Source organism: Nicotiana tomentosiformis, chromosome 11 (genome assembly GCF_000390325.3).
Source record: "Nicotiana tomentosiformis chromosome 11, ASM39032v3, whole genome shotgun sequence".
NCBI classification, from domain to species: Eukaryota; Viridiplantae; Streptophyta; class Magnoliopsida; order Solanales; family Solanaceae; genus Nicotiana; species Nicotiana tomentosiformis.
The window spans coordinates 1,194,014-1,266,102 of NC_090822.1; the positions used below are offsets into that span (position 1 = coordinate 1,194,014).

Below are 72,089 nucleotides of genomic sequence, written 5' to 3' on the forward strand. Positions count from 1 at the left end.
GGAGTTGGAGATGGATATTTCTTATCAGCAGATTATGAGTATTGCCAGGAGATTTGAGGGCATGTTTGTCTGGGATAGAGAGGAGAGGGAGGCCAAGAGGTCTCGAGAGACTGGTTATTATTCTGGAGCTCGTGTCCCAACAGCTCGCCATGGTAGGGGTTATGTGAGTAGCCCCGTTCATTCAGCTCTTCCAGCCTCCAGTGGTGTTCCAGCTCCTTCTAGACCCCAAGAGCCTTATTATGCATCGCCAGTATCTAGTGTGCCTCCTGCATGGGGTGTTCCTAGCAGCTAGTCCAGCAGACTTGGCCCGAGCCAGTCACATCAGTCACACCCTCCCAAAGCTTGTTTTGAGTGTGGCGACACTCGCCATATGGTGAGGGATTGCCCCAGATTTAGGAGGGGTGTACCTCCACAGACTTCTCAGCCATAACGTGATCCACCGGGTCCTCAGGCTATGATTACAGCACCAACTGCCACCCCACCTGCTCAGCCAGCCCGAGGTGGAGGTCGGGGAAGTAGAGGTCGCCCTAGAGGGGGAGGTCAGGCCAGATATTATGCCCTTCCTGCTCGTACAGAGGTAGTTGCTTCTCATTCTATCATTAGAGGTATTGTTTCAGTCTGTCATAGAGATGCGTCGGTATTATTTGACCCAGGCTCTACATATTCCTATGTGTCCTCTTATTTTGCCCTGTATTTGGGCGTATCTCGGGATTCTTTGAGTTCCCCTATTTATGTGTCTACTCCTGTGGGAGATTCTCTTATTGTGGACCGCGTGTATCGGTCATGTTTGATTGCTCTTAGTGGTTTTGAGACAAGAACTGATTTATTATTGCTCAGCATGGTGGACTTTGGTATTATTTTGGGCATGGATTGATTGTCGCCCCATTATGTTGTCACGCTAAGACCGTGACGCTGGCTATGCCAGGTTTACCGCGATTAGAGTGGAGAGGTACCTTAGAGTATACTCCCAGCAGAGTTATTTCTTTTCTTAAAGCTCAACGAATGGTTGAGAAGGGGTGTGACGCGTATCTAGCTTATGTGAGAGATGTCTGTATTGATACCCCTACAGTTGAGTTAGTTCCAGTAGTGAGGGACTTTCCAGATGTGTTTCCAGCTGATCTTCCGGGTATGCCACCCGACAGAGATATTGATTTTGGCATTGACTTGTTACCAGGCACTCATCCCATCTCTATTCCTCCATATCATATGGCTCCTCCTGAGTTGAAGGAGTTGAAGGAGCAATTACAGGAATTGCTTGATAAGGGTTTCATTCAGCCCAGTGTGTCACCTTGGGGTGCTCCTGTCTTATTTGTGAAGAAGAAGGATGGTTCTATGCGGATGTGTATTGATTACCGCCAGTTGAACATAGTCACAGTGAAGAACAGGTATCCATTGCCTCGTATTGATGACTTATTTGATCAGTTACAGGGTGCCAGAGTGTTTTCCAAGATTGACTTACGTTCAGGATATCATCAGTTGAAGATTCGGGAACCGGATATCCCGAAGACTACTTTCAGGACCAGATATGATCACTATGAGATTTTTGTGATGTCTTTTGGGCTGACCAATGCCCCAGCAGCTTTTATGCACTTGATGCACAGTGTGTTCCGGCCCTATCTTGACTCATTCGTCATTGTGTTTATTAACGACATTCTGGTATACTCCCGGAGTCGGGAGGATTATGAGCAGCACCTGAGGACTGCACTTCAGACCTTGAGAGAAAAGAAGTTATATGCAAAATTTTCAAAGTGTGAGTTTTGGCTAGACTCAGTGGAATTCTTGGGTCATATAGTATCGAGTGAGGGGATCCAGGTGGATCCAAAGAAGATTGAAGCAGTGCAGAGTTGGCCCAGACTGTCCTCAGCTACAGAGATCTGGATTTTTCTTGGTTTGGTGAGGTATTACCGTCGATTTGTAGAGGGTTTCTTGTCTATTGCAGCACTATGATGAGGTTGACCCAGAAGGGTGCTCTGTTCAGGTGGACAGAGGAATGTGAGGAGAGCTTTCAGAAGCTCAAGACAGATTTGACTACAGCCCCAGTATTGGTATTACCTACAGGTTCGGGGTCTTATACTGTATATTGTGATGCATCATGGATTGGTCTCGACGCGGTGTTGATGCAGGACGGTAGGGTGATTGCCTACGCGTCCAGACAACTGAAGGTGCACGAAAAGAACTATCCTGTCAATGACCTTGAGTTAGCAGCTATTGTTCATGCCTTGAAGATATGGCGACATTATTTGTACGATGTTCCTTATGAGCTCTACACTGATCATCAGAGTTTGCAACATCTGTTCAAGCAGAAAGATCTTAACTTACGTCAGCGGAGGTGGTTGGAGCTACTTAAGGATTATGATATCACTATTTTGTACCACCCTGGGAAGGCCAATGTGGTGGCCGATGCTTTGAGTCGCCGGGCGGAGAGTTTGGGGATTTTAGCATATCTACCAACAGCAGAGAAGCCATTGACATTGGATGTTCAGGCCTTAGCCAGCCAGTTTGTGAGATTGGATTTTTCTGAGCCGAGTCGAGTATTGGCTTGTGTGGTCTCTCGATCTTCTCTTTATGATCGTATCAGGGAGCGTCAGTATGATGACCCCCATCTACTTGTCCTTAAGGACACGGTCCAACACGGTGATGCTAAGGAGGTCACTATTGGAGATGGTGGTGCATTGAGGATGCAGGACAGGTTATGTATGCCCAATGTAGATGGTTTGCTTGAGTTTATTCTCCAGGAGGCTCACAGTTCGCGGTACTCTATTCATCTGGGTGCCGCAAAGATGTATCAGGACTTGAAACAATATTACTAATGAAGGAGAATGAGGAAGAACATAGTAGGGTATGTGGCTCAATGTCTGAATTGCCAGCAGGTAAAAAATGAGCATCAGCGACCAGGTGGATTGCTTCAGAAATTAGAGATTCTAGAGTGGAAATGAGAGCGGATCACTATAGATTTCGTTGTTGGACTCCCATGGACTCAGCGGAGGTTTGATGCAGTTTGGGTGATTGTGGATAGGCTAACCAAGTCGGCTTATTTCATTCCTGTGATGACTACCTATTCTTCCGAGCAGCTAGCTTGAATCTACATCCGTGAGATTGTTAGGCTTCATGGTGTACCGATATCTATTATCTCTAACCGGGGTACGCAATTTACATCACGGTTCTGGAGAGTTGTACAGCATGAGCTGGGTACTCGGGTTGAGTTGAGCACAGTTTTTCACTCTCAGACGGACGGGGCAGTCCGAGCGCACTATTAAGATATTAGAGGATATGCTTCGTGCGTGTGTGATAGATTTTGAGGGTGCTTGAGACCAATTCTTGCCACTTGCGGAGTTTGGTTACAATAACGGTTATCAGTCCAACATTCAGATGGAACCGTATGAGGCCTTGTATGGTAGGCGGTGTCGGTCCCCAGTGGGTTGGTTCGAGCCCAGCAAGGCCAGATTATTGGGTACGTACTTGGTTTAGGATGCCTTGGAAAAAGTGAAGGTGATTCAGGATAGACTTCGCACAGCCCAGTCCAGACAGAAGAGTTATGCAGACCGGAAGGTTCGCGATGTGGCATTCATGGTTGGAGAGCGAGTCTTGCTCCGGGTTTCGCCTATGAAGGGCGTTATGAGGTTTGGAAAGAAGGGCAAGCTGAGCCCAAGGGTCATTGGTCCATTTGAGGTGTTGCGTCGAGTTGGGGAGGTTGCTTATGAGCTTGCCTTGCCTCCCAGTATAGTAGGAGTTCATCTGGTATTCCATGTTTCTATGCTCCGAAAGTATCACGGCGATCCGTCCCATGTGTTGGATTTCAGCTCAGTTCAATTGGACAAGGATCTATCTTATGTTGAGGAGCCAGTGGTTATTTTAGACAGGCAAGTCAGAAAGCTAAGATCAAAGAACATTGCTTCCGTGAAGGTTCATTGGAGGGGACAACCGGTCGAGGAGGCGACTTGGGAGACCGAGCAGGATATGCGCAACCGTTATCCTCATCTTTTCACCACTTTAGGTATGACTCTATGCTCGTTCGAGGACAAATGTTTGTTTTAAGAGGGGGAGGATGTAATGACCCGACCGGTCATTTTGAGAGTAATAGCCCCGATCCCCTGTTTAAGTTTCCCCCGTACCTTTTTCTGCTTAGGTGACTTGTTGGGAGGTTTTGTTTTTGGTTTCGGAGTATTTTGGGACACTTAGTCCCTAAATGGAGATTTAAGCCTTAGGATTTGGACCGTAGTCAGAACTATATGAAGATGATTCCAGAATGGAATTTCTCAGTTTTGTTAGCTCCGTTAGGTGATTTTGGGTTTAGGGGCGTGTTCGGATTGTGTTTTGGAGGTCTGTAGCTCATTTAGACTTGAAAAGGCGAAAGCCGAATTTTTGGAGTTTTGGGCCGGTAGTGGAATTTTTGATATCAGGGTCGTTTTCCAATTCCGAGAGTTGAAGTAGGTCCGTAATGTTGAATATGACTTGTGTGCAAAATTTGGGGTCAATCGGACGTGGTTTGGTTGGTTTCAACGTCAGTTGTCGAATTTGGAAGTTTTAAGTTCTTTAATTTTGAATCGGAGGATGGTTTGTGATTTTAGCGTTAGTTGATATGATTTGAGGGCTCGACTTAGTTCGTATGGTATTTTATGATTGGTTGGTATGTTTGGTCGAGGTCCCGGGGGCCTCGGGCGTGTTTCGGATGCTCAACCGGTCATTTTTGGACTTAAGGAGTTGGCAGTTTTTGCTGGTGTTCTGCAGCTGGTTTCCTTCATCGCGATCGCGTGATAATGCTCACGATCGCGTAGAGTAATTGGGAGACCAGCTGGGTTATCTCTTCGCATTCGCCAAGAATGGGACGCGATCGCGTAGGTTCGCCAGGTTATGCATCGCGAACGCGTGGGCTAGGCCGCATTCGCGAAGAAGAAATAAGGCAGTAGTGGAATTGGGTATTGTTCTTCGCGATCGCATGAGGTCAGTCGCGATCGCGTAAGTATGAAGAGCTATTTCATCGCGTTCACATGGAGAGTTATGCGTTCGCGTAGAGTAAAATAATGGGGCAGCAAAGTTGTTCTTCGCGATCGCGAGGGTGTTTCCGCGATCGCGATTAAGGAATCACTAGGCAATGTTAAAGTCTCCAAAACAATGGGGGTTTTGCCATTTTATCAAAAACATGAGTTGAGAGCTCGGATTTTGGACGAGGTATTGAGAGATTTTCAGAGATATCGATTAGGTAACGATTCTTAACTCCTTTATGGTTATATTTCATTAATCTATGGTTGATTTCATCATTTGATTTCGGATTTTTGGGGTTGAAATTGGAAAAAATTTGGAAGAACTTCTTCAACAAAGATTTGGAGTTTTGAACGGGATTTGTGGTCGGATTTGAGTAAATTTTATATGGTTAGACTCGTGAGCGAATGGATGTTCGTATTTTGTGACTTTTACCCAATTCCGAGACGTGGGCCCCACATGCGATTTTTGAGCTAATTTCGGATTTTTTGTTTAAAATGTTGATTTCGTTAATTAGATGAGTCTATTATTGTTGTATTTATGATACGTAATTGCTTTTGGCTAGATTTGGGCCATTCGGAGCCGGATATTCGTGGGAAAGGCATAGTGACCGATTAATTGAGCTTGACTCAAGGTAAGTGGCTTGCCTAACTTTGAGTAGAGGAAATCCCCTTAAGATTTGAAACTATTGTGATATGTGAGCACTGTGTACGTGGGGTGACGAGTACGTACACGGGGTAGTTGTGGTAAAACCCGATTTTCTTACTGAGCAGCAACATATTTTCCTGTTATTTTGAGTTATACCATTTTTATGAGTGCTAATCTATTTTCATTCTTAATCGAGTTATTCCAATATGTGTAGCTATCATGTTTAGTCTAATACAACATGTCTACGTGTCTTAATTATATATGTGAATTCTGTGCAACATGCTTAGTGAATTTCCTACTTCTTCCCTGACTGGTACTTAGTCTAAATCGTAAAAATTTTGTGATGTAGTTGTATTTCTATCGTTCGCGCTGCATATTTACTTTGGGACTACGAAATGGTATTCCGGGAGATCCCCCTGTACTGCATATTTACTTTGGGACTACGAAACGGTATTCTCGGAGATCCCCATGTACTGCATATTTATTTTAGGACTACGGAACGATATTCCGGGAGATCCCCCTGTCTTGCATATTTACTTTGGGACTACGAAACGGTATTCCGGGAGATTCCCCTGCACATTTACGTTTGGGACTACGAGACGATATCTCGAGAGATCCCAGGTTGTGTTTCTGTATACTGAGCTGTTATCTTCTATGATTTCATTGCTGTTAAATTCAACCTTTATTTTATTGTGGTATTACACTCTATATTATTTTTATTATATATTTACCAGTAGCCCTGACCTGACCTCGTCACTACTCGACCGAGGTTAGGCTTGGCACTTACTGGGTACCGATTGTGGTGTACTCATGCTACTCTCTGCACATGATTTTCGTGTGCAGATCCATGTGCACCTTATCAGCCGCACTATCAGAGAGCCGGGACAGCTTTGGAGACTTCAAGGTATATCTGCCGCGTCCGAAGACCTGGGAGTCCCCTTCTACTCTTTCTCATATCCATTATCTTCTGTATTTTTTCTTGTTAGACTCTGATGTATAGAGACACTAGATTTTTCCTTCTGTAGTTTGTGATTCACGATGTTCCGGGTTTTGGGATTTGTTGTGTAATTTTGAATAGTCGGTTAAATTTTTATTTTTATTTTATTATTCCGCAAAATGTTAGGCTTACCTAGTTGTAGAGACTAGGTGCCGTCACGATGTCACGCGGAGAAGAAATTGGGTCGTGACAATATGGTACAAAATCTGATCCCCATTGTGCTTACTGTACATTTTTATTGCGGTCCGCACATTTCCAAGTTCCGCGGTCCAAATTGTGCAGCCGCACTTTAATGTGACTGCGCTGCCAAGATTTAGTAAATTGAACATATCTTTCTGTATAAATATCCAAATGATTAATGGTATACCTTTCTGGTAACTAGACTCAAAGGGCTATAACTTTCGTTTTTGAATCATCTCCAAATTCATTCTATATTAAAAGATATAAGTTTCCAAAGTCGGACCATCGAACTTGAAAATCTCCTTTCTGCGGCCGCGAGAGAAATTCTACGGACCGCACAATTTCAACTACGGACATCACTATTTCAACTGCAGTCCACACAATTATCACTGTCTCCGCATTTTGGGAGTTTGCGGATGCACATCCACACTCCAAAATGTGCCCTCGCACTTCAACTGTCCCAAAACATCATCAGAATGCCGAAATACCCAAACTCGTTCAAAACTCACCCCGAAACTCACCCAAGCCACTCGGGACCCTGTCAACCAGTCCCGCAACATAACGTGGACCTACTAGAGGTCTCAAATCACGTCAAACAACGTCGAAACTACAATTGGCACCTCAATTCAAACTTATGAGTTTATGAAATTTTCAATTCTATAACTCACGCCGAAACATGTCAATTCAATCCGGAATAATCTCAAATTTTGCAGGTAAGTCCCAAATGACATAACAGAGCTATTCCAACTCTCCGAATCTCAATCCGAGTCCGATATCGATAAAGTCAAATTTACGATCAAACTTTGAAAATCTTTAGCCTTTAGATTTCTAGGTTCCGTTAAATGGCGATAATTTGAGTTAGGGACCTCCGAATTCAATTTCGGGCATACGCCCAAGTCGAAAATCACGATACGGACCTATCGAAACTGTCAAAATACCGATCCGGGTCCGTTTTCCCAAAGCGTTGATTAAAGTCAACTTAATTGAGTTTTAAAGCTCTATTTCACATTTTAATCAATTTTTCACATAAAGACTTTTCGGAAAAATTTACTACGCACGCAAGTCGAGGAATACTTCAAGGTGCTATTTGAGGTTTTATAACAAAGAAATAATTATTAAATTTAAAGATGAACTATCGGGTCATCACACAAGCATGCATAATTAGCAAAGGAGGTCGAAGGCTAATATATATTTAGGTTAATTCTGCTAAATTAGCTAAATAATACAATTTTTTTAAACTTTTGAAAATGGAGTGTGTGACAAATATGTCAAGATTAAACGACTTCTACTAAAAGAACTACATTTAAATAGAGTAAAATAGAGAGTAACTCACAATTTTCAAGCAAAAAAAAAAAAAAAAAAATGGGGGCACCTCTTGAAAATGTTAGTCAAAAAATCAAAATCCATTATTAGTGAGTGTGGTAAGATGGGAAGGATCTTCCATCTTAATTGGAAATCTCGATTTGTATTATATGAATAATTTTTTGAATAAAGAACGTTTTTTTCCTTATGTAACACAAACAAAGCTTACCGAGGTAGTCGAGGTTATCGATGATATAATTCTTGATAGGAGGTGTAGACACTGAAATTTTAACAGATCAAGATAAATCCTAAATTCAAGACAACTCTTGAAATATTAGGAGTCTATTACGGTTACTTAGTGTCTACTTTACCCAAACCTTAATTCATGTCTATAAATAAGGCTACATGTGTCCTTCAAAGACGATCTCAACAATCCCCTAATGCACAAAGAGATAAAATATACGATCTCGAAATTTCATAAAAATTCATGGAATATTCATTAGAGATCAAAGACATGTCAAATATGTCTTGCTCAAAGTTCTAGCAACATTCAAGATCCGAATGGAGTGTTGTTATATGCTTCTTGATCATCAAATACATCAAGGAGATGCATATCATCCTACGTTCCATAAATACGCCGCTAAAACTCTCGAATTACGGATAACAAATTGGAGGGAAGACTCAAGGGATAAACAGAGTTGTAACCTGCAATGTTTATCAATAAAAATCATTTTTTTCTTTATAGTTGTTTGTGATTGCAGTTTTATTTTTATGCAAAAATTTTAATCCAAACAAATTGGCACGCTCAGTGGGGCCAGTTCTGCCCTTCATCTCTTCCTCCTCCAAATTAAAAACTTCAAGTTTCAAGATTATATGTTGCGATGGTCGGGTATTTCAAGTCTTGTCTTCAAGTTTCAGCAATCCTACACCTTGATAAACCTTGAAGTAGGGGGCATTTGTAGACAGTAAATTTTAACAGATCAAGATAAATCTTAAATTTAAGACAACTCTTAAAATATTAGGAGTCTATTAGGGTTACTTGGTGGCTACTCTACCCAAACTTTAATTCATGCCTATAAATAAGGCTACATGTGTCCTTCAAAGACGATCTCAGCAATCCCCTAATGCACAAAGAGATAAAATATACGATCTCAAAATTCCATAAATATTCATAGAATATTCATTAGACATCAAAAACATGCCAAATATGTCTTGCTCAAAGTTCTAGCAACATTCAAGATCCAAATGGAGTGTTGCTATATGCTTCTTGATCGTCAAATACATCAAGGAGATCCATATCATCCTACGTTCGAGAAATATGCCGCTAAGGCCCTCGAATTACGGATAACAAGTCGGAGGGAAGACTCAAGGGATAAACAGAGTTGTAACCTGCAATGTTTATCAATAAATTTTTTTTTTCTTTATAGTTGTTTGTGATTGCAGTTTTATTTTTTTGCACTAATTTATTGCAAACAAATTAGCACGCCCAATGGGACCAGTTCTGCCCTTCATCTCTTCCTCCTGCAAATCAAAAACTTCAAGTTTTAAGATTATATGTTGCGATGGTCGGGTATTTCAAGTCTCGTCTTCAAGTTTCAGCAAGCCTACACCTCGACAAACCTTAAAGTAGAGGGCATTTGTAGACACTGAAATTTTAACAGATCAAGATAAATCCTAAATTCAAGATAACTCTTGAAATACTAGAAGTCTATTAGGGTTACTTGGTGGCTACTCTACCCAAACCTTAATGCATGCCTATAAATAAGGCTACATGTGTCCTTCAAAGACGATCTCATCAATCCCCTAATGCACAAAGAGATAAAATATACGATCTCGAAATTCCATAAAAATTCATGAAATATTCATTAGAGATCAAAGACATGTCAAATATGTCTCGCTCAAAGTTCTAGCAACATTCAAGATCCAAATGGAGTGTTGCTATATGCTTCTTGATCATCAAATACATCAAGGAGATCCATATCATCCAACGTTCGAGAAATACGCCGCTAATTCCCTCGAAATACGGATAACAAATCAAAGGGAAGACTCAAGGGATAAACAGAGTTGTAACTTGCAATGTTTATCAATAAAATCCTTTTTTTTTCTTTATAGTTGTTTGTGATTGCAGTTTTATTTTTCTGCATAAAATTTATTCCAAACAGGAGGGAGTAGATGTCGAGAATTATGATAGAAAGCCAATAGATAGTAAACGTTTTTCCTTCTATTACTACCTTATGTTACTTCTACTTCGGTACTATTATTATCTTGTTGTTATTACTACTTCTTTTTCCTTAACTTCTTCACTACTACATTTCATTTTCTAAACTGATTTGTTTATTATTTGTTTTGATAAAGAACGTTTTTTCTTATGCAACACGAATTTACAGTAGTCAGTGTCACAAAGCTTACTGAGGTAGTCGAGCTTATCGAGGACATAACTCTTGATAGGAGGGTGTAGAGGTCGAGAATTAGGATATAAGGTTAGTATATAGTTAGCGTTTTTCCTTCCCATACTTGTAGTTTTACTATTATTCTCGTATTTTTTTATTCTTAGATTGTTTATTACTACCCGATGTTTCATCTGCTTTGATTCTATTATTATCCTGCCGTTGTTATTACTTCTTTTTCCTTGACTTCTACACTACTGTATTTTCTTTTCTAAACTAATGTGTTTATGTTTGCCTTGAGTTGAGGGTCTATTAGAAATAACTTCTCTACCTGCATAAGGTACGGTAAGATCTACGTGCACATTATTTTCTTCAAACCCCACCTGTTGTTCTTGTAGTATCATAAAGCAAGTACAGTCAAACCTCTCTATAACAATCTTGTTTGTTTCGATATTTTCTGGCTGCTATAGTGAAGTATTGTTATAAAGGACATATATTATAACATAACATAAAAATTAATTTTAATTTTTTTTATTTTTATAATAAATGATTGTTATATAAAGATGATATTATACAAATATCTATATCATACACGAACACGAAATAATTAAAAAAATAAGAATAAAGGGTTATGTATATACTTTTTCCGAGTGTATAGCCAGTTGATTTCATTTCATGAACAAGAGGCAGTCGACCTCGCCTCTGTTTTTATTCACGAGAAAAATGGCCAAATATAGTCTCAGTTCCACTTCCACGGCGAGCGCGTGACATTAGCTCTCTTTGCCCTTGTGGCCTTGTGCGAGGAAAATGACTGCAATCTATCAAATCGGACTTTCAAATGCGAATACCACACGCGCCACTTCCAGCCGCAGATAAACGCAACTGCATGTGTAGTCTTAGACCTCTGGAAATATTAATTACCGTTTTAATTTTATATGACTATGTTTAATTGGACACGCTCCTCTTCCAACCAAAAGGTCGTGAGTTCGAGTCACCCCAAGAGCAAGGTGAGGAGTTCTTGGAGGGAGGGAGCCGAGAGTCTATCGGAAACATCATTTCTACCATAGTATAGGGGTAAGGTCTGCGTACACACTACTCTCTCCAGACCCCACTAGTGGAATTATACGGGGTTGTTGTTGTTGTATGTTTAATTGGACATATATGATATTAATAACATAACTTTTGACACGTACTAAAATGATAGTTCAGTAAATTCTTACAATGTTTAGGTATATTTAAATTATTTTTATTATGAAAAATATTTAGTAACTTTGGTGCAACTTAAAACGTCTTCGCAAGAAAATTATACTATGAAAAGACCAATGCAGCAGAGAACGACCGCATGAATCGAAATCTACTTATTAAGACAGACGCCCGAGAAAGAAAGGCTTCGCGTTCGAACATTGGTTGGTCTTAGCTTAACGTGCTAGCCGCTGCTTCATTTCGTATAGTGATAACGCTTTCTCTTTCTTAGCGCTCCGTCCCCCTTGTATAGTAAGGGCTATTTTGGTTGCGCGGCTTTCTCTTATAGGGTGACTTGACTCAGCGGTTAGAATATCGCTTTCATACGGCGAGAGTCATTGGTTCAAATCCAATAGTGGGTAATTGAATTTCTTAACATAAAACTTTAGCGGAACAACAATGATTTTTTTGAAATATAAGAGTATTTTGCACGTTCGAATATCAGCTGTGACAATCTAATATTTTTTTGAAATTTCGTTGTTGCCTTGAACTCGATTCTAAGTTGTCAACAAGTCATTTTCAAGGCTAATTTAAAATAGTATGAAATGATGTACTGCATTAGTTGTAAGTTTGTACTTTGTAATTCACTTCAATTTAATATAGTATTAAATGATGTACTGCATTTGCTTAGTTAACTCCAATCTATCATCGTAATATCTTGTCCAATTATTTTCGAGCAAACCTAGTATACAGTACTAACTTATTAATTACATAAGTTGACTCCAATATTGTATTATAGCTTTAGACCCCAAGCTGGTCAATAACCTAGCTATCAATTTAGTGTGCGTTTCTAACATGTAATTTGTGATAGTTTATGAATCTACAACATAATAGGCTTACAATATTAAGATCCATTTAGTTTTTTTTATTTCCGGTATGGATTCAAATTAATCGAGCAAAATAAAAATTGAATTAATCGAGCAAATCGTATACCAAACATTGAATGAAAAAAAAAATCAACTTAAATTTAAAGTGAATATAGGAAATTTAACCTATATATGTTGAAGACCAATTCAAAGTTGGAGTAGAAAATCTAAATTGTTTAGGATTTGACATTAGTTAATTTATTTAATTAATATCTGGATAAGATTTGTAGTCAATATTACATAGAAATATATTTTTCAATATCTGGTTAAAGTAGGTTTCGTGCTATTATAAATAAGAATGTTGCGAGCTATTTTTCGTGTGAAGTATTGTGTGAAAAATTATAGAGAATATTTAAAGGTTATTTTCCTCCCTTATAAATTGACTACGTGCTCTAATGTGTATGACATGCATTGCTGATTGTACTACTTTCTTCAGTCTTGGTCTAGAATATGATCTTAAATATTAGGGATTCAAATATTATTTTAACTTAATATTAAAGCCAAACTTAGACTTTAAGTTAAAAAAAAATTTAATCAACATGTTTTGACATTATAATATATACATTGTTATTGTACATTTCTTCACGTCAATCTACCATTATGGATCATAATACTACCATTTCAAAATGTGCCTAATGTTAAGATCCAAATATTCCTCCAACTTCAACCTTTGATATTTATTCATTGCTTTTCAATTCACAATTATATCAAAAATATCGTGATTTCAATATTCCGTTCGAATAAAACTTTGCACCACAATTTAAGCATGTGATAAATTATTTTAGGAAAACCTCTTAAATCCAAGAAAGAAAAATATGTTGAGAGAAATAATAAAAATAGCCCTTATATTTCGGATGGACCTAAAATATATTCCTGATCAGTTTTATTTTTTATATTTATGAAAAGTGAATTTAGGGCCTGTTTGGCCATAAACTTTTTTACTTTTTTTTTGAATTTTTTTCTCAGAATCAATGTTTGGCCATGAAAATCTCAAATTTCACTTAAAGTTGAATTTCAGAATTTTTCGAAAATTCGAAAAACTCCAAAAAACAGTTCTTCAAAATTTTCACTTCAAATCAGTTAAAATAATTTAAAAATAGCTCCAAATTGTATTCATTTCCAAAAGCAACTACATTTTTCAAATACTGTTTTCTTTAAATATTTTTTTTTATAACTTTTTTCTAGAATTTCACCGTTCTTAGGTCCAAACGCCCCACTTAGTCTCCATCAAATAGTTGCTTGATTGAAAACAACCTTGATGTACTTTCTAAAAAAATATTCTCCAAAATAAGAAAAGAATTTGTAAAAAATTCACCAGATTTAATTTGGACCATCCATAGTGCCTATTTTTTTCTATTTTTTGTTTATTCTTTTCATCATACAAATATAATATATCCCTAAGAATATTTCAATACACGCTCCTTTAAAGCGAGTGAAAAGAATATACCTAGTCGAAGATAAATTTATGCCTCGATTCCATGTTCCCATATATTGCCAAGTGTCCCTCTACCTGGCATCACCCCTACCCCTTTTACCCCACCCTCTTTTCCTCCACCACCCTACACCAAAAAACAGAGAGAGAGAGAGAGAGCATCAATCATCCCAACCATGGCATCTCCTATTTCTCTCTACAATTTCACACACAAATAAATATCCTTACTTTTAATTTCCACTAGCTTTTAAGGTGACCAATAACTAGTTTTTTTGGGGTTTTTTTTAATCTACCTCTATTTGTTAATTTATTTTTTGGTTTTTAGAGATTAAAGATTAGATTTTTGGAGTTTTTTTTAGGAGATTTAATACAAGAAAGATTGAAACTTTGGTGGGTTTTGTCAAGAATTGGGAGAAAATTGAAAAAGTTTGAAGCTTTGGTGTAATCAGAATTGAGGAGGACGGGCATTTTCTTTATAAGGTAATTTTACTGATTCTTGATGCTCAATTTGGGTTATTTGATTCATTTACTGAATTGGTTTTTGAGGATTTTGAATTTTTGGGTTAATATTTTGAGCTTTCTAGAATTATTTGAGCTACAAATTTGTGCTTTTTTGTGCATATTTGTAAAGAATTGCTGAATTATGTGGGAAATTTTGTGAATCTTTTCTGGGGTTTGGTAATTTTTGCTGGAATTGTGATATTACTGATGCTTAATGCTCATTTGGGTTTTTGATTTATTACTTTAAAGGGTTTGAAGAGTTCCGATTCATTGGCTTAGTATTTTGTATGTTCTTGGATTAATTTGAGCTAAACATTGGTGATTTTAGTTGTTGAGTTCTGTTATTATTTTAAGAATTCTTGAATTTTATATTTGGTTAATATTTCTAGGGCATTGATGATTCTTGGTGGACATGGTTGTTAACTTTGTCGAACTTTCAAGTTGCTGATTTTGGGAGTGTTGAGGTGTGAGTTTGGAGTATTATGAGTTCTGATACTAACTCATATAGGATGAAGGTGTTGGAACTCTGAGTGAGTAAAGGCTGGAATTTTGATTCCTAAGTGAGAGAGCAGCAACCTTTGCTACACTCTATGGATAGCCCCACAATGACCAACCCTGGCTCACTTTGTAGTTCTAACGATGACACGCCACGCGTGAAGTTCTTGTGTAGTTTTTCGGGCAGTATATTGCCGAGGCCTCAGGATGGGAAGCTTCGGTATGTGGGCGGTGAGACAAGGATAGTGAGTGTTCCACGCGATATTTCTTTTGAGGAACTCATGGCGAAAATGAGGGAGATCTTTGAGGGGGCAATGGTATTAAAGTATCAGCAGCCTGATGAGGATCTTGATGCTCTTGTCTCGGTAGTGAATGATGATGATGTGGTCAATATGATGGAGGAATATGATAAGTTGGGTTCTGGTGACGGATTTACTAGGCTCAGGATCTTTCTGTTTTCTCACCCTGATCAAGATGGATCATTGCATTTCTGTGATGGGGATGAGAGGGATAATGAGAGAAGGTATGTGGATGCTTTGAATAGTCTTAATGAATCCCCGGAATACAGAACGGCTCAACATAATGAATTTCAGGTTACAGGTCCATTAGATGATCTCCACGTTGCGGAACCGTGCTTTAATCAGATGAATCTTGATGGTAGCCTCCATAATCTGAGGAGTAACGATGCGCATATGCCTCAGATCAACTTGCGTCACCTTACAATTCCACATATGGGTTTTGCTCAGCCCCAACAATCGGTTAATCAGAGGTATAATGAAATGGAGGCCCCGTGGAGTCCAGCATACTATTCTCCTAGGCAGCCGGGACACCTTGATCCACGGCCAATGTCAGATTTTCCAAATTCTCCTTCATCGTCACGGTACTATTCTCCCTACCCAGAGTTCCAAGAGAAAAGTTTTGATCGAATGCCTGAAGAGTACAGTCGTCTTCAGGTTAACCATCCATCCCTATATGATCATCAGCCTCAATATACGGATAACATACTATTATTTCCGAATGGACCTGTACCAGACAAGGCTGGCTTTCCAGGAAACATCCTTCACGGTGCTAACGCATTTGAGGGGAACAGTATCTGTGAGCATTGCCGAATGACTTTTCAGCGCAATCAACCTCACCCCGATTCCTCTTGGAAGCCTGGAGAACATTCTCATTTCGATATGGTAAATGGATTCCACCAGGTTGCAAATCCTTGTGCTGAGTGCCCACCAAAAAGAGAAATGTTTCCGGTGACTGCCGATGCCAGTTTGCACCACTCATACTACCCCGTCGAACAAACTGATCCTCGTTGCCGTCAGAATGAGACTCATAGTCATGAAAGAGGGTGGAGCGTGCAGCATCAACCAAATGCTCGAGTTGAGGAACCACAGATCCATGCGTCTGGAGCTGGTAGGTCGACAGATCACTATGTTGCGGAAAATGCTGCCAATATATCACTTTCCCATAGCAATTTGATTGACGGGCATCAGGTCCTCGCACAAGGTCTTAATTATGAAGACCTTCGTCACATTCGAACTGGACGGGATCCTGTTCAGGTATATCATGACCAGGTGGTAGCCACGGGATCTCAGATTCATCTTCCCTCCATGGATGATCGTGGAGTTCGATATGGAAATCCACCTTATGCTTATGGACCAGATGCAGCCTACCAGGTTCCTCAAGCAAATATGCCTGCACATTCTTTGTGGAGGAATGTTCAAAGCCCAAGTCAGGGAGGTCCTTCGTACGAGGTTGCTAATCCACCACAGTTGGTCAATGGCTCCGCTAGCCCTGGATTTGTCAGGGGTATAATGGAAAGTAGTTCTAGGTTACAAGCTGGGATGGAGAACCAAAATGCTTGGCTTGATTCTTCACAGAAAAGGGTGGGATTTGATGGTTTTTCCGTTCCTGAATATTCTTATGTACCAGCCCAAAACTTGATCTCAAATGCTCACCCCGTGGGAAATCAGTCCATGCATACTGTGGAAGCTATTCAGGCACCTGGTGGCATTCATACATTTGCTACTCTGGAGGATCCGTCGTTAAAATCTGATTCAGAACCGTTTCTTGGTGATAGGCCAGCCTCATTGAATAGGTCTGGGACAAGGTTAAATGCTGATATGTGTGTTGGCGAGAAGGAGAGTTTTATTCGCCAGGAAGGGGAACAGCTATGTCCTTCAGTGTTGGTGGAAGGCTCTAATATGTGCAGCGGAACTCCGGTAGAAGTATCAATCAACAAAAATTCTAATAACCTTGTATCTCTTGGGTCAACTTGGCTGGAAAATGCTGGAAAAGAAGGTGGTTTTGCAGATACTGAGACTAATCCAAAGGATCAGTTGGCTTGCTTACCTGATCAGATTCCTTCTGCAAAAAAGGTGGAATTACAAAGTGTTAAGGATGTAAAAGCTGAAGTCCAAGAAAATGCCGATTCCATTCACGAGCATGACACTGTTGCTAAAAAGGGGAATGAGAATGATGCAGAGTTAGCTGTGAGGGTCACTATATTATGTTATTAGTTATGTTTTATTATGTGTGATTCTATTTAAAATATAAAATACCATCTCTTGATTTACAGGATGCGAATGGGGGCTTGGAATTTGATTCTGACGACAATGTTAACAATGCCAAGATTGAGCCAACAAAGGCTGAGGAAGAAGCTATCGAGAAGGGATTGCAGGTTCTTAAAATCACTTTGTTCTGTTTCCCCTTCCCTTACTAGTCTCATGCTGACACTCTTTTCTGCATTCCCACTGTAGATTATGGGGAAATCCTTTCTTGTTAAGTTTTGATTCACATTAGTTGCTTCTTCTCTTTCCTCTCAGTTTTTCCTGAGGAGATTATAGGGAAAACCTTCTGCTTTGATTTGTTTATATTTCATTTATTTTTAATGAATATTTTGTCAGGTTTTGTTTGTTTCACACGTATTATTTGAATAAAACTGTATTCATGTTGCGTTGATATAGACAATCAAGAATGAAGATCTCGAGGAGATCCGGGAGTTGGGTTCTGGGACATATGGATCAGTTTATCATGGGAAGTGGAAGGGGTCAGATGTGGCTATAAAGAGAATCAAAGCCAGCTGCTTTGCGGGGAGGCCATCTGAAAGGGAACGTCTGGTATGTCCGTAATCTATACAATTCTTTGATTTCGAAACTTCTGGTTTGTAAGAATGGTGGATCCTATTCTTTTCACTTTCTCACTTTTGTAACAAGTATATTTCTGGGATTTATTTACCATCGGATACTTCTCCATCAGTGGCATCAGAATACTGCAAATGGTTGTAAATGTGAAGATTCATAAGCTCTTTCCTCTTCTCCTTCTGTGCTCCTGCTAAGATTCTTTTGTCAAACTTCCGTGACCCAGATTAGTAAGAAACATGACAAGTCTACTGTTTGCGATCACAGTGATTTGTTGAAAAGAGTCACCTAGATCCACTGATCTCCTAGCAAACCCCGAATTCTCTTCTGCTGTTCTAGTAATGATGAAATAGTGACGTGAACCACTGACTTTCTCTATCCAAATTACAAGGGAAGATTATTAGAGTCCATCCTTTTGTTGAGTTGGATTTGTGAGACTAAAGTTACTACTGATAAATTTTACCTTATAATAAAAAAGACTAAAGTTACTACTAGTAATTGTACTATTTTAATTTTCTACTTTATTAAACTAACCTTTAAATCAAGAGTTCCTAAGTATACCGACGTCTGATCTAAAGAACATACCCAGTAAGTGAATCACATTTTAGCTGAGGCGGTAAACTGTGAAGACGTTGCTGTTCCGCGAACTATATAGATATATATTAGGTAACACTGGTTCCAACTGTCAGTAAGTTATATTACACTGAGCTATAATCCTCTCCTTTTTGCCAATAGTTTTCTGTTGCAATGCGAGCATAGCTTTAAGATGACCACTCTTTCATATCATCTTTATATTGAATGTCTACACAATAAAAACCTAAAATTCCATTATTATCTTTAATGTTAATGAGGAAGAACAAGCCATTTTAGTAGGTGTTATCTGGGAGTAGGCTTTTGAGGCAGATGCCTTTATACTTCTCATACTTTCTCACTGTTCTTACTCTATCCTAGTCCTAGTATTAGGTAGTTATTGTGGATATTCACTGGAAAAGGTCAGTTCTAATATCTACACCTTCTAATTAGAAGTATTGAAATATTACTTTAGCCTTTTTCTACCCAAAAAGGAAGAAAATAAGTGGAAGAAGTTGAAAAGAGGGATCGAAATGACAATGGTCAAGGGTGGTCTAGCATTTCTATCAAAACTTCTGCTTATGACTTGAGTTCTAATGGTGAAATTTAATTTAATCCTACACTTTGCTTATAGCGCCTCTTTCTTTCATTCTGTCTTCATTCTGCAGAATTACTCTATTTTTTAGCCGATCTTATTTTCCTCTTCTGGTCATTAGATTGCAGATTTTTGGAGGGAAGCTCTGACATTAAGTTCACTGCACCATCCAAATGTTGTTTCTTTTTACGGTGTAGTTCGTGATGGCCCAGATGGATCTTTAGCAACTGTTACAGAATTCATGGTTAATGGATCCTTGAAACAGTTTTTACAGAAAAAAGACAGGTACATTTTGCTTTCCAGTTATCTAGGAGGTAACCATCAGAGTTGGACTTCATTATTTTCGTACTTTCATTAAGTTAAAGGACATTATCAATAGTTCTAGATAGTTCGCATCTTCAACATATCTTTGATAACTATTTATTCGACAGGACTATTGATCGTCGTAAAAGGCTTATCATTGCCATGGATACTGCTTTTGGAATGGAGTATCTGCATGGGAAAAATATTGTTCACTTTGATCTGAAATGTGAAAATCTGTTGGTAAATATGCGGGATCCACATCGACCCGTCTGCAAGGTATGATGAATACTCATATTTTCTTTTAGTCTTGGGTATATACTCATATTTGTTAGGCAATATCCTTGAGCGCTACAGCGCAGTCACAAAAATGCATTTGGATTTGTGGAGTTCAGTAACACTGCAACTCTCGTACTGTAGTGGATATATGTAGCGCCTCACACTGCATTGCTTTACCTTTAGATTGGTGATCTTGGCCTATCAAAGGTGAAACAACACACTTTAGTCTCAGGAGGTGTTCGTGGCACTTTACCCTGGATGGCGCCTGAGCTTCTAAGTGGAAAAACTAAGGTGACAGAGAAGGTAAGGTTGTCCTTTAAGTGGAAGTTATGTGTGCTCTTTCATATGAAGTGATCGTTACATTTTCTGCGATGCAGATTGATGTTTACTCTTTTGGAATTGTTATGTGGGAGTTGCTCACTGGTGATGAACCATATGCAGATATGCATTGTGCTTCAATAATAGGTATATGCCCATTCTAAATACATGTTATTCTTCTTTTCTCTTTGTTCGCTAGAGAAATCAATCTCCTCTACTTGCTTGTATCACCTGAAACTTCCCTTAAAATAACCACTGAAAAAAGAACTAAGAAAGAAAGGAGACAATTCACCAAGTGGGTGCAGTATCTGTTTGAATCCCTTTCCATTTGTGACTTTCTATCAATGGTTACTTGTGAATGCTTGCTGATGGACTCTTTAATCTAGGCAGCGAGCGTCTAGGTCATATATGAGAATAGTACCAATTATACTGTACAATGCAATCGAAACGTGATTGATCATTTATGCTGTCTGATGGTTATCCATTTCTATTTGCTGTTGCGGTTGTCTTAATGGCTCTGGCATATTTTCTGTCTTTGCATGGCTAGCCTTGTGATTGTAAATAGTTAAGGAAACGGATTTGGACCTAATTCAACCCCAAGAGCTAGCTCATCAGACAAACAACCCATTCCTCAACCAATGTGGGACACAAACGCCCCCTCACTATGCACGCCCAGCACTAGACAACGACATCTGTGAACAATATGACATGGAGGCCCAACATTGGTTAAAGTGTTAAACCAAGAATTGGGCTGAGTCTATCTGATACACTGTTGAAGTGTGCGACTATCTCATCTAAAAGCTTAAACTATTAGAGAGGTCACACTTTTAATTAATTATTTATTTAGTTATATCTTCAACACAAATTACAGTGATGCAAGGTGTCTGCTTACTATATATGGGCTGTATCTGTTATGTACAAAAACCAGTTTCCGCATTCTGGACGTGTGTAAATATTTTCATATTACTTAGAGGGATTACTCATCTTGTTTTTTGATATATAGGAGGAATTGTTAACAATACACTGCGTCCACAAATACCAACATGGTGTGATCCTGAATGGAAAGCGCTGATGGAGAGTTGTTGGGCCCCTGATCCTGCAGAGAGGCCATCATTCTCAGAAATCTCTCAAAAATTGAGAACTATGGCAGCGGCAATGAACGTGAAATAATGCCTGTTTCAGGAGTTACCATACTCACTCCTTCCAAAACAATCAGTCGTTCACATATTGACCGAGAAAGATGAAAATAAACGGTAGCCCATGTTTCACGTCGATGTTGTTACTGTCTCCCAAGATGGCACCAAACTTTAATAAACATTTCATATATATGTTTTCCCGTCCGGTAACTTCATATGGCCTATTAACAATATGAAGTCATTGCAACACGGACGTCCTAGTGCTATATTGAAGATCATATTACAAAACTTTGAATCATACTATGGTCTTGAAGCCGAGTAGTACGTTTATGCATCTTCCGAAAGACCATCGGGGTTGGCTGGCATTTCAACTTTGTGCAGGTCTCAGCATATGTTAAGGTTATGATGATGCTGTGCAGTTCATTCAGATATTGATTTTTCTTGTTTCAGATATCTGTTGGAACTGGTAAAGCAGTGTATATAAATTAATGACAATTTACACATCCGAAGTTATATGATTTTCATTTTCTGTATTACATTAGCATACAGCCATACAGTATAAAATCTGTAGGCAGGTAAGTTGCTCACTTTTGCAATGAAGGAAGCACCCATTGCTCTACCTGGTTGAATTTTGAAGTGTAACAAGTTGTTGAGATAAGGTCCCCTTAAGTTTTATACACAAAGTTATACTCTGCACCATATCCTTTGTAATTTTTATGTCCCATAGCTTCGACATATCATTTCGCCTTGTTTATTTTCAGTGCAAGAGTGCTCGATTAGTGAGGTTTTTACTCTTTCAAGGGTGATCTATTCTAGGCAAATCTCGTAGATCTCTGTCACGATTTAAGCCCGTGGCACTTGTTGTTCGCTTTAAGGCCAACATGGTTATGCCATATTGAGCTACAAAAGTGCGTGTATCATGTGAATTTATTTTATGCCTTATAAAGTACTTTACTTTCTTCTTTCATTTCGATGTGGGGTTCGCCTAAAGTGACATGTGCACCCCTTCTTAAGAAGTTTGCCAGCTGAAGCCTGCCAGTGCTGCTTGACGCCCCTCATCGGCCTGTCCTCTGTCATGGACGTTACACTCTTCCAGCGTCCCTATCTCTTTTATTATTGAGCATTCATTTAGCTTTTTTCGGTGGTGATCCAAACTGTTTGATAAAGCCAATCTTCTCAATGTCTAACTAGCCGATCTTGACCCCTATAACTTTGAGGCAAAACATCGAAACGAGTTTCACAATGATTATTAATTTATCAGGAATATCTTCTTTTATTTGTACTTGAAACCGACAGTATTTTATTTGTACTTGAAACGGACAGTATGAGCAAGCAGCCTGGCACAGATGAAGCTAACTCTTATCTCAAGCAAAAATAAACTTATGATTGCCCTCTACCTTTGCTAATTCTTGTGTGTTCTTCTAGCTTATTGTCTAGTTATTCTAGGATCATCTTCTAACTAAATAAAGATGGAGCTAAGTGCATGAAACTAAATATAAAATTTAGTTTATATTTAATAAAGATACATCAAAAATTGATATTTTCTTGTCCCAATCTACCAAACCAACCTAACTAAGGCAAGCTAGTGTTTGTATAAACACCTAGTTGACTTAATTCCTTTCTTCTGTTGTTTCCTTTTTTTTTTTCCTTTTATTTGACTAGTTTCCTAATTTTTGCTGGGTCCAATTAGTTTTTAAAGGAATTAAAAAAGAATAGAGTTAAGAGTAAAAGCAAAGGTCAAATTCCTTGACATCATCAAATGATAGTTGATATCTCTAGAAACTGCACAAGTCCTTTTGCGTACCTAATACGCGGGATTGTACTTTTCAACAAAACGTCAACTTTTGTATGCACCATTTTGACTTACTACGTGTCAAGTGGATACTCTTATAGTGATTTTATTATAACAGAAGAAAAAACTATTGGTGTTGAGAAATTAGATGGCAAAAATGTAAGTAACTTCCAATGGCCAATGGGTTGATTTTACTTGCAACAAAAAGCATGTTTGTCTGCTTATTAAAACAAACAAAAACATTACAAAACTATCATAGTGTACAAAGTATTCCGTATTCACAGGGTTCGAGGAAGTGCCGTACCCTAAAAGATATAGTGTAGACAGCATACCGCAATAAAGTTTTTTCCTAGTTTAATCGTTCGATATCGGTACCCACTAACTTCGCTAATTTAGATTTGCATTATATAAAGTTTGTTTAAGGGAAAGCTAGAACTTCCTATCAAGAATTTTTTCATTCACGAAATTCGAATAAGATATTAAGAGCGGAGGAATCCATGCATTCCGCCATATCTCTGTGTGGTTTATCAATATTGTTAGATTATTATTTTTTGTTATATATATATATAGTTGATTAATTAATGAGTGTAATTTCTTGAATTCTTGTCATTCATCTAATTTTCTGGTGTTTCTACTGCATTTGAATTTGTTATCTTTTGTTTAAATCAGTCCAGTTCTTTTTCTCTAGAAAGTGTAGACATTTAAAAATTTAAACCACTTAAATGTGGTCGAATCCGATAGCTTTAATCCAAATTTTATATTTGTCTTAAAAAATTCATTAAATATACATAAATTATTAAGGTTACAACTTAGTAACTTAAAAATTCTGAATCCATAAATTCAAATCATGGCTCCGCGCGTCTCTTACATGACCTTTCATGAAAGTTAACTAAATCATTGCAATTAAAAAAAGTAGTACATACTCATGTTGATGTAACTATAAAAAGGGGGTTAGCTTTACATATATTTATAGCGTAAAGAACTTTTATCTGATTATAATATTTTAACATGCTGAAACAATAACCTGCCTTATTTTTTATGTTACTAAACTTACTTTTAAAGACGTTTATTTCTAATTATTTTTTAAAATAACCTGATAGTATTAAAGTTCTTTTCAATAGTAGTTGTTCACAACTAACCTGATACATATCAATATATAGTACTTTAAGATACAGAGTAAATAATTTAATTTGGCAACCAATTAAATCAAATACTTTGGAGCAACGGTAAAGTTTTCTCCGTATGACCTATAGGCAGTGGCGGAGCCACATTGAAGCAAGGGGTGTCAAGCGACACCCCTTCGTTGAAAAATTATACTATTTTGCTTGATTAATTTTTTAATGTATATTTACTATACGTTGACTCTCCTTGACTTTTCGATGTATCTAATTATTTATATTTTGACACCCCTTGATGAAAATTCTGAATCCGTCACTGCCTATAGGTCACGGGTTCGAGCCGTGAAAACAACCACTAATGTTTGTATAAAGGTATGTTGTCTATATTACATCTCATGAGGTGCGTTCCTTCCCCCGACCCTGCCTAAATGGAGATGCTTTGTGCACCGGATAACATAAATGTATATAAGTTAAATCCAGCAGAATTATAATATAAAAGCACACTCATTTGATGTTTACAAATAAAGGTATATTGGGATAAAGAGTGATAAACAGTAGCAATCGGAAACGAAAGAATATAATCAAATTAGAAGTTTGTAAATAAATGCATGGTAACGTAATAATAAAGTCGTTAAAGAGATAAGGCCAAGTCAATTTCCTTGGATACCAGAATGTGATATAGTAATTCATTATGGGTTTGTTAAAAGAGGGGTTGACAATCGTACAGATGAGTTAAGAATTAATTTTTATATTCTTTTATAATATATAGTATTATCCTACAAAAAGTGAATGAAGTGATAATAACAGCTACATTAATTTAAGGGTGCAGATTATTAATTATTGTTGAAGAAAAACAAAAGTCATTAAGGGTCTACTTCAAAGAATATTTGGTTAGATTATATAGAAAATTAATTATTTTTAAAGTTCATATATATCAAGAGTCCATTGTAGGGCATCTTTGTCAACCCTCCTGTAATTAGCTAGATCAATTGTTTTCTGGTTCCTAGGTCTATATATAATTAATACACCTTATTTATATTTAAATCCCCCTTCCTTAATTAATGTCTCTTTCTTTAATTCTTTGCATATATATAGGTACTGAGCCTACAGGTGGATCATAGTTTCATAGTTTAATTTTCTAAATTATGGTCTTAATCTACTTTATTATTTGAATGTTGTTCATATATGAACATCGTGAAGTGGATAAGAATATGAGACTTACTAATAAAGTTAAAGAGACCACCGTGTGTTACGTAGGGATGGATCAGATCCCTTTACACTTAACTTGAGTTCTCGTATTTAAGTTTGAGTATGGAAAAAATCGCGGTAGGGAACGCTTCTCCCCTTAATTTACATTATATGGCGCAAATTTGAATTAGTCAAAATTCCAAAGTACCTATCAAACACCGGATAAAAAACCAAAAAAAGAAAAGCAAAGAGAAATTTCTCTCCCTCTCTCTCTATTTTCTGCGACTAGCATGAATGATATATTTAAAAATTTGAAGGATGCATGTTATACCAAATATTTTCGCTAATATTTTCCATCTTGACTTACCAAAGTTAAGAGTACAAAGCTGCTTTGACAATTGCATGCCTGATGCCTCCTTTAACAGTGGACATATTCGACGGTATTGTATCGTATTGTTACTTTATATATAATATTTATTTTGATTGTTACTTAAATTTTATTGTATCATATCGATATCGTTACGTAACAACGAAAAATGCTATTTTATAGTACGACCGATTTGATGTGGTAGCGTCGTTACCTTATTTTTTTCTCTTATCTTGCCCTTTTCTCTTATTAAATATTTTTATTTTATCCTTTACCCTACCTCTTTATATAATAATATTATCTCGTACCTTACTTTTTCTTTATAATATTACAAATTTATTCTTCATATTCTTGGTGCATGGCATTATATATGACACGATTACAAACAATACAATCTATCGAAACGTATACATCAAAACGCTACAATACAATATAATACAATACTATACGGTACATTATGAAACGATAGATAGCCATTCAAACAAGCAATAAGCGATTGGATACTGCTTTCATTTTGATTCATTGAAAGAATTGGCTAAGCTTAAAATTTATAGAGTTAACAAAAGTAATATATCAAAATATAGTCTTAAGGAATTCTATTTATTCGAAGAGAATTAGAAAACTCACATAATTTCGAAAAGATTAGCCCCTTTAATAAGAATGTAACACTAAGATTTATGTTATTAAATAAGGATCAAGTCTTCCTCTGCTTCACCCCTATGTAGATGTCAATTTCAACAGCAAGGAGTGCCGAGGGGAAAACATTACGTGATTTCTTCTCTTAAGTATTGATGAGTAGAATTATAAGATATTTGTACTGGAATTACTGTCTTTTGATAGGAGGTAGCAAGTTTCCAATGGAATAGTCGAGGTAAGCACAAATTAGCCCCTACACCAGCTATATTTGTTTATAGCCTGTTTGGCCGAGCTGCAAAAATTAGTAACTTATTTTGAGAAGTGCTTTTTCTCAAAAGTAATTGTGGTGAGAAGAAATTTGTGTTTGACTAATTAATTTAAAAAGTACTTCTACGCAGTAATTAGTGTTTGGCCAAGCTTTTAAAACTGCTTCTAAGCGTATTTTTCTCAAAAGTGCTTTTCAAAAAATGCTTGCTAATTAATTTGAAAAGTACTTCTACGCAGTAATTAGTGTTTGGCCAAGCTTTTAAAACTGTTTCTAAGTTATTTTTCTCAAAAGTGCTTTTCAAAAAATACTTTTGGGAAAAAACTATTTTTTTATATTTCTCCAAAACTGCTTCTGCTTCTCCTCAAAAACACTTTTTTCTTCAAAAAGCTTGGCCAAACACATTAACTTTGAAAAATAAGCATTCTAGAATTGGAGAAATTTGGCCAAATAGGCTATTACTCTGTTTAATAAACACTAAATAATTAAATTAGTGTTGAAGTCCAAATAGAAATAATTCCAACAAACCGATATCAAGTATATTAGCTACTAGCAAAAAGCATCATTTAACAGAAACAGAAGTAATAGTTATTAAGCAACACTAAAGCAAGAAATCTACATTTTAACTACCAAGATATATACTTATATCTAGAAAAATTAAAGATCTTTATGAGGCTCGTTTATTAATTAATTTATCAAAAACATTCAAAATAATTTTAGAAGTTTAGAAAAACAACTATTCTTGACTCGCTGACTAATTTATAAAAAGAAGGGTAGCCGCACAAAGCATTCTGTATTTACGCAGGATTCGAGGAAGGGCCGTACCCCTAATGTTGTGACATAGACAACATATCCTAATGTAAGTATTAGTGGCTGCTTCCACTGCTCGAACGCGTGACTTATAGATCATACGAAAACAGTCTACCCTAATACACATATTAGTCGACGACTAATATATCATATACAATATGCAAAAAATACTTTATTACTAGTTTAAAAGTACTTTTCTCAATACGAACTACCCTTCCCCACACACCCTCTTATTCTACACCATTTGCATATTCGTACCAAGATTTTCTCAAATCCCCTTCACAAAATTTATGAAAACTAACTAATGAGCTTACCTTTTAGCCCTAGGTAACTTATTGATAATTGAGATTCCAAGAAGTCAAAAGACACATACTTAGCTAAAAAAACTAATAAGTTGTATGATATGAGAGGTTGGGAAGAAAAAATATGTGGGGTTGTTTTGGTTGAAGATTTGCAAAAAGATATTCCCCTTTTCCACCCTAATAAAATCTAAAATTTGAATTTAATGGGTTCAACTTTTAACTACATTTAATGTACTTTTGAAAATGAAATATTTAAAATGGAGTATGGCTCCGGATCTATTGCATCATATTTGCTATGGCCTCAGGGACGAGAGGAGGCAAATGCTCCCAAAATAGACCCGACCTTGTGCCGATTGAAGCTTCTCCTCGGGCTGAGTTCTTGCGAAATTTCTTGCAATTTTATTAAAAAAACTATTCAAGAACAAATTTAGCGAGACTAATCTAATATTATTCAACATTAAATAAAAATTAGGGCATGCCAAACTTGGGGCGGTTTCTGCCTTTTAACACGCGGTACACCATGTTTTTCGCATATATTTTCATGTTTGGTGTCGAAAATATTCCGTTCAATAGAAGCCATAGCTAATTAATAAGATACATTACCACTAGCTAGCTAGATATTAGTTTAGGTGCGTAAAGTAAAGTCAATTAAGTTACAACCAATGATACCACATTATATTATTATTTTGGTATTTAGCCAACAGAGAACCATACTTATCTTCTTAATTATATTTTCAAATAATTATATTTTCTACCAGCCAAGTGTTGGGGTCTTGTTTGATGATGCATGAAATTGCCAGTGTCAATGGAGAGAGAGATTCTTAGCTAAGGAGAAAGACAAACAGAAACATGTTTTCTTCTTCCTAAAGATCTGAGTCCATTTGCTTATTAATTTATTAAACACCTTTTGAAAATTTGATAGTTTTCTGCTTGTTATTTCTTTGCAAGTGCGGTTCTGGACCTCTTTGTCCTTCTAATAATCTTATTTAATACAACTTAAAATGTTTTTATTAGGAAATAATTTAATATTTAGTAGAGGGACCAAGGTCAATGAAGCTGGCTTGTTCTCTCTCTCAAAAATGCTTTGAATATTTAAGAATATATTCATTTGTTTTTTTCTTGCATTTCTTTTTTAAAAGTTATTTCCATGTTCTTGATAATTGATTTTGAAACCCTAGCCAACTTGTTTCAATTAGGGTGTCTAAAAGCAACTAAATTATGACAATTACCCTTATTGCCGTAATCAGCGACTTAACTCGTTGATATGTAAGAAGATCTTATTAATTTATTGCATTAATTAAGACTTTATGGTGCGTTTATGACGGAGCGGAAATAAAAATGACTTTTACACTAGGATATTTTTCTTTAAAAAATAATTGAATTAAGTAAAGTTCATCTTGATTCTATAGTAATTGAAGCCACGATAACATAGAAGAACTAAATGTCTTTCTATGAGGCTTCATCAATTACGTAACTATTGCTAACAAAAAAAAAAGAAGGAAAAAATGACGTCGCTCTATATTTTTTTTTTATATATATATATATATATATATATATATATATATTTTCCGAGTACGGAATATAAATAGTTTCGGCCGCGAGCTAAAAATGAACTTTGCCCAAAAATTAATCTTTCAGTTTAAGTTATATATATTGTGTAAGGAATTTTTACACGCATCCTATCTTATTTTCAAGATTAAAACTCCCATACTTTAAGAAAACTTACATGTAAATATTCTTTGACGAATCTGATAGCATAAAGAATTCTTTATACGGACATAGTATATAACTTAAACTCTTGATATTTTCTTTTCTAGTAACCTATAGATATTTGCGTTAACTCTCTTTCTTTTATCCCAAATGTTTTATAGAGAACTCTTTTAATTGGCTTTCTCATACCCTCAACTTTGCCCAGAACTAATTTAAGTACTTAGGCTGGTTCCATCAAAATGAACCAATAAGAATATGAATAAATTGTCAAAGTATATGCAAGTTGGCTGACATAAAATGCCCTATCAAGTTGGAGTCCAAACAGTTCACCCACATAAATATGTTGCTCCATCTTAATTTATTTCACTTCTTTCTTCTTGATCATTTAAACAATTTTTCGCATCAAGTACTAAAAAAGTCATTTACTCGAAAATGGAACATAAATTAAGTCTTAGAAACTACTTGAGAACGACAACCATAAATAATTCGTTCTTCACGAGACATAAATACGGGGATTGAGAAAATACATGTTAAATAATGGCAGAGAATTAATTTGCTTATATTAGTTTGTGTACGGGTTTCTAAAGGGGCTTATAATGTCTTAGAGCTATTCGATCCATTCTTTTAAATTTTTAGATTGAATGCTCAAATTCTTTCATATGGTATCAGAAGGACACGATCTTCTCTCACATCTAAAATCGGGTTAACGTACAGGAGGATGTTAGAGAATACACTTGTCCTCATTAGTTCGTGTAACAGTTTCCAAAGGAGTTCATAATTTTTTGAGTTACTCCTATCCATCTAATTTTACTTGAGGTTTTTGGATTGAATGCTCAAATTCTTTTGCAAGTGAATAAACAAAGAAACTTGATACCCTTATAATGGTTTGTTCATATTTACCAAGAGCTTCCTTTTAAAGCATTTTTCAGTTATATGTTCCTTTTTCTGCGGCACCTCGATAGGACATGAGCGTGAAAGGGGTTCATGAATCAGTTTGCATATTGATTTGTCCCCGATATCTCTTGGGACATTGACACAATCGATCGACCTTTGATATATATCAGACATTGTATTCTCCAGATAATTCAAATCGAAGCAATTTTAGTTAAGTTCCAAACTGTGGCAGTGCATTTTAGATATATTTCGAATACATAGATGTTATTTAGTTACGATACAAGTTAGAATGAATATATGTGTTGCAAATTATTTATTGGAGACAAATTTATCTTTGTCTGCATCAATACCTAACGAAAGTAGAGCAATAATCCAAGATTTTTAGGGCAAGGTTGGCGACAAACTAAGAGGATGGAGCCTTCTTTCTTGATTTTAGCTGTAGAATTTCATCCACATAATAAGATAACATATTATGGAAAAAGCTAGCAATTTAAATATTATATTTTGAGAGAAATTTTGTATAGTACTTTGTCATGTTATTAAAAAAATATTAGCAGTAAGCTAATCCAAAAATGACAGAGTAAGAGAGAGTCACAAAAACCCTAGAGGAGAAGACTTTTTGGTTTTCAAAAGTATCACATCATCCACTCTTTTCTACCTATAAAACCAAGTCTTCTCTTCCAATATTTTTCAAACCAACATTCACAAGTTCAAGAATCAAAGGTTTTAAGAGATAGAGAGAAGAAGTAATTTGGAAGAAAACTTTATTAGAAGAAAAAAAGTTGAAAAAAAAATGGGCAGAGCTCCTTGTTGTGACAAAAATAATGTGAAGAAAGGTCCATGGTCACCAGAAGAAGATGCAACACTCAAAGCATATATTGAAGAAAATGGCACTGGTAATAACTGGATTGCTCTTCCCCAAAAAATAGGTATCATCTTCTTCTCCTTGTCTCTCTCTATATTATTCGTTTCGATCGAGAAATACCTTTAAAAATTGAGAATTGTTTTCAAGACTAATTTGATTGATTTTAAAAAAATATTTTTTTAGGGCTTAAGAGATGTGGAAAGAGTTGCAGGCTTAGATGGCTCAATTACTTAAGACCTAATATTAAACATGGTGGATTTACTGAAGAAGAAGACAACATCATTTGCAGCCTCTATATTAGTATTGGCAGCAGGTATATATTCATCTCTCTCTCACACACATGCACACAGAAAAACACAAACAATAACAACAAAAGTAATGGAAATCCAACTAAATTACTTGTCCTTTAGTTCTTGTTAGAGATCATTATTAGGAATATCTCACATCTCCAAGGTTCTTAAGACCTATATATTTTTATTCATGAATTGCTTTTTGATGATCCAAATTCCTTTCTCAGAGTTCACTTTGTTTAAGTGTATAACGGTCTCATATGAAAGCTTAAGCTGTTATATTATGTCATGGCGAACTTAGTCTGATTATGTTTAAAACCCTTTTGTGAAAACTTTAGGTGGTCTATAATAGCTGCACAACTTCCTGGAAGAACAGATAATGATATCAAGAATTACTGGAATACTCGATTGAAGAAGAAGTTGCTCGGGAAAAGAAAACAATCTCAAATGAACAGATTATTACTTGCTAGTGGTGGTCAAGATCTTAAGGAAACAAATGGATTAGAAGAAAATTCCCTATTTCAAAACCTAAGCAACTCGGCTCTCGAAAGGCTTCAACTTCATATGCAACTTCAAACCCTTCAAAACCCTCTTTCTTTCTATAATAATCCTGCACTTTGGCCTAAGTTAACCCCTCTTCAACAAAAAATGATCCAAACCCTACAAGCTAATGGCTTAAATGAGAGTCAATCACCTATTTTCGCACCGATAAATCCTAGTGATAACCAAGCTCATGAACTAGGGCAAAAAGTTGTCATCAATGAATTTGCTAATACCATGACCAATTTCAAGGTGAATGAAGTGGAAAAAAGTACCACGAATAAAGGCATATCATCTTCAGACAGTACTCCTATTGTGTCTAACAATCAAAGAAATGTTCTTGACAAAAACATAGGGCAAGAAAACACAAGAGAAATCCAAGTCCAAATCCAGGGTGTTCAAGGGTTTACTCAGGCCGAGATCGATGACCTAATTCTCAACAAAGGAATTGGCTTTAATCTACCATCAGAAAATCACCAAATAGCTGAATTTGATTGTTTTAAAGAGATGGATGATGGATCAAGGGACAATTTGGCATGGTGGTCTAATGAGTTTGATACAAATACAGCTTCTTCATCAAATTCTTGGGGTTCATCTTCCAATATTTTTCAACAGACTGAAGGAATGTATCAAGATTATGCACTAGGGTATAATTTGCAATGATAGATTTATGAGGTATAGAGGTATTCAATACTATTGCAAGGGGAAATAGGAGAGCTTTGGGTAAAGGGTGTTTGTAAATTTGTGTGAATAATGCTTTCTCTTTGTCATCTTGCCAAATAACTTGTATGACATGACTGTCAGTTAATATTTTCCTTTTTTTTTTTTTTTGTTATCTCTCAATGTAAAACATATAGTAATATTATGCATCTAAAGTCCATATTAAGAGTTATCTTAACTAGAGTGAGTAATCACAAACTATTTCTATCGGTTCACGAATCGAAAATCTATTTCCACAGCAAGCCCCAGAATGGGTACATGTGTACTTAGTCGTGCAACATTCGAGTTTTTGTTTTAAGGGACATTCTTGTACATCTCCTTACTTTATAGCAGTTATTTTTTCGATTCTAGAAAATATAACTTTCGAGAAGAATGAAATGTGCGTTCATCCTTCAATAATTTCGAGAGAAGTACGTTAACGTTTGTACGTTAATTTGTAGAACATCGAAATAGTTAATGATTTGAATTGAGGTGCGAAGTGTACTAGGTTCTGAACATGGAGAGTTTTAGGTTATAATAATTCAACAATTTAGTTAATTTTGAGATATTTCATAACTACTCCTTGCTACCACTTATCATTAGGAGTCGTTATGTTCCAAAGGCAAATTATATAAAAATAAGTAATGCAGAAATTATAATATAGAGATTACAATGTATCGACTATATCTTGTTTGATGGTTGGTTCGTTGTGTTAAAAGTTAGTATTTAACCTATAATTTAAAATAGGTGTTTACTTTAAAGTAAAAGATTGCTTTATATGAAGGTTCTTTTTGTTATTTTAATTGTTTTAATTCATTATTAAATAACGCCACACCTAAATAGAAATTGACATGCTAGAAAATATAGGACAAATAAAACTAACAAAAATAAATAAAAATGTTTTACTTGTGGAAGCATAAAAGTTTTAGCAAATATCTGTCCTACAAGAGTTAATGAGTAGAATCCCTTCATATTCTTAATTATTCTACATTCTTCCCGCATAAGATGATTATAAATTATTGCATTAATTTTGCAAGTATTATGCGGAAAGAAAAAGTATAAAACAAACAATTTATTAATAATGCTAATATGTTTATGTGAAAATTATTTCTCCAAACTGATGCAACTAGTATCACCTACCTTTCAGAAATTGGCAATACTCATCATGATTGATATTATTTTTGGCGTTTTGGGATCATAAAACAAGAATTAATGATTATGTTCACTTTTTCGTGTGTTTATATACATAATAATTTTCTTGAATTTGGTTGACGAACTTCGATTGACCTAAAAATTGGTAGATCCACCCGATATGGCCTTGTGAGCAATACTCACCATGAATAACATCATTATTTTTTTGCTAGTTCGGAGTCATAAAATAGAAATTAATGATTATGTTCACCTTTTCATGTATTTATATACATGATAAGTTTTCTAAATTTGGTTGATAGACTCCGATTGGCCTGAAAATTTGTGGATTCATCGGATATGGCATTGTGAGCAATACACACCATGACCAATATCATTTTTTGCCGTTTTGAGGTTATAAATAGGGATTAATGATTATGTCTATTTTTTTTTTGTGTTTATTATATACATGATAATTTTCCTGAATTTGATTGACAGACTCTGATTGGTCTAAATATTAGTGGATCCATCGGATATTGGTCATGGCAAAATGAACCCTAAAGTTATTGCGAAGCAATGAGTATTGACTAGTGGACCATTTTCTATGGACCTACAAAATTTCAACTAATTGGAGTCCGTAAAAAGAATTTTACAAAATCATCGTGTACTAGTACACAACAAAAAGTGGATATAATCATAAACTCGTATTGCATGATCATGAAACGCCATAAAATAAAGTTAAAAATCATGGTGAATCAATAAGTATTGATCAACTAACTGTTTTCTATGGACCTACGAATATTTAGGCCAATTGAAGCTTGCCATTTTAAAAAAAAAAAAATCAGCATGTACACACAAAAAAGTGGATATAATCATAAATTCGTGTTGCATGACTCCGAAACACCATAAAATACTAGAAAGTCATGGCAAAGCAATGAATATTGATAATTTCAAACCAACTAGAGTCTGTCAAGAAAATTTTACAAAATTAGCATATACTAATACATACGAAAAAGTGGATATAATCATAAATTCGTGTTGCATGACCATGAAATACCATAAAATGAACCCAAAAGTAATGGCAAACGATGAATATTGGTTACCAGGCCGTTTCCTAGGATATACAAAATTTCAGACCAATCGGAATCCGTAAAAAAAGATTCTACAAAATCAGTATGTACTAATACATATGAAAAAGTGAATATAATTACAAATTCATATTGCATGATCATGTAACGCCATAAAATGAATCCGAATGTCATGACAAAGCAATGAGTATTGATCACTGGGCCATTTTCTACGGACCTATGAAAATTCAGGTCAATCGGAGTCCGTCAAGATTGTTTTTACAAAATCACCATGTACTAATACATACGAAAAGTGGATATAATCACCAATTCATGTTGTACGACCATAAAACACCATAAAATAAATCCAAATGTCTTGGCGAAGCAATGAGTATTGGTCACTAGTCCATTTCCTATGGAACTACAAAATTTCAGATCAATCAGAATTCATCAAAAAAATTCTTTAAAATCAGCATGTACTAATACACAAGAAAAATGGATATAATCACAATTTTGTGTTGCGTGATTATTAAATATTATAAAATAAACTCAAAAGTTATGGCGAAGTAATGAATATTGGCCACTAGGTTATTTCCTATAGACCTACAAATATTCAGACCAATTGGAGTGTGTCAATATTTTTTTGCAAAATAAGTATGTATTAATATACACGAAAAAGTGGATATAATCATAAATTCGTATTGCATGACCCCAAGACACCATTAAATAAACCCGAAAGTTATGGCGAGCAATGAGTATTGATCACTTGGCTGTTTTCATGGACATACGAAATTTTAGACCAATCGGAGTCTATCAAAAAGTTTCTAGAAAATCAATATGTACTTATACCCACAAAAAAGTAGATATAATCACAAATTTGTGTTATCACTAAATACAATATAATAAACTCAAAAGTCATGGCAAAGTAATGAAAATTGTTTACTAGGTCATTTCCTATGCACATACGAAATTTCAGGCCAATCAGAGTCTGTCAAAAAGTTCTACAAAATCAGCACGTACTAATACACACGAAAAATTAAATATAATAACAAAAATGGGGCCCTTCGCCCGAATTCATGCAGGCAGTTGGTCACCCGAATTCATGTCGATGCGTGGACTATAGCACACGAAATCCTAAATTCTTGTTTTACGGCCTTAAAACGCCATAAAATGAGTAATGGTCATAAAAAAATAATGACTATTTTTTATTAGGTCATTTTTGATGGGCCCACAAATTTTTTAACAGATTCGAAGCCGGTCACCCGAATTCATGCAGATGGCGGGACTATAGCACATGAAAATCTGGGAATCGTCATGAATTCCTGTTTTATGGCCCTAAAACATCAAAAACTAAGGAACAATCATGACGAAGCGATGACTATTGTTCATTAGGTTATTTTTGATGGCCCGCAAAATTTTACGAGATCCGGAGTCGGTCGTCCGAATTCATGCAGATGGCGTGGACTATAGCACACAAAAATCTAGAAATCGTCATAAATTCCTGTTTATGGCCCTAAAATACCAAAAAGAGTAGAACAATCATGGAGAAGCGATGACTATTGTTCATTAGGCCATTTTTTATGGGCCCGCAAAATTTTAGGAGATTCGATGTCGGTCACCTGAATTCATGTTGATGACATGAACTATACCGTAAGAAAATCTGGGAATCGTCCTAAATTTCTATTTTATAGCCATAAAACACCAAAAAAAATGAGAAACGGTCATGGCAAAGCGATGACTATTGTTCATTAGGTCATTTTTGATAGGCCCACAAAATTTTAGGAGATTCGGGATTGGTCGCCCTAATTCATGCAGATGGCGTGGACTATAGCACACAAAAATCTGGGAATCGTCTTGAGTTCCTATTTTATGGCCTTAAAATGCAAAACCAATGAGGAACTATTATGGCAAAGAGATGACTATTGTTCATTTGGTCATTTTTTATGGGATCGCAATATTTTAGGATATTCGGAGCCGGTCGCCCGAATTCATGCAGATGACAGTACACGAAAATTTGGGGAATCATCATGATTTCCTATTTTATGGTCATAAAATTCCAAAATATGAGGGACGATCATGGAGAAACTATGACTATTGTTCATTTAGTCATTTTTGATGGGACCACAAAATTTTAGGAGATTCGAAATTTGTCGCCCGAATTCATGCAGATGGCGTGGACTATAGCACATGAAAATTTCGGAATCATCCTGAATTCCCGTTTTATGGACCTAAAATGCCAAAACATGAGGAATGGTCATGCGAAGCGATGACTAATGCTCATTAGGTCATTTTCTATCAGCCCTTAAATTTTTAGGAGAGTTGGAGCTGGTCGTACGAATTCATGCAGATGGCGTGGTCTATAACTCACGAAAATCTAAGAATCGTCTTGAATTGCTATTTTATGGCCCTAAAACATCAAAAAATGAGGAACGGTCATGGTGAAGCAATGACTATTATTCATTAGGCCATTTTTTATGAGCCCGTAAAATTTTAGGACATTTGGGGTCCCGAATTCATGTAGATGGCTTGGACTATATATTACGCCCCAAACTGGGCCTGGACGTAACAGTACACCCGATGCCTGATTATATGTGACCGAGCGAATCAACTAGCATACTGATTCAATATGTGATTTCATAACATACTGAATGCGGAAGATAAACTAACACATGCTGATATACGAAAAGACTGAATGATATAAATCGAAGTGCTAAAACACTAATATAAGTCTAAAACATATATGTAGTCAAGATTGCGTAACATTACAAGACTGCGACTCTGTCTAACTGTTACTCTAGTTTATGAAGCCTCTAATGAAGTATTGAGAACACCGACTATCTGTAAATAGTGAAAGATTATAAAGTAATGATGATGCCCTGAAAGAACTGGGGCTCACCAAATAGCTAGTAAGAGGATCCTAGCGCTCTGAATCGTCAAATTGTAAATCGTTACCTACATCATGATATGCAGGCCTCAGGCGAAAGGGACGTCAGTACATTTGAATTGCACTGGTATGTAAAGCAACTGAAAGAAAGAACTATAAATGCTGAAACTGAAACTAAATTGATAGTTGATAACTGAGAATTTATAACTGATAACTGATAACTGATAACTGATAACTGATAACTGATAACTAATAACTGAACTAAACAAAGGAAGTAAGGATATGGATACTCCCTGTCTTGAATGAGAAACCACCTGTTTATGTAATTAAGTAATCTGAGACCTCATGCCCAATGTGTATGTGCACAAACTACGGTCTCGGGCCCAAGTATACATATACATAACTACGGCCTCAGGACCAAAGATGCATACAACATAAACTACGGCCTCAGGCTTAAAGATGCATAAAGCATAAACTATGGCCTCAGGCCCAAAGATGCATAAAACATAAACTAAGGCCTCAGGCCCAAATACAGTGTTCAACTTTCAGGGATTTAAATTTAGAAATTGAGAATCATACTGCAATACATGATACTGAAATATTGAATCATACTGAGCTACATGATAGTAGAATGCTGAATAGGACTAGACTGAGACATGTATTCATGACTGATTATGAGAACTGGAGCTTCAACAGTTTATGGAATGTTGAGTAATCTAGATTGAAACTCATGTGCATCAAACACTAGTCTATATTGATTACGCACTGAGTTCGCAACGTTCAGAATGAAAGTCATGAACGAATTACGAAGCTAGGGAATAGAAGTTTGACAACTATTCATGAAACTGAGGCATAATTACCTTCTGAGGCAAATTCATAATAGTCATAAAGAATGATACGTATGGAGAATCATAAACATTCCCAAACGTAAAGAGAGTTATTGTAATGACCCGGTCGGTCGCTTTAAGAGTTGTAGCCTCGTTCCCCCATTTACTACTTATTTTATGCTTAATAGCTTCTATGTGACTTGCTGGGGTAGTTGGTTCGTTTCCAGGGATGTTTCAGAATGAGTTGAGATACTTAGTCTCAAGGTTGAGAGCTTTAGTTGAAAAGGTTGACCGGATGTTGAATTATGTGTGAACGACTCTGATATGGAGTTTTGATGGTTTCAATAGCTTCATTGGGTGATTTTGGGCTTAGGAGTATGTTCAGATAGTGATTTGAAGGTCCGTAGTTGAATTAGGCTTGAAATGACGAAAGTTGGAAAATTAGAGGCTTTTAAAGTTTAGAAGTTTGTCCGGGAGTTGACTTTGTGATTATGAGGCTCAGATTGTGATTTCGGGAGTTGAAATAGGTCCATTGTGTAATTTATGACTTGATTGCAAAATTTGAGGTAAATTAGACATGATTTGATAGGTTTCGGCATCGACTGTAGAAGTTGGAATTCCTTAGTTTTCGTTTGGATTGAATTGGGGTGCGATTCATGTTTTTGATATTGTTTGATGTGAATTGAGGGCTCTAATAAGTTCGCATAGTATTTTAGGACTTGTTGGTATGTTTGGTTGAGGTCCCGGGGGCCTCGGGAGTGATTCGGCTCGAAATCAGATTGGATTTGTGAAGGCTGGTGTGTTCTGGTCTGGTGCGACCATACCTGCGAGGGAATGGCCGCAGGTGCAGAGCCGCAGAAGCGGCCCTAGGGTCGCAGATGCGGTTCTGGGCTAAGTGAGGGTTTGCGCAGGTGCGAAGGAAAATTCCGCACCTGTGATCTCGCAGATGCGGAGGCTGGTCATAGAAGCGGAGAGGGGCTTGGAGTCGCTGGTCCGCAGAAGCGGATGGACTTGCGCAGATGTGCACAGCAAGAGCGGGATTTAGGACCGCATAAGCGGTTGGTCAGCCCTTAAGTGACCTCCGCAGATGTGGATTTTTGACCGCAAAAGCAGCGGCCATAAAATTAGAATTCCACATGATTCCTTGATTTTCGTGTGCTATAGCCCTCGCTATTTGTATGGGTCCAAGAGACCAAACTCGGATAGCCTAAAATATTTTCGGCCTATCCAAAATGGGCTAAGGAACAATTGTCATCGCCTTGCCAAAACCGTTCCTAATTTTTTGACGTTTTAGGGCCATAAAACTGGAATTCTGCCTGATTCCTAAATTTTTGTGTGCTATAGCCCACGCCATCTACATGGGTCCGGGCGACCGGACCTGGATCGCCTAAAATTTTGGAGTCATCGCCTCGTCATGACCGTTCTTCATTTTTGGCATTTAGGGCCATAAAACTGGAATTCCATCTAATTTCCAGATTTTCGTGTGCTATAGCCCACGCCATCTATATGGGTCTGGGCGACCGGACCCAGATTGCCTAAAATATTGCCGGTCCATCAAAAACGACGCAAGGAAAAATAGTCATAACCTCTCTATAACCGTTCCTCATATTTTGGCATTTTAGGGTCATAAAAGGGGAATTTTGACTGATTCCTAGATTTTTGTGTACTATAGCCCACGCTATGTGCATGGGTCCAGAGACCGGACCTGCATCGCCTAAGAGTTTTTCCATAAAAAATGACCTAAAGAACAATAGAGATCGCCTCGCCATGACCGCTTCTCATTTCTTAGCGTTTTAGGACAATAAAACTAGAATTCTACCTGATTCCTAGATGTTTGTGTGCTATAGCCCACACCATCTGCATGGGTCCGGGCGACCGGACTCAGATCGCCTAAAATATTACCTGCCCATAAAAAATGACCTAAGGAACATTAGTTATCGCCTCGCTATGACCGTTCATCATATTTTTGGTATTTTAGGGTCATAAAACTAAAATTTCGTTCGATTCCCAGATTTTTGTATGTTGTAGCCCACGCCATCTGCATGGGTCCTAGCGTCCATACCCAGGTCACCTAAAATTTTGCAGGTCCATCCAAAATGACCTAAGGAATATTAGTCATTACCTTCCATGACCGTTCCTCGTATTTTGGCATTTTAGGGCCATAAAACCGAAATTCCGCCCGATTTCTAGATTTTCGTATGCTATAGCCCTCACCATCTGCATGGGTCAAGGTGTCATGATGCAGATCATCTAAAATTTTATCGGTCCGTCAAAAATGACCTAAGGAACAATAGTCATCATCTCTCCATAACCTTTCCTCTATTTTAGCGTTTTAGGGCCATAAAACTTGCATTTCGTCCGATTTCCTAATTTTCGTGTGCTATTGCCCACGCCATCTGCATAGGTCCGGGCGGCCAGACCCTGATCGCCTAAAATTTTTTCGGCCCATCAAAAATACCTTAAGGAACAACAGTCAATGCTTCTCCATGTCCGTTCCTCATTTTTTGGCGTTTTAGAGACATAAAACTTGAATTCTGCCCGATTCCTAGATTTTCGTGTGCTATAGCCCACGCCATCTGCATGGGTTTGGGCGACTAGACTCGGATCGCCTAAAACTTTGCAGGCACATCAAGATCAACGTAAGGAACAATATTCACCGCCTCGCCATGATCGTTCATCATATTTTGGTATTTTAGGGCCATAAAACTGGAATTCCGCCCAATTCCTAAATTTTTGTATGCTATAGCCCACGCCATCTGCATGGGTCAGGTCGATCGAACTCGAATCTCCTAAAATATTGTCGAACTATCAAATATCACCTAAGGAACAATAGTCATCGCCTCGCCACGACCGTTCCTCGTTTATTGGCGTTTTAGGGCCATAAAACAGGAATTCCGCCTGATTCCCAGATTTTCGTGTGTTATAGACCACACCATCTGCATGGGTCAGAGCGACCGGACTCGGATCATCTAAAATTTTATCGGTCCATCAAAAATGACCTAAGGAATAATAGCCATCGACTCTCCATGACCGTTCCTCATTTTTTGGAATTTTAGGGCTATAAAACAAGAATTTCTCCCGATTCCCTCATTTTCGTGTGCTATCACGCCCGCCTCGCCATGAACATTCCTTGTTTTTGGCGTATTTGGGCCATAAAACTAGAATTCCGTCCGATTTTCAAATTTTCGCGTGCTATAGCCCAAGCCATCAGCGTGGGTCCGGGCGACTGGACCCAGATCGCCCAAAAGTTTGCCGGCCCAGACCATCAAAAACGATCTAAGGAATATTAGTCATCGCCTTTCCATGTATGTTCCTCATTTTTTGACGTTTTAGGGCCATAAAATTGGAATTTCGCCTGATTCCTTATTTTTCATGTGCTATAGCCCATGCCATCTATATGGGTCCGGGCGACCGGACCCGGATCGCCTAAAATTTTGTCGTCCATAAAAAATGACCTAAAGAACAATAGGAATATCCTCGCCATGATCATGCCTCATTTTTAGGCGTTTTAGGCTCATAAAACTGGAATTTCGCCCGATTCTCAGATTTTCTTATGATATATCCCACACCATCTGCATTTTACATGCCCATCAAAAATAACCCGTTTCTTATGTTATCGCCTAAAATTTTACATGCCCATCAAAAATAACCTAAGGAACGATAGTCATCTCCTCTCTATGATTGTTTCTCATTTTTTGGCGTTTTAGGGTCATAAAATTGGAATTCCACCCGATTCCCAGATTTTCATATGCTGTAGCCCACACCATCTACATGGGTATGGGCGAATGGACCCGGATCGCCAAAATTTTTTCCGTCCCATCAACAACGACCTAAGGAACATTAGCCATCATGTAACGACCCGACCGGTCATTTTGAGCATTTGCATTCCATTCAACTATTTGAAGTCTTGAATAGCTTTGTAAGATATATTATGACTTGTGTGAATCACCGGTTTTGGTTTTCAGGTGATCCAGAGTTGATTTGGAAGAATGATTCTCAACTAGGAAGCTTTAAGTTGGAAGAGTTGACCAAGTTTGACTTTTGTGTATTTGACCTCGGATCGGAGTTTTGATGGTTCTGTTAGGTCTGGATGGGAGTTTTGGTGATTTTGGGAGTTCCTAGAAGGTTTGGGCACTAATTGGCGAAAGTCGACAATTTGAAGGTTTGGAATGTTCATGAGTTTGACTGGGAGTTGACTTAGATGATATCGGGTTTGGATTTTGGTTTCGAGAGTTAGAATAGGTTCTTTATATCATTTGGAAATTGTGTGTAAATTTGAGTCATTCTAATTTGATTTGATATGGTTCAGCACGATTTCTGGAAGTTAAAAGTTTGAAAGTTCATTAAGTTTGATTTGAGGTGCGATTCATGGTTTTGATATTGTTATGCATGATTTGAGGCCTCGAGTAAGTCCATGTTATGTTATGGGACTTGTTAGTATGTTCAGATGGGGTCCTGGGGGGTTCGGGTAAGTTTCAGACGAGTTTCAGACTATTTTGGACCATGTTAGTTCTGCTGGTTTCTGCTGATTTCTGGTGCTTCATTTCTTCTTTGCGTTCGCGTCCATGTATTCACATTCGCGAAGTGTAAGTGGTGATCTTCTTCGCGTTCGCTTCCCTGCCTCCGCGTTCGCGTAGTGTTTGAGTTGGGCTGGGCAGACTGGAGGAGTTTTTCTTCACGTTCGCGAAGGCTTGGCAGAGTTGTTCATCGCGTTCGCAAGTGAAGTTCTGTGAATGCGTAGCTTTATTTTTGTGGCAGAGTAATTAGTCCATCACGAACGCAATGGTTCTTCCACATTCGCGAAGGGCATCCCTGGGCAGTGTTATAAAGTACTCTATTTTCGAACTTTGAGTTATTTCATCACATTTTGAGTTGGGGAGCTCGGATTTGGGTGATTTTGGAGGCGATCTTCACCACGTGGATTGGGATAAGTGTATTCTACTCGGTTTTAATTATTTTCCGTGATCCCATCTTCGTTTTTAGCATTTGATTGATTATTTCAAAAGAGAAATTGGGGGTTTTGTCTAAACTTTTCTAAAGTAAATTTTTGAGTTTTGAACACCAATTCGGAGTCGGAATTGAATGAAATTAGTATGGCTAGACTCGTAATTGGATGAGTTGTCAGAATTTATATGATTTGTCGAGTTCTGAGGTGCGAACCTGGGATTGACTTTTTGGTTGACTTTTGATTTTAGTTAAAGATCGCAACTTTATTATCCGAAATTTGTTTCTATTGCATTGTTTGTTAATATTAAGTTGTTTTTTGGCTAGATTTGAGCCGAGCGGAGGTGTATTTAGAAAGGAAAAGCTATTTTGAGTAATATATCGGCCTAATTGAGGTAAATATCTTGCCTAACTTTGTGTGGAGGAACTACCCCTTAGGTTTTGGGTGATGGTACAATTTGAATTATGTGAAAGACGTGTACACGAGGTGATGAGTTTGTAGACGAGCTTATATGTGGTATTTGACCGGTAAAGACTTCTAGACTTCTTCCATGGATTTAATTATATTTGTCACAACATGTTATAGCTTTCATTATTGAATTTGCTCTTACGTGCCTTACTTGAAGTTGTTAGTACATGTTCTATATTTTTTTGTCAAGTTTACTCTTATATGTTTTATTTGTTAATTGTAATTACTTATTGAATTCATGCCTTATCTGTTACATGCCTTTATTGTTAATTGATTCTTTATAATCGTACCTTTATTTATAAACCGTCATTACTTGCTATTTGACTTTGTGGGTCATCATGTAACTATTTTATCCACTTGTGACCTTCTTTGTTTAGTTTTTTATTTCGTTTAATTTTGTGATACATCGTAGTTGGTTATAGTTTGTTTGCCTAATTAATATTATTTTGGGATCGGGTTGCACGCCGCAACGGTATTGAAATGATATGGAGCGATAAGGACATATGATATAATATAAGTGGGATCAGGTTGCATGCCGCAACAAATATTGTTATTATTGTGTGGGATTGGGTTGCATGCCGCAACAGATGTTGTTATTATTATGTGGAATCGGGTTGCACGCCACAATATATATTGTTATTATTGTGTGGATCGGGTTGCACGCCGTAACAGATTGATATGTTGTAATTATTGTGATAGTAAAGTTATCCTAAATTATTATTCTCATGGTGCGTTCTATGTTGGAACGGTTTACCGGTTGGACGATTATTATTTTTTCTTAAGTCATTTCACTAGTAATTGATCATATTTGGTTTACCATTGTTAATCGAGTGTTGGAACGATAGTGAATTCTTGTGCGAGTCATGCATTCTACGTGGTTTCTTGTGTTACTCTAATGTGCCAATATGTGCCTCCATTATTACTTGAAAAATTGAATGTCAAGGTGTGTTTACTTGCGTAGGCTCATTATCTCATATTCCGTTGAGTTGTACATAACATAATTGTTTTAAATAAATGAATTATTAATATGTCTTACTCTATGTGTCTCTTAAGATAGAACCTGTTATCTCACTCATGTGCCTTATTATTTTTAAATGGTTATCACATTTTTACTTTAATTGGGTTCTCAAATTTTACTCATTACCTTATTAATGTTTACTTTACTTAAAATTATTATCATATTTTATTTCTAACTAATTCTATATTTAACTCGTTAATTTAACTGAGGTTTTATTTTGTTTAAATACGATATTTTTACTTTATCTTATTAATTTCTAAACTAAACCTGTCTGATACTCTATTTGCATGACCTGTCCCTTATTTTACTTTATTTGAATCCTAAAATAAATATATTATCTCATTTGACGCCTCATTTTATTCAATATTGTTATTATGATGTATTGTGTTTAAATTTATCTCTCGATCATCTTAATTGATATTTATACGGATGCGAAGTACATGGTAGCATGAGGACTTTGCCATGCAAATGTGATTGTTATTGTGGGCACGAGGTTCCATACGTGTATGATTTGGAAGTTATGACTTATGATTTGAGATTACGAGGAGTGGTACCTCGGGTAATTCTTGTTGTAACTCGTACATTAGGAACGAGTTGATTGATTGAGTTGTCATCAGTTTTTCGTACTTGAGCTCATTCATTTTCATCTGTATTCTAACTATGTTGTTGCTTTATTACCTGGTTATTTTCTGATGCCATTGTGCTTCTATTATTTTCACTGTTAGTTGTAAATTTGTGATCCTTCTGTTGTTGGTGTTACATTGATATTCTTTCCATTGTTAGCTTTATGTTATATCCTGCACAAGTTTACATGTCTGGTAGGTGTCTTGACCTGGCCTCGTCACTACTCTACTGAGGTTAGGCTTGATACTTATTGGGTACCGCTGTGGTGTACTCATGCTATGCTTCTGCACATTTTTGTGCAGAGCCAAGTACTTCTGATTGAGTTGGTTTTGAGACTTATGTCTGTGCGGCTGGAGACTTCAAGGTATACCTGCTCGATGTTCGCAGGCCCTTTTTGTTGTCTTTTATTTCCACTGTTTACTATTATTTTGGAACAATGATGTACTTGGTATTCCTAATTACTCTTAGGGAAGCTTAGGACTTGTACTACCGGTTTTGGGATTGTATGACCGATGTTGGCTCATCTATGTTTTTTTAGTTATTATTTAATGTATTGAAGTTATGTTAGTTAAATTCCATTAATAATCAGCATGTGATATGCTTACCTAGTCTTAGAGACTAGGTGCTATCACGACATCCTAAGGTGAGAAATTAGGGCCGTGACAAGTTGGTATCAGAGCTTTAGGTTCATAGGTGCTACGAGTCATCAACAAGTTTAGTAGAGTCTTACGGATCAGTACAGAGATGCCTGTACTTATCTTCGAGAGGCTACAGAACTATTAGGAAATTCCACTTCTTTTATTCCTTATCGTGCGACATTCATTCAACTTGAAGAGTATACCTAATATTCCTTTTCACCCACTCATGTCGATATTGCGCACTCGGTATTAGCTATGCGCCAACGGTTCGTGATGCTGCGGATGGGCTACGAGGGAGCCATGGATGCTCAATCATTGTCTCAACGTGTCATCCAGACTAAGGATGCAGATGTATTGAGAAATCATTCTGTTGTTCGCGTGGGGGTGCAACGGGTTCTGGCATATGGTTAATAAGTACGAGCTTGAGAAGATTTAATTGGTTTCCTAATCGCCGCGATCATGGTGGAGGCATGAAAGGGTGTTAGTCTGAGGATAGTTGGTGGTTCTAGAGACTATGTATTTTGTATAGGTCTTCTATTCAGTGAAAGGTAAATATTGTCATTCAAGGCACTTGAGGAAACTGGCATGACTGTCACGAGGATGGACATACGCTTGGTAGATGATTTGAGGTATCTTACGATTGGTGTTGCACGAGCTACGAGCTATGAAGGTTGGTATTGTGGATCATCGGATGTTATGTCCGGTAACGACCCGGCCGGTCGTTTTGAGTGTATTAGCCCCGATCCCTTATTTACTGTTTTTCCCGTATTTGTTTCTGCTTATGTGACTTGCCGGGAGGTCTTGTTTTTGGTTTCGGAGTGTTTTGGGATACTTAGTCCCTAAAACGATAGCTTAATTCTCAGGATTTTGACCGTAGTCGGAAGTTTGTGAAGACAACTCTAGAATGGAGTTCCGTCGGTTTCGTTAGCTCCGTTGGGTGATTTTGGACTTAGGAGCGTGTCCGGAATGTGAATTTGAGGTCTGTAGCTAATTTAGGCTTGAAAAGGCAAAAGTCTAATTTTTGGGAAGTTTGACCGGGGGGTTGACTTTTTAATATTGGGGTCGGATTCTGATTCCGGAAGTTGGAATAGGTCCATAATGTTGAATGTGACTTATGTGCAAAATTTTAGGTCAATCGGATGTGATTTGATAGGTATTGGCGTCATTTGTAGAATTTAGAAATTTCAAAGTGCATTAGGCTTGAATCCGTGTGTAATTCGTGTTTTTGGTGTTGTTCGAAGTGATTAGAGGATTTGACTAAGTTTGTAGCGGGTTATAAGACTTGTTGGTATGTTTGGTTGAAGTCCCGGGGACCTCAGGTCGATTACGGGTGGTTAACGGATCAAAGTTTGATGTTGAAGGATAGCTGAAGTGTTGTTCCTGCTGGTGTAATCGCACCTGCGAGTAGGGAACCACAGGTGCGGACACACAGAAGTGAAGAGAAGGCTGCAGATGCGGTCAAGGCCAGGAAGGGCAGGGGGCGCAGGTGCGAGAAAGGATGCGCATCTGCGAGTCCGCAGATGCAAAAAAGGAAAAGTTTGGCATTTCTGCAGAAGCGGACGAAGGGCTACAAGAGCGACTCCGCAGGTGCGAGACCTGAAGCGTAGGTGCAAGCCCAGTGTTCTTAGTGGGTTCCGCAGGTGCGGATGTTTTTGCACAGGAGAGGTTCCGCAGGTGCGGAAATAGGGTCGCAAGTGTGAAAGGTCTGGGCAGAAGGTTTAAAAAGCAAGGGTTCGCGATTTTAGTCTTAATTCACCATTTGAGACTCGGACTTAGCCGATTTTGGAGACGATTTTCGAGGGGATTATTGAGGTAAACTTCTTGAACTCATTTTTGATCATAAATATTGATTCCCCACTGATTTCCCTACCTAATTAGCGAGATTTTGAAGTGAAATTTTGGGGTTTAGGACTTGAGAATTGGAGAGTGGATTTTGGGGATTTGGAGGACCAAATGATGTCGGATTTTGATGAATTTAGTATGGTTAGATTCGTGAGTGAATGGGCTTTCGGTTTTTGTGACTTTTATCATATTTATAGACGTGGGCCCGTCAGCTGGGATTGAGCCGATTTCAAAGTTTGGCTTATAATTTCGTATTGTTCTTGTGGAATTGATTCTTTTAGCCTATATTAAATATATCGTACTGCTTGTGGCTAGATTCGGAGCGTATGGTGATTGATTCGAGGGGAAAAGGCATTGTGGAGTAGGATTTTGTGCGGTTTGAGGTAAGTAACAGTTTTAAATCTGGTCTTGAGGGTATGAAACCCCGGATTATTGGATTATGTGAGTATTTTGGAGGTGATACACATGCCGTGCACCGTAGGAATTGGGACTTGGTCCATTCCGTGAAACTGTAAAGTTGAATAACTTGTTGCTAGCTATATGCTCTCCCTGTATTATAGAAATTTGGCTGCAAATCATGTTAGAAATCATGCTTAGGCTATGTGATGGTACTGTTGGGACCCGCAGAGGTCGCGTACTTGTTGAATTACTTGCTGATTCTTGTCTTGTACTCAGTCATAGTTTTACTTGCGTATCATATCTCAGCCTCTTCTTGATTCTTGTTGATACACTATGTTATCTTTGTTTGGGCCGATCTTTGTGATTTTTGAGAGCCCGAGAGATTAGAGAGGTTGATGACTGAGTGAAGCCAAGGGCCTGTCTGTGAGGTATTGATACTATGGCACGTGAGTTATCCGTGCGATTCCACATATTGATACTATGGAACGTGAGTTGTCTGTGTTGCACGTGAGTTGTCCGTGCAGTTTCACATATTGATACTATAGCACGTGAGTTGTCCGTGCAGCACTTGAGTTGTCCGTGCGAATATAGTGCTTGGGCTGAAAGGAGCCCCTCCAGAGTCTGCACACCCCCAGTGAGCGCAGATACCTATTGCGTGTGAGTACTGAGGGCTGAGAGCCGAGTGATTGAGCTGTTGTGACGAGTTGAGTGACTATTGCCTTGAGAGGCTGTACTTGCTTTTCCATTTGTTGATGCACTTAGTTGCTATCTGTCATTGTCGTAAAATTTCTAAAAGATTCTCTATCCGGATTTACCTGCACTGTAACTGTATAAAACTGATTTGATTTGAACTGCCGGATTTGAAAGCATGTTTATTCTTTGCTGGAATTATTGAAAATGAATTGTATTTGTATAGCTCGTCACTACCTTCTCAGTTCCTTATTTATTTCTGTTACTTGCTGAGTTGGTTGTACTCATGCTACACCCTGCACTTCATGTGCATATCCAGGTGTGTTTGATCACAGAGGTCGTTCAGTTCGTGTGCGATCGAGTACCGGAGACTACGACGTAGCTGTCGGCGTCCGCCTACCTTGTCTCTCCTTCTATGTTTTCTTTCTTTCCTATATTGATACTTAGACACTGTTTTTATTAGACCGGATATCTAAATGCTCATGACTTGGTGACACCCTGATGTTTGGGGCTATCTTTTCACATTTTATTTTGAATTCAACTCCGGTTTTTGTAAAAGTTTCTAGTATGAAAAAGCTTTGAATTATCCTTTTTATGAAATATTGAAGTATTTTGAAAGGTCGTCTTGCCTAGTACCATCGATATCCGCCATCACGACAGGTTAGAGTGTTGGATCATGACAAGTTGGTATCAGAGCCTAGGTTACATAGGTCTCACGAGTCATGAGCAGGGTTAGTAGAGTCTTGCGTATCGGTACAGAGACGTTTGTACCTATCTTCGAGAGGCTGCAGAACCCTTAGGAAAATTGTCACATTCTTGAATTCTTGTCGTGCGAATCTGTTGATTATGGTGACTAAATTTGTGTTGTTCTAATTCTCTCATAGATAGTGTGGACGCGTACTACGGGGCAAGATGGACAACCACCAGTTCCACCAGCAAGGGCCGCGAGGGGCCGAGGTCACGGTAGAGGCTGTGGTAGGGGCGGAGGTGGAGCCCGAACAACAGCTGGGGAAGTACCTGCAGACCCACCAGTTGCCTCAGTTCAGGAGCAAGCTCCAGTTGTGGACGAGCCTGTGGGACCAGCTCAGGCACCACCTATACCCATTGTGATTCCAGGCCTTCAGGAGGCCTTAGCTCAGATTCTGACCGCGTGTATCAGTCTTGCTTAGGTGGTCTCTGTTCCGCCGCAGCAGTCACTTTTTAGGTCGGGAGAGGCGCTTATACTCCCGCCGACCGCACACCAGAGCAAGTGGTACAGGGATTCCAGACATTGGGGGCACCACCTGCCCAGCCAGATGCCGCTGCTCAGGATTATGTTGTTCCTGCTATGCTTGAGGATGAGCAGCGTAGATTGGAGAGATTTGGGAGGCTCCAACCTCCATCTTTCAGTGGTGCAGAGGGAGAGGATGCACAAGGTTTCTTGGACAAGTGTCAGAGGATACTCCGTACGGTAGGTATTCTGGAGACTAATGGGGTCTCTTTCACTACCTTTCAGTTCTCTGGGGATGCATTCAGTTAGTGGGAGGCTTACGAAGGGCGTAGGCCGGTCGGCGCAGCACCCCTTACCTGGCAGAAGTTCTCTGTTCTCTTTTTGGAGAAGTTCGTACCTCAGTCCCGCAGAGAGGAGCTGCGCAGACAGTTTGAGCAGCTTCATCAGGGTGATATATTTGTGACGTAGTATGAGATGATATTTTTAGAGTTGGCCTGTTATGCTATCTGGTTGGTTCCCACTGACAGGGAGAGGATCAGGAGGTTCATAGATCGCCTCACTTTTCAGCTGCGATTGCTTATGAATAGAGAGAGAGTGTCTGGTTCTACTTTTGATTAGGTTTTCGATATTGCCCGTCAGATTAAGATGGTTCGCATCCAGGAGCAGGTTGAGAGGGAGGCCAAGAGGACTCATGGACAGGGTGGCTTCAACGGTGTTCCTTCTAGGGGGCAGTTCCACCACGGTAGGGGTCGTCCTTTCAGACATGCTCAGACGGCTCGCCCAGTTCACCGTGGTGCATCATCTGGCTATGGTTCACACAACTATCAGGAGGGTCAGTCTTCATTCAGTGCACTACCAGCGCTGAGTTCTCACCCTGCTTTGTCAGCTCAGGTGTCTACGGGTAGTTCTTTGGGGCATCAAGAGAAGCAGTTCTGTCAGAGGAGGGGTTGTTTCGAGTGCGGAGATTTTGGTCACATTAAGAGAGATTGCCCTAGGTTGTTGAATGGGGCTCCACAACAGAGTACTCGGTCGATGTCACCAACACCAGCAGGTCCACCACCCGCCCAGCCAGCTAGGGGTGGGGTTCAGTCAGCTAGAGGTCGCCCTAGAGGGGGAGGCCGATCAGGGGGCGGCCAGGCCCATTTCTATGCTATTCCTGCCAGAACAGATATCATTGATACAGATGTTGTGATTATAGGTATTGTCTCAGTTTTCCACAGAGATGCCTATGTATTATTTGACCCTGGTTCCACTTATTCATACATGTTTTCATATTTTGCTCATTTTCTGGATATGCCCCGTGAGTCCCTAGTTTCATCTGTTCATGTATCCACTCCAGTGGGCGATACTATCATTGTGGACCGTGTATATCGGTCATGTATGGTGATTATTGGGAGTCTGGAGACTAGAGTGGACCTCTTTTTGCTTAGTATGGTCGATTTTGACGTGATTTTGGGTATGGATTGGTTGTCTCCATGTCATGCTGTTCTAGATTGTCACGCTAAGACCGTGATATTGGCGATGCCGGGGTTGTCGAGGGTTGAGTGGAGCGGCTCTATAGACTATGTTCCCAGTAGAGTGATTTCATACTTGAAAGCTCAGCGGATGGTTGAGAAAGGTTGTCTATCTTATCTGGCCTTTATGAGGGATGTTAGTGCAGAGGCCTCTGCTATTGATTCTGTTCTGATGGTGCGAGATTTCCCGGATGTGTTTCCTGCAGACCTGCCGGGCATGCCACATGATAGGGATATTGATTTTGGTATTGATTTGGTGCCGGGAACTCAGCCCATTTCTATTCCTCCATATCGTATGGCACCGATAGAGTTGAAGGAATTGAAGGAGCAACTTTAGGAACTCCTTGATAGGAGGTTTATTCGGCCTAACGTGTCACCTTGGGGGTGTACCAGTTCTATTTGTGAAGAAGAAGGATGGTACTATGAGAATGTGCATTGATTACAGGCAGTTGAACAAGGTCACAATCAAGAACAAGTATCCATTGCCGCGTATTGATGATCTGTTTGACCAGCTTCAGTGAGCGAGGGTGTTCTCCAAGATTGATTTGAGGTCAGGGTATCACCAGCTGAAGATTCGGGACTCAGATATTCTTAAGACAGCTTTCAGAACCCGATATGACCATTATGAGTTCCTTGTGATGTCATTTGGGCTGACCAACGCCCCAGCAACATTCATACATTTGATGAACAGTGTGTTTCAGCCTTATCTTGACTCGTTCATTATTGTATTCATTTATGACATCCTGGTGTACTCTCGTAGCTAGGAGGAGCACGCTCAGCATTTGAGGATTGTGTTACAGCGATTGAGGGGGGAGAAGCTTTATGCAAAGTTCTCCAAGTGTGAGTTTTGGCTCAGTTCAGTGGCGTTCTTGGGATACATGGTGTCTAGTGAGGGTATCCAGGTAGACCCGAAGAAGTTAGAGGCGGTTCAGAGTGGTGCAGATTTTTTGCACAGGAGCGGTTCCGCAGGTGCGGAAATAGGGCCGCAGGTGCGAAAAGTCTGGGCAGAAGGTTTAAAAAGCAAGGGTTCACGATTTTAGTCTTATTTCACCATTTGAGACTTGGACTTAGGCAATTTTGGAGACGATTTTCGAGAGGATTATTGAGGTAAGCTTCTTGTACTCATTTTTTATCATAAATCTTGATTCTCCACTGATTTCTCCACCCGATTAGCGAGATTTTGAAGTGAAATTTTGGGGTTTAGGGCTTGAGAATTGGAGAGTGGATTTTGGGGATTAGGAGGACCAAATGATGTCGAATTTTGATGAATTTAGTATGGTTAGACTCGTGAGTGAATGCGCTTTTGGGTTTTGTGACTTTTATCATATTTCGAGACGTGGGCCGGGTTTGAGCCAATTTCGAAGTTTGGCTTATAATTTCGTGTTTTCTTGTGGAATTGATTCTTTTAGCCTATATTAATTATATTGTACTACTTGTGTCTAGATTTGGAGCTTTTGGAGATTGATTCGAAGGGCAAAGGCATTGCGGAGTAGGATTTTGCGCGTTTTGAGCTAAGTAATAGTTTTAAATCTGGTCCTTAGGGTATGAAACCTCGGATTATTAGATTATGTGAGTATTTTGAAGGTGATGCACATGCTAGGTGAATGGCGCGTGGGTGTGCACCGTAGGAATTGGGACTTGGTCCATTCCGTGAAACTGTAAAGTTGAATAACTTGTTGCTAGCTATATGCTCTCCTTGTATTATAGAAATTTGGCTGCAAATCATGTTAAAAATCATACTTAGGCTATGTGATGGTACTGTTGGGACCCGCAGAGGTCGCGTACTTGTTGAATTACTTGTTGATTTCTGTCTTGTACTCAGTCATGGTTTTACTTGCATATCATATCTCAACCTCTCCTTGATTCTTATTGATACACTATGTTATCTTTGTTTGGGCCGATCTTTGTGATTTTCGAGAGCCCGAGAGATTAGAGAGGTTGATGACTAAGTGAGGCCGAGGGCCTGTCTGTGAGGTATTGATACTATGGCACGTGAATTGTCTGTGCAGCACGTGAGTTGTCCGTGCGGTTCCACATATTGATACTATGGCACGTGAGTTGTCCGTGTAACACGTGAGTTATCCGTGCGGTTCCACATATTGATACTATAGCACGTGAGTTGTCCGTGCGGATATAGAGCTTGGGCTGAAAGGAGCCCCTCCGGAGTCTGCACACCCCCAGTGAGCGCAGGTACCTATTGAGTGTGAGTATTGAGGGCTGAGAGCCGAGTGATTAAGCTGTTGTGACGAGTTGAGTGACTATTGCCTTGAGAGGCTGTACTTGCTTTTCCATTTGTTGATGCACTTAGTTGCTATCTGTCATTGTCGTAAAATTTCTGAAAGATTCTATATCCGGATTTACCTGCACTGTAACTGTATAAAATTGATTTGATTTGAAATGCCGGATTTGAAAGCATGTCTATTCTTTGCTGGAATTATTGAAAATGAATTGTATTAGTATAGCTCGTCACTACCTTCTCAATTCCTTATTTATTTCTGTTACTTGCTCAGTTGGTTGTAATCATGTTACACCCTGCACTTCATGTGCATATCCAGGTGTGTTTGATCACGGAGGTCGTTGAGTTCGTGCACGATCGAGTACTAGAGACTACGAGGTAGTTGCCAGCATCCGCAGACCTTGTCTCTCCTTCTATGTTTTTTTTTCTTTCCTGTATTTATACTTAGACTGGATATCTAGATGCTCATGACTTGGTGACACTCCGATGTTTGGGGCTATCTTTCCGCATTTTATTTTGAATTCAACTCTGGTTTTTGTAAAAATTTCTAGTATGAAAAAGCTTTGAATTATCTCTTTTATGAAACATTGAAGTATTTTGAAAGGTTGGCTTGCCTAGTACTATCGATAGGCGCCATCATGACAGGATAGAGTGTTGGGTCGTGACATGTCCTATGGCTTCGCACCAAGTGGAGGCGTCCACTATTAAAGATCAGATTGCAAGGTCATGTGTTATATCAGTTTTGGCCTGAGATGTATATACGGTATGGAAGGGTTCCCCGGAACTTGTACATGATTGAGATCTGAGATTTGCATGGGATAATGTTATGACTTGTGGTATTTCCGCATCATTTATAATTCTATATTTCAGTATCATAGAGGTTAGAGAAACAACTTCAGATCCATAGAAGGTCTCTTCAGAGTGAGTATTTCAGTTGCGGCATTATGTGGTGCTTCATAAGAAATACCGTGTTTTATGAGATACTAGGCTACATGGTTCATGCTAGGATCTTCTGCATTGTGCTTTGGTTATGGTCGTCATGTACCGGCAAGGAAAAGTGTTACTCTGAAGAAAAGTCGAGGAGAATTCGAAGAAATGGGTCAGCTCGGTGGTGAAGGGGCAGCATAGCAATAAAGTACTCTTGGGTATGAAGTTTTGTGTGACTTGGTTGAGTTGGGGAAATTTATTTATGAGGGCTTGGTTATGTGCGGCCGAATTTCGGAGAGTTCTAAATGGTGTCGACCACAGCTTGTGCTGGCTGATTACTACTGGCATAAAGAATATATTGTGTACTATGGTTTTCTCCTGGATGGATATCAGAAGTTAAGTGAATGTTGGAACTATTAGATATAGCATGTGAAGAGCGTTCATTTTAGGAGGCCCCTTGTGTTTTAAATTGTGGATGCTTGATTAGTGTTACGGTGATCACCTGGTTTTGGGGCTTCTAAGGTTCAGGTCTTGCTACGTGGCATGTGAGGTCTATATGGGTGTTGTTCGTAAGATGATGGAGTATGAGTGATGTATCAGCCATATGAGTAGCGAGGTTGAGATTAGGTATAGAGATTCTGGTGTTCATAAGGTTTGGGGGCTAAATGTCCTCGTAGGTGGACTATTACTTGATTACGGATTGTGAAGAGATGTTGAGAATAGGATAATTGATGGCACATGTCATGGATAGGTTGCTGTGGACTTTTGGAAGGTTATTTATCTATTTGGGAATGATCGGAACTGGCTTGGGGACTATTTGAAAGCCTAATGAGAATGTGTATCCTATATCAGATCAGGTTTGGTTATTCTTATGCAAATTGCTATCATGAGTACATTACCAGGCAGAATGGATGTTATTCGTACCCCAGATTATGTTATGTGCTTCTCTCTTATGCTATGATGGGCTGTGAGGTTGTATGATTATTCACATGTATGTTGTAATCTTGTTCAGGCCTTATGGCGATATGGGCGAACTGGCCCTCGTGATATTGATTTTCTTATTTCACCTTAGTTGTACTTGCTTTTCTCCGTATGGTATTATTCCTATTCATTTTTCCACAGTTATATTTGTGCACTCTAACGTGCTTGATGTTGGCATACATGTTATCAGGGGCGGACCTACGTTGTGGGTTGAGGGGTCACGGGACCCCGTTAGTCTCGGCAAAAATACTGTATATATATGTTATATATATCTGTCCATATATATGGGACCCAATAAATATTTGAGTTGTGCCCCCAAACAGAGAAAGGCCGATGGAGAAGTGGTTGTGTTGGGCAAATAAATTTGTTCCTTGGCTGGATGACAAGGGTTCGAAACCCTACTTCAGCCTTTTCTTCTTTTTGTTTTAGTTCTTGGAATATAACAGTTTTTATACTTAATAGTTAATACTCTGCAAATTACTTTATTTTTAACTTTTATCTTCTTTTTGAATTCAGCTATAGCTTAGTACTAATATACATAATAGTCAACTTAATTAGTTTTATTCTTTTTCAAATCTCTACCTTAAAATTAAAAGCCTCAAATTGCAACATATCGCTCCACAAATAGAAAAGTTAGAATTCTTCTACAACTACCTTCTTCAACAATCACTTTAACTCTGACTCGGCAATGGCAACTGAGAGTTTGAAACCCTTGTTCAGTTATTTGACTATTAACATACCCATAATCATGATTATTTTACTAAATTTTGATAATTTAAAGTTTGGACGCCCTTTTGATCATTGGCCTCCTTTTCATTTATTAAAATACTAATCATACTTAATCAAACACCTTCCCTTCCCATGACATTCATTTTACGAAGAAATCTATCTTTGTTCAGTGCTTTTTTTTTTTTTGAACTTCTTTTTGTTTATATTTGAATGGTAAGTCATCATAATATTAAGTTTTCAAAGAATTGCACGCCGAATTTTATCGCTAGTGATTAGCATACTGTGGTGCACCCGTCTTGCTCTAATCCTGGGTCCGCCTCTGCATGTGATTAGTGATCCCGAGCATTCTGGCTTGATGGGTATCCATATGTGGATTGAGATATTTAGGATCGGGTTACGTGCCGCAACGGAGTTATGTGGGATACCCTTCCTTGTGTTTATTTCATGTTTTATTTTCCTTTTGTGGGATGAATTAATGAGATTATATTTTTGTTTTTATATTTGTTGCACTTGTTAGGTAGTCCTCGTACCTTGCTTTCCTTCTATCTTGCTGCATATATGAATTATTGCTTGTTTGATATACAGACCGTGTTGTGTGAGAATCCATGTGGTTTTGGCGTGACTTGTAAGTTGGGCTGCTTGTATTGGCTAAGATGAGGTTTAGACCTGAGATTTGCACTATCGCATCGGAATAAGGAGTGTTTGGAAGGATGATACCATATTTTTGCTCAGATTTGGGCAATGGTCTTTGGCGGACGGGAGAGCTTCTTGACTTGTTGATTTCATGGGTGGTTATGAGTTTCTGCGTGTTTCTTTTATCACTAGCATCATTGCGAAGGTCCAAAATGAGATTTTATTTGGTATGAAGTGTATTACCGGTACCAAGGTTGTGATTAGACAACTATGAAGGTCAGAATTTATTGCTACGATCATCTGAGCTATGTGAAATATCATGTGATTATACCTTAGGCTAAGGATGTGGCTCGATTCAGCTTGTTCAGACTTATACAGTGTGTAGATGCGAGATTCAGGTCTTATAGTGAATCCCGGATATTAGAAATTGGGTTCTAAGGTTTAAGGACTAAGGTTGAAGTAAGGATCTTCAGTTATGTTATGTTGATAGACTTTTGGGGATTGGGGTGACGTGGGATCACCCCCGAGTTTGTCCATGGTAAGTTTACACAATGATTTCATGGCTTTGGAATAACTCTTGGCATATTCGAGGACGAACATATGTTTAAGTGGGGGAGAATGTAACGACCCGACCCGTCGTTTTGAGCATTTGCATTCCGTTCAGCTGTTTGAAGTCTTGAATCGCTTCAAAAAATGTATTATGACTTGTGTGAATCGTCGGTTTTGGTTTTCAGGTGATCCAGAGTTGATTTGGAAGAATGATTCTTAACTAGGAAGCTTTAAGTTGGAATAGTTGACCAAATTTGACTTTTGTGTATTTGACCCCAGATCGGAGTTTTGATGGTTCTGTTAGGCCCGCATGGTGATATCGGAGTCATTCGTATGCTCGGATTTTCATTTGGGGAGTTCCTAGAAGGTTTCAGCACTAATTGGCGAAGGTCGGCAATTTGAAGTTTTGGAATATTCATGAGTTTGACTGGGAGTTGACTTAGATGATATCACATTTGGATTTTGGTTCTGGGAGTTGGAATAGGTTCTTTATGTCATTTGGAACTTGTGTGAAAAATTTGAGGTCATTCCGAGTTGATTTGATATGGTTCGACACGAGTTTTGGAAGTTAAAAGTTTGAAAGTTCATTAAGTTCGATTTGAGGTGCGATACATGGTTTTGATGTTGTTAGGCGTTATTTCAAGCCTCGAGTAAGTCCGTGTTATGTTATGGGACTTGTTGGTATGTTCGGACGGGGTCCCAAGAGGCTCGGGTGAGTTTCAGATTACTTTGAACTATATTAGTTCTGATGGTTTCTGCTGATTTATGGTGCTTCATTTCTTCTTCGCATTCGCGTCCATGTCTTCGCGTTTGCGGAGAGTAAGTGGTGATCTTCTTCGCGTTCACGTTGTGTTTGGGCTGGGCTGGGCAGACTGGAGGAGTTCTTCTTCATGTTCGCGAAGTATTGACCGCGTTCGCGAAGGATTAGCGGAGTTGTTCATCGCGTTCGCGAGTGAAGTTCCGCGAATGCGTAGCTTTATTTTTGTGGCAGAATAATTTGTGCATCGCGAACGCGATGGTTCTTCCGCGTTCGCGAAGGGCATCCTTGGGCAGTGTTATAAAGTACTCTATTTTCGAACTTTGAGTTATTTCATCACATTTTGTGTTGGGGAGCTCGGATTTGGGCGATTTTGGTGGCGATCTTCACCACATGGATTGGGGTAAGTATTTTCTACTCGGGTTTGATTATATTTCATGATTCCATCTCCGTTTTTGGAATTTGATTGATTATTTTAAAAGAGAAATTGGGGGGTTTGTATAAACTTTTCTAAAGTGAATTTTTCAGTTTTGAACACCGATTCAGAGTAGGAATTGAATAAAATTAGTATGGTTGGACTCATAATTGAATGTGTTATCAGAATTTGTAAGATTGTTCGGGTTCCGAGGTGCGATCTTGGGGTTGACTTTTGATTTTAGTTAAAGATCGTTATCCGAAAGTTGTTTCTATTGCATTGTTTGTTAATATTAAATTGTTTTTGGCTAGATTTGGGCCGAGCGGTGGTGTATTTTAAAAGGAAAAGCTATTTTGAGTAATGAATCGGCCTAATTGAGGTACGTATCTTGCCTAACCTTTTTGGGGGGAAACTACCCTTTAGGTTTAGGGTGATGATACTATTTGAATTATGTGAAAGACGTGTAAACGAGGTGACGAGTGTTTACACGAGTTTATATGTGGTATTTGACCGGTGTAGACTTCAAGACTTCTTCCATGCATTTAATTGTATTTGTCACAACATGTTATAGCTTTCATTATTGAATTTGCTCTTACGAGTCTTACTTGAAGTTGTTAGTACATGTTTTGTCTTTTGTTGTAAATTTCACTCTTATATGTTTTATTTATTAATTGTAATTACTTGTTGAATTCATGCCTTATCTGTTACATGCTTTAATTGTTAATTGATTCTTTGTAATTGTACCTTTATTACTTTCTATTTGACTTTGTGGGTCATCATGTAACTATTTTATCCGCTTGTGACCTTCTTTGTTTAGTTCTTTATTTCATTTAATTTTGTGATACGTCGTAGTTGGTTTTAGTTAGTTTTCTTAATTTATATTGTTTGGGGATCGGGTTGCACGCCGCAGCGGATTTGAAATGATATGAAAAGATATGATATGGAGCGATAAGGACGGATGATATGATATTGGCGCGATCGGGTTGCATGCTGCAACTGATATTGTTATTATTGTGTGGGATCGGGTTGCATGCTGCAACAGATATTGTTATTATTGTGTGGAATCAGGTTGCACGCCGCAATAAATTATGTTATTATTTTGTGGGATCGGGTTGTACACCGCAACGAATTGATATGTTGTAATTGTTGTGACAGTAAAGTCATCCTAAATTTTTATTCTCATGGTGTGTTCTACGTTGGAAAGGTTTATCGGTTGGACGATTATAATTTTTCCTTAAATCATTTCACTCGTAATTGATCATGTTTGGTTGACCGTTGTTAATCGATTATTTGAATGATAGTGAATTCTTGTGCGAGTCATGCATTCTATGTGGTTTGTTGTGTTACTCTAATGTGCCAATATGTGCCTCCGTTATTACTTGGTAAATTGAATGTCAAGGTGAGTTTACTTGTGTAGGGTCATTATCTCATATTCTGTTGAGTTATTGGTAACATAACGACGTTAAATAAAAGAACTATTAACATATCTTACTCTATGTATCTTTTAAGATAGAACTCATTATCTCACTCGGTGCCTTACTATTTTTAAATGGTTATCACATTTTTACTTTAATTGGGTTCTCAAATTTTACTCATCACCTTATTGTTGTTTACTTTACTTAAAATTGTTATCACGTTTTATTTCTAACAAATTCTATAGTTAACTCATTAATTTAACTAAGGTTTTATTTGTTTAAATACGATATTTTTACTTTATCTTATTAATTTCTAAACTAAACCGATCTGATATTCTATTTGCATGACATGTCCCTTATTTTATTTGAATCCTAAAATAAATATATTATCTCATTTGACGCCTCATTTTATTCAAGATTGTTATTATGCTTTATTGTGTTTAAATTTATCTCTCGATTATCTTAATTGATATTGATACGGATGCGAAGTACATGGTAGCACGAGAACTTTGCCGTGCAAAGATGATTGCTATTGTGGGCACGAGGTGCCATACGTGTAAGATTTGGAAGTTGTGACTTATGATTTGAGATTACGAGGAGTGGTACCTTGGGTAATTCTTGTTGAAACTCGTGCATTAGGAACGATTTGATTAATTGAGTTGTCATCCGTTTTTCTTACTTGAGCTCATTCATATTTCATCTGTATTCTAACTATGTTGTTGCTTTATTACTTGGTTATTTCCTGTTGCCATTGTGCTTCTATTATTTTCACTCTTGGTTGTAAATTTGTAATCCGTCTGTTGTTGGTCTTACATTGATGTTCTTTCCATTGTTAGCTTTATGTCCTGCATAAGTTTACATGTCTGGTAGGTGTCTTGACATGGCCTCGTCACTACTCTACCGAGGTTAGGCTTGATACTTACTGGGTACCGCTGTGGTGTACTCATGCTACGCTTTTGCATATTTTTGTGCAGATCCAAGTACTTCTGATCGAGTTGGTTTTGAGACTTATGTCTGTGCGGCTGGAGACTTCAAGGTATACCTGCTCGATGTTCACAGGCCCCTTCTGTTGTCTTTTATTTCCACTGTTTACTATTATTTCGGAACAGTTGCATAGACATAAGCCCAACATAAATGCGAAATATAACTGAAAATTTATAAAGGACCTTTAAATAGCTCAGCCATTATCAGATAAAGAAACTCCGTAACTCAACAGAATACAATTTCCCAAAATCCGATGAATACAAGTCACAAGCTCTATAAGATGGTACTGAACATCCCTATACATCAGTGTCTATAAAAGGATAAGAAAATGAAATAGACTAGATAGAGGGTGACTCCGAGGCCTGCGGATGCCGGCATGTATACCTTAAAGTCTCCGAAACTGGCTCGTCTCACTGGTGCCTGGACGGGTAGGAGATACCTGGGTCTGCACAAAAAGATGTGCAAAAGCGTAGCATGAGTACACCACAATGGTACCCAGTAAGTGCCAATTCTAACCTCGGTAGAATAGTGACGAGGTTAGGTCAAGGCCCTACTAGAATAAATAAGAAACTGAACAGGTATATAATAGTGAAATAATGATAACGGTAGAAATGAAATAATAAAGAAATACACCAAGATCAGCTACACTGAACTAAGGCAAAATAATGCACCACGGAAGAAAAACAAGGAATGTTATGACACGGAACAAAGCAACAAAACAAAAGTGAAGAAATGGAAAAAGTATCAACAAGAATCACTACCGAGGTACCGCCTCGTTGTCTCAAATCACAAAACATTTCACAATCTTTCCTTATATCACCGAGGGAGCCTTGCATTTAGTTTTGAAAATTATTTTTTTCGAAATAGCTCCGCGTGTTTTAGCCCACCTTATCACACCGCGTGGCTTCAAGTAGTTCCCCTACTAGCGACACGCGTATCAAGCCCACCTTATCTCACTGAATGCAAATCAACCCCAAAATATTATACTACCGGATGCGTATCAATATCATAACGTATCACAAATCGTACCTCAAGTGCCCAATATCATAACTTGCCAAGAAACCAATAACAATAGTGTTTTCACAACAAATAGCCCATGGCTCAACCACGATATGCACAAGAGTCTCACAATAACAACCAGAAGTGAGTAACTCAACAAGAATAGTATTTCACAACTTTACAACGTTGCTTCAATGTAAATCACTGTCTCTGTAACGCAATACCAATTTCAACAACAAGATATTCCACAAATAACAACTTTAAGTAAAGAACTCAACGGTTAAATAATGAATAAGGAATAGAGAAAAGAATACTTCAATTAAACATGTAAAGGCAATTAACAACTAAGACATAGAATAAGTAGAGCATATGAAGATAGACTAATGATAATGAATATAACATGTTAAGATAATTAAGGTATGGAAGGAATCTACATAGCTAAAACCAGTCAGTTTACATATTTAGCCCGTGTACACACTCGTCACCTTACATACACGGCTTCCACACATCACAATTATCATAAAACAATACCAATCCTAAGGGGTAATTCCCCCCCTCCCCCTCCCCACAAAGTTAGGCAAGACACTTACCTCAAAACACGCTACTCAATCCACTAGTAAGCCCTTTCCTTGATTATCCAACTCCGAACGGCTCGAATCTAGCTAAAACAGCTTCATACCATAAATATAAACTATAGGAAACTATTTCGAACAATAAAGTTACGACCTTTACAAAGAAACAAAAAGTTAACTCAAAAAGTCAACCCGGGCTCGTGTCTTGGAACCCGACCAAAACTACAAAATCCAAACTCCCATTCGATAACGAGTCCAACCATACAAGATTTACTCAAATCTGACCTCAAATCACCTTTTAAATCCCCAAAATTTAGCCTAAGAAGTTTTCACAATTTTTCCCCAAATTTCCAACTCAAATCACTGATTCAATGATAAAAATAACAACGGATTCATGTAATATAGTCAAAACCAAGTTAGAATCACTGACCCCAATGAATTTCTTGAAAATCTTTCAAAACATCGCCACAAACCGAGCTCTCTAGGTCCAAAATTGGATAATGAAATCAAACCCTCGAACTTACTCCTTTTCTGCCCAGTGATTCCACATTTGCGGTCACTCAGTTACATCTGCGATGCCGTACCTTCGAAAAATCCATCGCAGGTGCGGTTCCAATTTAAGCCTAGAAGACTCGCACATGCGGACCCTTTAGCGTTGTTGCGCAAGCGCTGCTGCGGATATATAGACCGCACCTGGGTCCTGCCCAAGTCCCTCCCCAAATTCTGCTTTTGCGGTAGACAAGTCCGCGCCTGCGGAGGCGCACCTGCGAGCCCAGACCTGGGCTGCCCTCTCCGCTTTTGCGCTTCACCACTCGCACCCGCGTCATCGCACCTGCGCAGGTGCGATGACACCAGAAGGGCTGATACTTCAGCAAAATGATCAAGTCCAATTTGGTTCCGGATTCAATCCGAATCACACCCGGGGCCCCCGAGACCCCGTCCGAATATACCAACAAGTTCCAAAACAAATAACGGACCTACTCGAGGACAAAAATCGCATCAAACAACATCGATTCTATGAATCACAACCCAATTCAAGCCTATTAAAACTATGAACTTCCAAATTCCAAAACTATTGTCGATTCATACCAAAATAACTCCGATTGACTTTAAATTTTGCACACAAGTCATAAATGACATGACGGACCAATTCTAACTTTCAGAATCGGAATCCGACCCCAATATCAATAAAAGTCAACTCCTGGTCAAACTTCTCAACCTTCCAAACCTTCAACTTCCTAACATTCGCCAATTCAAGACGAACCGACCTACGAACCTTCAAATCAACATCTGGACACGCTCCTAAGTACAAAATCACCATACGGAGCTATCAGAACCGTCAAAACTCCATTCCAGAGTCATCTACACAAAATTCAAACTACGGTCAACTCTTTCAACTTAAAGCTCCAACTTAGGGACTATGTGTCCCATTTCACTTCGAAATCAACCAAAACCAAAACCAAACACCCCCGACAAATCACATAACTATAATACAACATAGAGGGGCAATAAATAGGGGATCGGGGCTAAAATACTCAAAACGACCGGCTGAGTCGTTACATCCTCCCCTCTTAAAATAAACATTCATCCTCGAACAAGTACAGAGACATACCTGAAGTGGTGAAAAGATGAGGATAACGGCTACGAATATCATGCTCAAACTTCCAAGTCGCCTCTTCGATTAGATGATCCCTCCACTAAAACTTCACTGAAGCAATGTTCTTTGACCTCAACTTCTGGACCTCTCTGTCCAAAATGGCCACCGGCTCCTCAACATAAGACAAATCCTTGTCCAACTGGACAAAGCTTAAATCCAACACATGAGACGGATCGCCTTGGTATTTCTGGAGTATAGAAACATGGAATACTGGATGAACTGTAGCTAGACTAGGTGGCAGTGCAAGCTTATAGGCCACCTCTCAAATCCTCTCAAGAATCTCAAAAGGTCTGATATACCTACGGCTCAACTTGCCCTTCTTCCCGAACCTTATAACACCCTTCATGGGCGAAACCCGGAGCAAGAACCTCTCCCCAACCATGAATGCAATGTCGCGAACCTTCTGATCCACATAACTTTTCTGTCTAGATTGGGCTGTGCAAAGTCGATCTTGAATCAATTTAACCTTCTCCAAAGTATCTAGAACCAGGTCAATACCCAATAGCCTAGCCTCGCCTGGCTCAAATCAACCCACCGGAGACTGACACCGCCTCCCATACAAGGCGTTATACGAAGCCATCTGAATGCTCGGCTAGTAGCTGTTATTGTAGGCAAACTCCGCAAGTGGAAAGAACTGATCCCAAGAACCCCCAAACTCCATCACACATGCACGAAGCATATCCTCCAATATCTGAATAGTATACTCGGACTGTTCGTCAGTTTGAGGGTGTAATGTTATACTCAACTCAACCTGTGTGCCCAACTCATGCTGTACGACCTTCCAGAATCGTGATGCAAACTGCATACCCCGGTCAGAGATGAAGGATACCGGCATGCCATGAAGTCAGACAATTTCGCGAATATAAACCTGAGCCAGCTGCTTTGAAGAATAAGTAATCACCACTGGAATGAAATGAGCCGACTTGGTCAACCTATCCACAATAACCCATACTGCATCGAACTTCTTTTGAGTCCGTGGGAGCCCAACAACAAAATCTATAGTAACCTGCTCCCATTTCCACTGTGGAAGCTCTAGCCTCTGAAGCAATCCACCTGGCCGCTGATGCTCATACTTCACTTGCTGACAATTTAGGCACCGAGCTACATACTCCACTATGTCTTTCTTCATTCTCCTCCACCAATAGTGCTGCCTCAAGTCCTGATACATCTTAGCGGCACCCGGATGAATGGAGTACCGCAAACTGTGGGCCTCCTGAAGTATCTACTCACGCAAACCATCTACATTGGGCACACATAGCCGACCAGGCATCCGTAACACGTAACACACCGTCATCCCCAATAGTAAACTCCTTGGCATCGATATGCTGAACCGTGTCCTTGAGGACAAGCAAATGGGGGTCTTCATACTAAAGCTCTCTGATACGATCATATAGAGAAGACCGAGAAACCATACATGCCAAAACTTGACTCGGCTCCGAAACATCCAATCTAACAAACTGGTTGGCCAAGGCCTGAACATCCAATGCTAATGGCCTCTCCATTGCCGGTAGATATGTTAAACTGCCCAAGCTCTCCGCCTTACGACACAAGGCATCGGCCACCATATTGTCCTTCTCAGGATGATATAGAATAGTGATATCATAGTCCTTAAGCAACTCTAACCATCTCCGTTGCCGCAAGTTAAGATCTTTCTATTTGAACAGATGCTGTAGACTCTGGTGATCGGTATAGACCTCACAAGGGACACCGTACAAATAGTGCCGCCAAATCTTTAAGGCATGAACAATAGCTGCTAACTCGAGGTCGTGGACAAAATAATTCTTTTCATGTACCTTCAACTGTCTAGACACATAGGCAATCACCCTACCGTCTTGCACCAACACCGCGCCGAGGACAACATGCGACGCATCACAGTACACAGTGTAAGACCCTGAACCTGTAGGCAACACCAATACTAGGGGTGTAATCAAAGCAGTCTTGAACTTTTGAAAGCTCTCCTCACACTCCTCGTCCCATATGAATGAAGCACCCTTCTAGGTCAATTTGGTCATAGGAGCAACAATAGATGAGAAACCCTCTACGAATCGATAATACCCTACCAAACCAAGAAAACTCCGGATCTCAGTAGCTGAAGATAGTCTGGGCCAACTCTGCACTGCTTCAATCTTCTTCGAATCTACATTGATCCCCTCACTAGACACTACATGACCCAAAAATGCCACCGAATCAAGCCAGAATTCACACCTTGAAAATTTTGCATACAACTTCTTTTCTCTCAAGGTCTAAAGCACAATCCTCAGGTGTTGCTCATGATCCTCCCGGCTCTGGGAGTACTCCAAGATATCGTCAATAAACACAATGACGAATAAGTCAAGATAGGGCTGGAATACACTATTCATCTAGTGCATGTATGCTGCTGGGGTGTTGGTCAGCCCGAATGACATCATAAGGAACTCATAATGACCATACCAAGTCCTGAAGGCAGTCTTCAGAATATCTGGATCCCGGATCTTCAATTGATGATAGCTTGACCGCAAATCAATCTTTGAGAACACTCTGGCACCCTGTAGCTGATCAAATAAGTCATTAATGCATGGTAATTGATACATGTTCTTCACTGTAACCTTGTTTAACTTTTGATAATCAATACACAGGCACATATATGCATCCTTCTTCTTTATAGACAAGACTGGAGCACCCCGATGTGACACATTAGGCCGAATGAAGCCTTTATCTAGCAACTGCTCCTTTAACTCCTTCAACTCTGCTAGGGCCATACGATATGGTGGAATAGAAATGGGCTGAGTGCCCGACAACAAATCAATACCAAAATCGATATTCTTATCGGGCGGCATGCCTAGAAGACCCGCTAGAAATACATCTGGATAGTCCCTCACTAACAGAACTGACTCAACGGTAGGAGTATCAACACTGGCATCTCTCACAAAGGCTAGATATGCCTCACACCCCTTTCCAATCATCCGATGTGCCTTAATGAAAGACACCACCCTTTTAGGAACATAATCTAAAGTACCCCTCCACTCAAACCGCGGCAAGCCTGGCATAGCCAATATCACCATCTTGGCGTGACAATCAAGAATAGTATGATAGGGCGACAACCAGTCCATGCCCAAAATAACATCAAATCTACCATACTAAGAAATAATAGGTCAGCTCTATTCTCAAAACCACCAAGAACAACTAAACACGACCAATACACACGGTCAACAACAATGAAATCCCCCACTGGCGTGGACACATAGACAAGAGAACTCAAGGAATCACAGGATATGCCCAAATATGGAGCAAAGTAAGATGATACATAGGAATAAGTAGAGCCTGGATCAAATAAGATTGATGCATCTCTATGACAAACCGGAATAATACATATGATAACTGAGTCGGATGCAACTGCCTCCGTCCAAGTCAGAGGAGCATAACATCTGGCCTGGACTCCCATTCTAGAGCGACCTCTAACCCCCTCCCCCCCTGACCTCCACCTCTAGCTGGATGTGTAGGTGGAGTGGAAACTGGTGCGGTAACCACGACCTGAGAAGCTTGAGGACCCTATGGAATACGTGGAGCCTGAGTAGTCTATGGAGGTGTACCCCTCCCGAGTTTGGGGCAGTCCCTCACCATATGACGAGCGTCACCACACTCAAAACAAGATCTCGGAGGATGTGGCTGCTGAGACTGGCTCCGGCTTGGTCAGCTAGACTGGTCACTGAAAGCACCCAGTGCAGGAGGTGCACTAGACAATGGAGGTGTATAATGGACAACCTAAGACATGGGAGTAGCCGGAATACCGCTGGAAGCTGGAAGTACTGAATGAAGAGGACGACTCACATAGCCTCTACCATGAAGGGCTACAACTAGGGCACGAGCACCGCTATATATGCCGGAATCTCGAGGCCACCTGGCCTCCCTATCCTCTCTCTTCCGGCCCCACATACCCTCCCATCTCCGAGTGATCTCCACAACCTGCTGGTATGGGGTATCAGTGTCCAACTCTCGAGCCATGTTGAATCTAATAACATGGTTAAGCCCCTAGATAAATTGACGGACTTGCTCTCTAACTGTGGAAACTAAGGCTGGTGCATGCCTGGACAACTCGCTGAACCTGAAAGCATACTCTGATACGGTTATAGCACCCTAGCGCAACTGCTCAAACTCTGCGCACCATGCATCCCAAAGACATTGGGGAACAAACTCTCTCATTAACATCTCTGAAAACTAAGACCAAGTGAGTGAAGCTACCTCGGCCGGGCCACCCAACTCATACGCTCGCCACCACTAATAAGTTGCTCCCTTAAGCTGGAACATAGTGAAATCAACCCTACTCGACTCCACAATACCCATAGTACGGAGGATACATTGGCACTCCTTAAGAAAACCCTATTCGTCCTCTATAGCTAGGCCACTAAATTGGATAATGAATTCAAACCCTCGAACTTAGCCATTTTCTGCCCAGCGATTCCATATCTGCGGTCACTCAGTCGCATATGCGATGCCGCACCTTTTGGAAAATCCATCGCAAGTGCGATTCCAACTTAAGCCTAGAAGACTCGCACTTGCGAACCCCTTAGCGCTGCTGCGGATATATTGACCGCACCTGCGATCCTGACCAAGGCCCTCCCCAAATTTCACTTCTGCGGAAGACAAGTCCGCGCCTGTAGAGGCGCACCTGCGCCCAGCTGTTCACTCTTGCAAGCCCAGACCTGGGCTACCCTCTCCGCTTCTGCGCTTAACCACTCGCACCCGCGAGTCCGCACCTGCGACAAATCCCTCCGCAGGTGTGATGACACCAGAAGGGCTGATGCTTCCGCAAAATGATCAAGTCCAATTTGGTTTCGGATTCAATCCGAATCACACTAGGGGACCCCAGGATCCCGTCCGAATATACCAACAAGTTCCAAAACACATAACGGACCTACTCAAGGCCAAAAATCACATCAAACAATATCGATTCTACGAATCATGACTCAATTAAAGCCTATTGAAACTATGAACTTCCTAATTCCAAAACTAATGCTAATTCATACCAAAACAATTCCGATTGACTTCAAATTTTGCACACAAGTCATGAATGAAATGACAGACCTATTCTAACTTATGGAATCGGAATCCGACCTCGATATCAATACAGTTAACTCCCAGTCAAACTTCTCAACCTTCCAAACCTTCAACTTCCTAACTTTCACCAACTCAAGCCGAACCGACCTACGAACCTCCAAATCAACATTCGGACACGCTCCTAAGTCCAAAATCACCATACAGAGCTATTGGAACCGTCAAAACTCCATTCCGGAGTCGTCTACAAAAAGGTCAAACTACGGTCAACTCTTTCAACTTAAGGCTCTAACTTAGGGATTATGTGTCTCATTTCACTTCGAAACTCACCCGAAACCAAAACCAAACACCCCCGACAAATCACATAACCATAATATAACATAGAGGAGGCAATAAATAGGGGATCAGGGCTAAAATACTCAAAACAACCGGTCGGATCATTACAGTTAGGCTTACCCAGTCTTAGAGACTAGGTACCAACACAACATCCTAAGGTGGGAAATTAGGGCCGTGACAACTTCACCATGACCGTTCCTCAGTTTTTTGTATTTTAAGGCTATAAAAATAAAATTTTGCCCGATTCCCAGATTTTCGTGTGCTATTTTCTGGCGTTTTAGGGCCATAAAAGTGAAATTCTGCTCGATTCCCAAATATTTGTGTGCTAGCCATCTGCATGGGTCAGGTCAACCGGTCCAGAATCGCCTAAAACCTTTTCGGCCAAAAGACGACCTAAGGAACAATAGTCATCGCCTCGCCTTGACCGCTCCTTATTGTTTTGGTGTTTTAGGGCCATAAAACTGAAATTCTATTTGGTTCCTAGATTTTCGTATGTTATAGCCCACGCCATCTGCATGGGTCCGGGCGACCAGACGTGGGTCACCTAAAATGTTGCTGGGCCATCAAAAATGACCTAAGGAATAATATTCATCGCCTCTCCATGACCTATCCTCATTTTTGTCATTTTAGGGCCATAAAACTGGAATTCCACTCGATTCTCAGATTTTCGTATGCTATAGCCCACGCCATTTATATGGGTTTGGGTGATCGGACCCGTATCACCTAAAATTTTACCAGCCCATCAAAAATGACCTAAAGAACAATAGTCATCGCCTTACCATCATCGTTCCTCATTTTTTGGCATTTTAGGGTCATAAAACTGAAATTCCGCCAGATTCCTAGATGTTTGTGTGTTATAACCCACACTATCTGCATAGGTTCGGGCGACCAAACCCGGATCACCTAAAAACCTTTTGGCCCATCAAAAATGATCTAAGGAACAATAGTCATCGCCTCACCATGATCGTTCCTCGTTTTTTGGCATTTTAGGACCATAAAATTGGAATTTCACCGGATTCCTAGATTTTCATGTGCTATAGCCCATTCCATCTGCATGGGCTTGAGCGACCGGACCCGGATCATCTAAAATTTTACCGACCTATCAAAAATGACCTAAGGAACAATATACATCGCCTTGCCATGACCGTTTCTCATTTTTTGGCGTTTTAGGGCCATAAAACTGGAATTCTTCCATGACGTAGCGATGAATATTGTTCATTAGATCATTTTGAAGGGCCCGCTATGTTTTAGGAGATTAAGGTCTGCTCGCCTTAATTCATGCAGATGGCGTGGACTATAGCACACAAAAATCTGGGAATCGTGCTGAATTCCTGTTTCAGGACCCTAAAATGCCGAAAAGCAAGGAACGGCCATGGCGAAGCAATGATATTGTTCATTAGGTTGTTTTTTATGGGCCCATAAAATTTTAGGAAATTCGGGACCGGTCGCCCGAATTCATGCAGATGGTGTGGACTATAATACACGAAAATCTGGAAATCGTCTTGAATTCTTATTTTATGGCCCTAAGGTGCCAAAAACGAGGAAAGGTCATCTCGAAGTAACGACTATTATTTATTAGGTCATTTTTTATGGGCCTATAAAATCTTAGGAGATTCAGAGCCGGTCACACGAATTCATGCAGATGGTGTGGACTATAGCACACAAAAATCTAAGAATCGTCCTAAATTCCTGTTTTATGGTTTTAAAATGTTAAAAAAATAAAGAACAGTTATGGAGAAGTGATGAGTATTGTTCATAAGTTCATTATTCTAGGCC

At 38.9% G+C, this 72,089-nt stretch overlaps 2 protein-coding genes across 5 annotated transcripts; both read left to right on the forward strand.

Annotated features, from left to right (window-relative positions):
• The first annotated feature begins 14,130 nt into the window (after positions 1–14,130).
• Positions 14,131–21,895, forward strand: LOC104102526 (uncharacterized). 4 transcript variants are annotated; one of them, XM_009610254.4, is made up of 10 exons: positions 14,131–14,286; positions 14,394–14,514; positions 14,925–17,516; positions 17,603–17,704; positions 17,991–18,143; positions 19,451–19,614; positions 19,761–19,908; positions 20,092–20,211; positions 20,286–20,373; positions 21,230–21,895. In XM_009610254.4, exons 3-10 carry the CDS (start codon positions 15,126–15,128, stop codon positions 21,394–21,396), a joined length of 3,333 nt encoding a protein of 1,110 aa, XP_009608549.1. In that variant the 5' UTR covers positions 14,131–14,286; positions 14,394–14,514; positions 14,925–15,125; the 3' UTR covers positions 21,397–21,895. The 4 variants fall into 4 exon arrangements, with proteins under 4 accessions (XP_009608549.1, XP_033513671.1, XP_070044310.1 ...); XM_033657780.2 differs by having other exon boundaries at positions 14,977–17,516; XM_070188209.1 differs by having other exon boundaries at positions 15,044–17,516.
• A 9,205-nt stretch (positions 21,896–31,100) lies between these two features.
• On the forward strand, positions 31,101–32,954 carry LOC104102527 (transcription factor MYB36). The gene is made up of 3 exons (XM_009610258.4): positions 31,101–31,373; positions 31,493–31,622; positions 31,938–32,954. The coding sequence occupies exons 1-3, from the start codon at positions 31,238–31,240 to the stop codon at positions 32,800–32,802; spliced, it is 1,131 nt and encodes a 376-aa protein (XP_009608553.1). The 5' UTR covers positions 31,101–31,237; the 3' UTR covers positions 32,803–32,954.
• The last annotated feature ends 39,135 nt before the right edge of the window (positions 32,955–72,089 follow it).

Bases quoted from the DNA above. Each gene is read 5' to 3' on its own strand.
- LOC104102527 (XM_009610258.4), top strand. From the start codon at position 31,238: ATGGGCAGAGCTCCTTGTTGTGACAAAAATAATGTGAAGAAAGGTCCA. The intron at 31,374-31,492 runs GTATCATCTTCT...ATATTTTTTTAG, and splicing joins TGCTCTTCCCCAAAAAATAG to GGCTTAAGAGATGTGGAAAG. The intron at 31,623-31,937 runs GTATATATTCAT...TGAAAACTTTAG, and splicing joins TATATTAGTATTGGCAGCAG to GTGGTCTATAATAGCTGCAC.
- LOC104102526 (XM_009610254.4), top strand. From the start codon at position 15,126: ATGGATAGCCCCACAATGACCAACCCTGGCTCACTTTGTAGTTCTAAC. The intron at 17,517-17,602 runs GTGAGGGTCACT...CTTGATTTACAG, and splicing joins AGAATGATGCAGAGTTAGCT to GATGCGAATGGGGGCTTGGA. The intron at 20,374-21,229 runs GTATATGCCCAT...TTTGATATATAG, and splicing joins GCATTGTGCTTCAATAATAG to GAGGAATTGTTAACAATACA.